At 34.7% G+C, this 72089-nt stretch overlaps 4 protein-coding genes across 7 annotated transcripts; 1 reads left to right on the forward strand and 3 right to left on the reverse strand.

Annotated features, from left to right (window-relative positions):
• Nucleotides 1–2944: 2944 nt before the first annotated feature.
• LOC101221045 (uncharacterized protein At1g51745) lies at nt 2945–12784 on the reverse strand. Of its 2 annotated transcripts, none has more exons than XM_004137222.3 (4): nt 12203–12784; nt 5927–6513; nt 5503–5772; nt 2945–4501 (listed from the first exon to the last, which is right to left on the reverse strand). In XM_004137222.3, the coding sequence occupies exons 1-4, from the start codon at nt 12382–12384 to the stop codon at nt 3333–3335; spliced, it is 2208 nt and encodes a 735-aa protein (XP_004137270.1). In that variant the 5' UTR covers nt 12385–12784; the 3' UTR covers nt 2945–3332. The 2 variants fall into 2 exon arrangements, with proteins under 2 accessions (XP_004137270.1, XP_031740217.1); XM_031884357.1 differs by having other exon boundaries at nt 12199–12331.
• Nucleotides 12785–18930: 6146 nt separating this feature from the next.
• LOC101211813 lies at nt 18931–21623 on the reverse strand. Its single transcript, XM_011655093.2, has 3 exons — nt 21296–21623; nt 19240–20714; nt 18931–19144 (listed from the first exon to the last, which is right to left on the reverse strand). The coding sequence occupies exon 2, from the start codon at nt 20671–20673 to the stop codon at nt 20236–20238; it is 438 nt and encodes a 145-aa protein (XP_011653395.1). The 5' UTR covers nt 20674–20714; nt 21296–21623; the 3' UTR covers nt 18931–19144; nt 19240–20235.
• A 700-nt stretch (nt 21624–22323) lies between these two features.
• On the reverse strand, nt 22324–56560 carry LOC101220812 (endonuclease MutS2). Of its 2 annotated transcripts, none has more exons than XM_011655094.2 (20): nt 56185–56560; nt 53911–54039; nt 51771–51938; nt 51604–51687; nt 51282–51332; nt 50504–50560; nt 50274–50356; nt 45619–45742; nt 45290–45349; nt 40133–40372; nt 39974–40051; nt 39737–39884; nt 39250–39377; nt 30145–30192; nt 29940–30070; nt 28355–28437; nt 24641–24744; nt 24244–24314; nt 22944–23248; nt 22324–22785 (listed from the first exon to the last, which is right to left on the reverse strand). In XM_011655094.2, the coding sequence occupies exons 1-20, from the start codon at nt 56446–56448 to the stop codon at nt 22631–22633; spliced, it is 2511 nt and encodes an 836-aa protein (XP_011653396.1). In that variant the 5' UTR covers nt 56449–56560; the 3' UTR covers nt 22324–22630. The 2 variants fall into 2 exon arrangements, with proteins under 2 accessions (XP_011653396.1, XP_004137269.1); XM_004137221.3 differs by having other exon boundaries at nt 39974–40054; nt 56185–56559.
• Nucleotides 56561–64505: 7945 nt separating this feature from the next.
• LOC101211400 (30S ribosomal protein S17) lies at nt 64506–69141 on the forward strand. Of its 2 annotated transcripts, none has more exons than XM_011655095.2 (4): nt 64506–64695; nt 65327–65535; nt 65875–66025; nt 68813–69141. In XM_011655095.2, exons 2-3 carry the CDS (start codon nt 65374–65376, stop codon nt 66022–66024), a joined length of 312 nt encoding a protein of 103 aa, XP_011653397.1. In that variant the 5' UTR covers nt 64506–64695; nt 65327–65373; the 3' UTR covers nt 66025; nt 68813–69141. The 2 variants fall into 2 exon arrangements, with proteins under 2 accessions (XP_011653397.1, XP_004137152.1); XM_004137104.3 differs by having other exon boundaries at nt 64537–64695; nt 65330–65535.
• The last annotated feature ends 2948 nt before the right edge of the window (nt 69142–72089 follow it).

The raw sequence follows: 72089 nt of genomic DNA on the forward strand, positions 1-72089 counted from the left end.
TTACACTGAAAAAATATCACAAGCCTATAATGAAAGCTACAAAAATGCTATTCTTTTTTTACATGAGCGTTTACCTTTCACGATGGTTTAGATTTGGCAATTGTTTTGGTACACGGTTGTTTATATTCGGTATACAATCGTTTAAATCAAGAGTTTTTCCAGATTCTTTATGTTTGGGAGACGATCTTGAACGACCAATAGTTTGAAAAAAATAAAAATATAGATATAGATATTTTATATTTAGTACACAATCTTAAACCAAATAAAAAATTTTAAAAAAAATAGAAGAAGAATAAAAGAATGATCATGGAAAAGAAAAAAAATCGCAAGAAGAAAGATGATGAAAATGAATGACAAATCTGAAATATTTTTAAAAAATTGTTAGATAGGCTTTTTCATTTTGTTATACGAAACGTAAATATTTTTACTCTTGTTATATTGATAAAAATTAACATTTTGGTAATGTATATATTTATTTTGTTTTGATTTCTAAACTTGAAAAAAATATATATTTTATCCTTCAACTTTAAGACGATCATATTTTTGTTTGTGTTAGAATTTGATAACTTTTAGTCGTAAATGACCAGACGATTCATCGTATTACTTAAATTAATAAATAATCAAGAAATTTTACTTATTGATTTTATAAATCTTTAATGTCATCGCAAAAATATAATCAATACATTTATGTGATAAACTCAAAAACTAAATTTTGTTATTTTTCTTTTCCAAAGCTCAAATCTATCACATCCTCTCTCTTTCCGTCCTTTATATTTTTTTTAAAAAAAATAAAATAAATCGCAAAGCTTATAAGAAGAACATTGAGTAGAATTAAAAAAATAAAATAGAACTAGGTGTTGACATCCCTTGCAACATAAAATAAACTAAAAAACTAAAATAAGTACAATTCACATGTAAAATAAACTTTACAAAACTATGGATAAATATTCCTACGATGAATCACACCCTCCTCAAAAAAGGAAAAATAAAGAATTTGGAGAAAAGAAAAAATAAATATCTCAAACTTAAATACACAAAAAAAAATTGTATGTCGATGAAATTTCTTCTAGCACAAGTACTTTGACAAAGTGAAGTAGAGTACTAAAGCTCCAAAATAGTGCCGATAAAAATATTGAAGGCAAAGTGACTTTTTGAGTTATTAGTTGATAAAACATCAATATAATTAAAAATCAAAACCCTATTATTTGGTCATCTACGTATAAAAGCCACATGTCACACCCTACCTCACACGCATCCACAATCTCGTTATGTGGTACAAGATGTGACTTAAGCAACCCTAGCACCTAAAGTGAAATGTTAGAATGCTCACTCATGTCCTTACCCTTATACTTAAACATTTACCACGCAGCGAAAATTTATTAAACTTTAAATATAGTTGATAAACACAAATCATTCCTTGTTACTTGAACAAAGTGTTCTTCAATGCACTTCCCTTGGTACAAAAGAAAATCTTAAACTTGAACGTCTTGCCTAGCTCTCACAAAATTGAGATGCAGCTCCTAGTGTACAAGACTTTTATAAACAATATAATTTCCTAATTACAAGAAATACAAAGTAAAAGATCTTAGATCCCTTGCTCAGCTTTCACGAGTATCAACTCATCTTATATTTTCTTATTTGGCTTAAACGTCTGATCACTTGAGGAGAGAAAACTTAAAACGTAATAAGAAAACTCTTTCTCCTTCTCAAGCATTCGAGAAATACGTCGGCCACAACCCCCTCATTCGCAATTCTTCTTTCTCTTTTCCTCTCCTCCAGTCGACGCCACCATCTAGCCACCATTTACGTTGTTTGACTCACTGGACGAAGACTAACACGCTAGCTTTTCCATCTCCCTCGCACGTTTGTTATATTTATGAAAGTTAACCTTTAATCTATTGGTTGTAATTAACTTTAGTCTATGACTAGACTAAAATAAATGAGTTATAGAAATTTGAACCTCTTACCCCTAAAGAATAAAATAGTATATGTTAAAGTTACTTATCATGATTCTAAGCTAATTTTGGTGTATAATTTTATAATTTAAATATTATTAACTCTTACGTGTTATTGAACTAAAAAGAAGAAAAAGAAGAAAAATTGTATAAAATAGAACATTTGACAAACTATTTACATTTTATATCATATAAAATGTAACAAATTTTGTATTTTAGTAATTTTGTTATATGAAATGTAAATAGTTTGTCAATTTTTTCTATTTTTGAAAATGCCCAAAAACTTGATATGTTTATTTATATAAGGTTAAAAAATTGTTTGATGTAATTTATTATAATGTAGGATATTTTTTTCATATATTACTACTTTGCTATGTCTAATATTTGATTATGCTTAACAATCAATTATTGGGTCATTTCACTGAACTTCAACCACGTGATGTGAGCTCCAAGACGGGTGGAATCGACTCTTTTGATAACGTTTTCTGTTTTTGTTTATCATCTTTTAAGAAACGAACTTGTTTTATAATTGTTTTTGTTTAACTATTGGAGAAACATTCTTCAAATTAAGCAGCAGCAAAAGTGTTTCTCCTATTCATGTTTTTTTTATTTTTATTCTACTATTTCGGGATCATTAGCTTTTGGTCTATTGGAATCAAGCATCCATGGTAACTGTCTCTCTTTTGATACAAGTCATCTGTTCGAATCCCATTTGAAATTGAATCATATTTTTAATTTAACTTCTTAAATTGCACTAGCAGTTAACCTGGTAGATTTCTTAAAGCACCACATAAACTACAAAAGTCTTGAGTTAAGTGTAAAAGTAATGAATGTTATTTTAAAATATATTTGCAAGAATATGGTGTATGTATCACATTGAGAATTTTAAGTAATAAAAGCCCATTTTCTGATGTGTAGAAACATTCTCAAAAATTGCATAAGGTAAAAAATATCACAGAGAAAAAAAAGTGGCCATAGCACAATCAACATACAAATGGTACAGGGACCAGAGTAATTTACAAATAAATAAATTTCCCCTTGTAACTGAAGACTTTCCACCCTTAAAATAACTATATAAGATTTACATTTATTTAGTATTCAATTTTCAAGTTCTGTAATTCTAACAAAGTAAAAAACAGATAAAAGTAACCATTATCTTGTCTTGAACAAAAATATACATTCTCTATAAATTCACAATTACCTACCTAAAGAATACGATTCTAATTACTTACAACAACTAAAGCATCCTTAGTAACTTGATTTACCAAAAGAATCAGGGCTGGCAAAATAGGTTCATGTGGTCAGGGAATATCGAAATCAATTGGCACCGGTGATATACATTTAGTTTGGGTTGTCAACAGTATACACGTAAACTTGTCAAGGATCTCTATTAGAATTATTATTTAACAAAACCAAATTATTAGTAGCTTTTGAGGGTGGCCTATTGATCTTCTCTAATAATCTACTGAATACTAATTTTACTGGTATGCATGCTACAGTTGGGGGCCCAGAAGATTCTGGTTTGATAGATCCATTAATTTGACAACTTACACTATCATGTATTGGCATGTTACCAAAATTCTGCTCAACATCTATTGAAGATAAAGTTCTAGTCTTCTGGTTAGATGATAAGCTTACTTTCTTAGCCATCTTTTTTGGGAGCCTTCTATCATTTGAAGGTCCTCGGGGAATGTGAGGCTGGCCTGCCTTCGAAAGGTAGACCCCAGTTTTTACTTTTTTCAATCTTGATTTCCTTTCTTGTGAATCATAACCAGCTTCTTCACCAACCGGTACTGTTGGTAAATGAGGGCGAGGGATACGAACATTTGCCGTCCTCCTTGCAGTCCTCCAAGCTGGTTGGAGCGCTGTGCTTCCATCATTTTCACTAGGTGCATTGCCTAGACTATCAGAAAGAATAGTTTCAGAAAAACCATCTTCTAGAGTTTCGATTTGAATAGGATGCCCAATTATAGCTTGCCCATTTAACTTGCTCATAAGTGATACGATAGGAACAGGCTCTTTTTGGTAACTTGCATGGACCTTCAGATCAACATCTATTAATATAGTTCTTGGCCTCTCACCAAAATGATGAGGTATACCATATAAGGGATTTTTTACATCCCAATATCCTTTCAAAGCAGGTTGACCTTCCCAGTCAGGCAAATAATTTCTGACAAAATATTGATCTTTTGATACCATTTTAGACGTCAAGTAATATTCCTCTTCCAATGCATCAACTCCATCCATGCTATCATCAAAGTAATCATTCCTATTATTGAGTCTTGTTCGGGCATGTACCCATAGGTGGCTTGATGGTTCCTCATCTACTCCAACGAGTTTTTTAGAAAAATTACGAACATTTCTTTTTCCCTTCAATTTCCACTTGGACACTGCTTCATTAGTAGATACAGGGTCGTGATGATAAAGGTGAGACATATCACCCGAATGCACAGAATCATCAGGTTCCTCGCTGCTCATATTTCCATGCTCCCGTGTGTCCGTTCTTTCAAATGTACTCAGCTCCTTTTCTGAAGGCAAAGTAGAATCTGAAAAAAAAAAACAAATATATGGAATAAATTAACGAAGCAATGAAACACTAAGCGCAAAAGCCAAGGAATACTAACTGCAGACCAGTTGTACAATTCAGAGATCTAAACATGGAGAACAAGGAAAGTTTTCTTTCTTTTTCCTTTCCTTTTTGTAGTAACAAGGTTGCCATCAAAGGGGAATGAAAAGAAACTCACATTCCAAAACACCAAATTTGTAGTTCACATTTTTTGTTTCCACGATTATCGAGAAAATTCCTCAATCAAGCAAATGCTAGAAGCAACATATATAGCAATTTGGTATATCATATCTCAGTGACAAATTTATCTTTGCATGTAAACAACTACATCTAATATAGAATACCAAAGAGAAGGAACAAAACATCACCAGACCTTTAAAAACAATACGAGCATTGAAAATTCAGCTTCAGAATTGAACTTCTCGTGTCTTAATTTTTTTTAAAAAAGTGAACGTTAAAACTGATGCAATCTGGAAAAAATATTTGAATGCCTGGACTTACTAATTCCAACTCACTAACAACACTACTAGCACAACTAAGGGCATATAGCTAAGAAGGAAAACATCCTAGTGTACACACATGTACAGAGACAGAACAAGTTGGACTAGGATAAGATGAGTAATGAATAATGATCAAAATCACCTAATTACATATTCTACCTTGAACTGTGACTTCAACCACGACTGATCGTCACCCTAAGCATCTGGTGAAAGGATCACAATGTAGCCTAGAAATATACCTAAATAAGCACGTCAAATGTGCTAGAGACTCCAAGACCGTTCACAATTACAATATTGGATGTGTGGAAGCTCAAAACATTCAATAAAAACAACTAAGAAGGCGATCATTTAAGAAAAATGAGACTATTCTATTAATGAGGATAAGCATTCAAGTGTAACACATCACTGAAATCTGTAGCAGAAATTAATAGTGCAATATCCATATGACAAACATCCATCTATATGAGAAATACATAATAACCTGAAAGTGCAGTCATCTCATTATCCATGTCCTGATCTGACCTGGAAGAATCGGAATCAGTCTCTGAGTCAGAAGAATCATTTTCAGATGAACCAGAAGCATTTCCTTCGAGAAGGGAATTAGGCTGGGAAGGCATAACCCCAGTTCCTAAATCAGGTGTTGACATCTCAACTTGACCTAGAGAAGATTCTCTGCATTCCAATGAATCACTAGAATCAGCTGGAAGATACATACACTTGCTCCTCTTCGCCCGATCGATTTGCTGCATCCCTGAAGAATAAAAAAATATGATCAGTCAATCTAGCTACCTGTGGCAGTTTACTTTGGGATTGTTCAGGACTGGCTGATCAAGACGAGCATTTGGACATCCCTTGTCCAGTTCCTCAATGAACAATTCAATATATTAAAACTAAAAAGTCCTTACCATTTGCATCGCTGTCATTTCCAATGTTACAACCACCGGAAGGAGCCAGAGCATTGGTATCAGTTGCAAGCATTTCAAAACCATTCGAGACAACAGAAGAAGATAAAAACTTTCTTTTCGAAGAAGTTATTCTGAGTCCAAAGTCCTGCAAGCCTCTCATTCTCGGTCTTGATTCAGAATGGTCATCCTCACCACTACGCTGTGCTCCTTCATTTGCTTTAAGACATGGTTCCGTGATTTCATTGTCATAGCTTACATGTATTGTCTTAGAAAACTGGTGTGATTCAGAATGTCCATCGTTGTGATCATCAGTTCCTATATGTTCTGAGAAAAGTATTCCCTCCTTTGCAGTGGCACCAGGGGATTCAATAGTCATTTGATCAGAATATAAGTTAAGTTTTCCTTGCTTATTCAGTAGTTCCTTCTCAAGTTCAAGAGCATGAAGAATAGCATCCTCCCTTCGCGCATATTTCTCTCTCTTCTTTATTGGCATGCCTTGCGAGGACTCTGCCCTTTCAATACAATCATCAAACTCACCACATCGAAATGGTTTTACTCGCTTGGACTTCTCTAAATTGTACCAATCCCTGAAAAATAGATGAAGATATCAAATACTATATACTGATGATAATAACAATTTTATAGAATTAAGAACATAACAATAACATTTTTATAAAAAAAAATTAGTACGAAGCATGGATGCAACCTTCTTGCTTATATATGATATTGAAAAAATCAAATGAATTACCAAACTGATGTAGTATATACGTTACTGTTTGTTGAATACTTCATATTCCTTCAATTCACTTCAACACTAGGTGTATCCAAGAAATATCCAAGATCTACCAACAAACTTCCAGGAACAACCAAGATTAGGGATATATCATAGGAGACATCTGCATGTTCTGGATTCATCAACATCAAGTGAGGAAGAAGAAGAGGAATTGAAGGAATATGACGGAGAAATGGCACGTAGGCAACAATTTGAAGCTGGAAGGGTTTTAGACTGTAAAGTCACAAGGTAAAACTAGATCTGCCATTTTTTTATAAGAAATGGGATATTGAAGATTTTTTCGATTGGATAAGGGGTGGAAAGCTTTATCAACTACACGAACACATCAAATAACAAAAAGGTAAGTTTGGTAGCTCTAAAATTGAAAGGAGGTGCTTCTACATGTTGGAAACTAACAGAAGAAAACAGAATGAGGTATGGAAAAGAATTAAAAAGATTGACGAGAATGTTAAAGGACAGATTCCTACCCTTACTGCCACACATTAGAAACAAACCCTGTGTAATCAAATATCAAAATTGCCAACAAGGTTCAAGAAGCATTTCTAACTACACGAAATAATTTCATAGGTTAGGAGCAAGAACAAACTTAGCTGAGAGTGAAAATCATCTTATAGCTTGATTTGTGAGGTTTATAAATGGACATCAATGAAAAGATTAAGGTACGTCCCATTGGTTTACTATCAAATGCAATATCTTTGGCTGAAAGCCTGAAACCATTGAAGAAATGAATGAACTTCAATCAAGAAGGTCTAACAAAAGGACTTCTTGGGAAAACAAAAGTGAAGGTTTCAAGAGGAACAAAGTGACATATAACAGAGCCATTCCCTCATCATCTAATGTTGGAACAAAAGGAAAGAAAATTGAACAACCAACAATTGAAGACAAAGCTACAATGCAATATATTTGGCTGAAGCCATCAAAGAAATGAATGAACTTCAATCAAGGTCTAACTGAAGGACTTCTTTGGAAAACAAGAGTGGAGGGTTCAAGAGGAACAACATGACAAACAAAAAGATTCCCTCGTCATCTAATGTTGGAACAACAGGAAAGAAAATTGAACCACCACCAGCCAAAGACAAAATGCCTAAACCTTCTTAGAGAAAGCACAAAATCCATACAATCATCCAAGTATGGGAAAATGTTTCCGTGGTGTCCAAGTGGGACATCTCTTCAACAATTGTCCTTCAAGAAAGACCATAGCAACGGTGGAAGATTGAGGAGCACACCTCATCCCATTTAAGGTCATCATTCAGCAGTATGAAGATTGAGGAGCAAACTTTTAAGGCGTTGAAAGATAGTTATGCAAAGAAGGTGAAGCCAATGAGTTACGTTCATTTCTCTGCTCTAGCACTTGAAAAACAGAGCATGAACCATTATTGGATTATCAAGAATCCAGAAGTTGGCAAAATTGGTTTCAACAATCTTTAGACTGTTACAAGATTGTTCGAGTTTGATAAATGTAAAATTATTCCTTGATTCTATTGTCATTATCAATCCTCTATCTGCGGGAAGTGCTTTACTTCATTTGGATCAAGGTGAGGTGGAAGACTTTGTTGAAAACCCAGGGAAATGGCAAGTTTGTTGCCACTTTCATTTAAAATTGATAAGGTGGAAGCGGGTACATGGTCATCTGAAAGTAGTGAAGGGCTATGGTGGGTGGGTATCAATTAAAAACTTACCCTTAACTACTAGAGCCAGTAAACCTTTGAAGCTATTGCGTCTTATTTCGGCAGTCTAGTATCTATTGCAAATGAAGCATCGAACTAAAAAATTACCCTTAACTACTGGAGCCAGCAAAAGTTTGAAGCTATTGCATCTTATTTTGGCGGTCTAGTATCTATTGCAAATGAAACATTGAACGTTGTTAATGTTGCTTCAAAAAATTAAGTTCAGAAAAATATATACCCTCTCCCCCCCCCCCCCCCCCCCCCCCAAAAAAAAAGAAAAATCAAAGTTCAAGGTGCTTTATTTATAAAAAGTTTCTCCAGCCCAATCGACTTGGCTCGTCTAAAGCAAGTTTTGGTTGATGAAGAGTAAAATTCTTTTAGAAGAGGCTTGTAAAGCTACCCCTTATAACCCAGAAATTTTTTCAAGAAATCCATTCACATCTTGTTTGTTGATGCTTCAAAAAGAAAACCAGATTCCAAAAATACTCCCGGCCACTTTCTTCCTGCCGACGATGGAAGATCCAAGGAGAATAAATCAAACTCATGCTTGTCAGAAGAGAGGGGGCTAGGACAGCACGTGGAGTTCTTGAAAGTGGTCCAAGGGTTGCAAATCCTCTTGGCATGAAAAGCCTCTCTCAAAATTTGCCAAAAGACAGGCCATTAAAGAGTTGTTTTTTAAAGAGGAGAGAGAAGAAGAAAAAGGTCCCTGAAAGTGAAAGGAAAAAAGCAGGGGAAGTCGAAGAGCAGCCCTTAGAGAGGAAAGAGAATTTTTCGACTAAACATACTTTATTGCCAAATGGAATTCCAAGTATCAGCACAGATGGAAGGCAGGTCTTTGTAAGTCACTTCCCTCATCCTTGTCGAAGTCTTTTGCTTCATCCCCACTGCAGATTCTGTGCCCACTAAATCCCCTCCGTAAAAGCTTCATCTTCCAACTCTTCCTCCGTAGATTTTTCTTCTTCTTCCCTCTCTTCCTCAGCCAAATTTGGGTCAAAGGCTAAGTCTTAGAAACATCCAAAATCAAGGATTCTCCCAAATCTCTTCAAGACTTTCCCAAAGCATTTTGTTAAACGGAAAAGGGTTAAAGAGGCCTTAAAAAAAAGTTTACAAAATAAAAAATGATTTTGGATCAGAACTCTGATTTTAGAGGCAAATCATGCTCTTTTGCAAGCTCCTTTTCAATCAAACAAGTCAATTCCTCAAAGAGTGATTCATCCTCATTTTAAATACATAGTTTTCTTTTTGCCTAATTCAAAAGTTAATTTTTGTAGAGATTCTCCTACCCAAACTCTACTCGCTTCATCAAGAAAGAAGAGTCTCAAATTTCGACTCTCCTTTTAGTGTGAGCAGAGAGGAAACCGAACATATGCCAAAGACAGCAGAGAAGGATGACCAGTCGATTAAGGATCCTTTAGAGTCTGATCTTAATACCTTGTTTCTTTTATTAATACATTTAATAAAGAGGCTCGTATCCGTTTCAAAAAAACAAAAAGAACCCTAAACAACTTAGTTTTGAGAAATTAAAAGAACACTAGTCCAAAGTGGCAAATCTTTGTAAGAAAACAAAGTGGCAAATCCTCTTCATAAAAAAGAAAACATACTTACCAAGAAGTGACGTGACTACTTTTGAACATCTTCCCGACTCATATGCTAATGATCCAGACTTCTAAACCCTTGATTACAATGTCCAAATAACATTGATTCTGCTGAATTGCATATTTAATGGTTATCTTAGATTTATCATGCATTCCTCACACATCTTTGAGAGAGAATCTTACTAAAGAACTCCACTCTAGTGGTCTTTCCAGTCATTTTGGAAGGGACAAAACAATGGATATTGAAACATAATAGGAAATTCATTAAGCAGCATTAAACTTAAGGATAAAGCAATGGGTTTCCTTGAAAACCAGGTTTGGCTACAGTAGTACCAGAAGAATAAGAGAGACTAGCATAGCATTCTCCAAGCTCTTCGTTTTCAAGTGTCCAAATATCTAATTGAATTCCTGCCTCGTCAACTTCTGGCTACAAAAAATTGGTTCCCATAGTAAAATTAGCAGTCCAACCAACAAAAGCTCAAGAAGCATCACCTTAAACTCTTCAAGTAAACAACAATTCCAATTTCCAGCCAAAAAGCCAGCCCATTTTAAAAGAGCAGACGAAAAGGGTAACTAATGAACTCATCCTTTCTCTAGCAGTTGAAGCATGCTTATGGAAGGATGTAGATATGCAGATTCTTCCTTTAGACCTCATGGTTGTGCCTTTAAGATAAGGGACTGCAAAGAACTTTACCTTTTCGTGAATTTTAAATCCACAAGTTTAATCTTAGGTCCGTTTCAAGATTGTCATTATTCTTTAGTAAGAGGGTGGGTAATTTTCCGAGTATTTACCAAAATCTCCCTTCAAAATTAAGCTATCTTGACGGGATTAGAGGCCACATTTTCCAATATTTTTAAAAACCAGCCAGTCTTCAAACTCTGTATCCTGTAGATTCCTTCTTGAATCTAGATTAAATGTAAATCATTAGAATCCCAAAATCCTCTGCCACCAATTTATCTTTCAAGCGATAGCATAAAGGTTTAAACAAATGAAAGAAAGAGAAGAATTTGGCAGCCAATGGTCTTCCCAAATCCCAGAACCAGACTTCGGTTCCTTTCTTCTAAACTAAAGACCAACTAGGTCTTTCCCACGTTTCTGCACTTGGAGCAAACCAAGGAGCTTCGGGAAACTTCTAACATTCCAAATCAACTAGTCCGTCCCACAGATGCTAGCAATGAAAATGACGAAACATATTGTTGTTACTTGATTTTTTGCATCTTTAAAACACTTATCTTCTAGGCACAGTTGTTGATTGGGGTATTTTCACCCAATTGGAGATTTCTTTGTGGTAGCTGTAAAGTCCTTTGCATGAACGTATTTGAAACGAGAAAAGCTAATGGTAGCTATTTGGTGTGTGCACTGATTTATGTCCTGTTTGGTAACCATTTCATTTTTTATTTTTGAAGATTAAGCCTATTTCATCCCCCTTTCTTACAATAATTTGAATCTTTCTTAAGTACTATGGTTGAATTCTTAGTCAAATTCCAAAAACAAAAACAAGTTTTTAAAAATTACTTTTTTATTTAGTTTTCAAAATCTAGCTTAGTTTTCTAAACTATTATAGATAACAAAAGAAGAAATTTGGAGGTGTAAGCAATGTCTACAGACTTAATTTAAAAAAATAAATGGTTACTAAAAGTAGCCTTACCTATTTGGTTGAATTGCACCTACCTTTTGAATTTTGAGTTCAGTGGACACTTTTTCTATGCAAGAAGCTATCGGTGTAATCAAATTATAGTTTCCATATGGAACAACCTCCTAGTGGGAAAACCCCAAGTAGGAACAAAAGTATCATAACAATTTTGACTAATCTTCTTAGTTAATTAATCATCAACTGTAGTTTTGGATACTAATGCATATGTTTATCGACCTGAGTAGAAACAGCCAATAAACCCATCTTATAGCAAATAAACCTCTACCAAATTCTCTGTACTTCGTAATTTCCTAAAGTAAATAGTGAAATAATCTAGTCTGATTTTGGATACTAAGGCATAAGGCATAAGGCATAAGGCAGTATCCCTAAACATGCACTTTCGTCATCTAAAACTCAACGTGTTATTGAAAGCATTGGGTATTTCCCACCTTTCTTCAGTATTCAAGCTTCAAACGAAGAAAGAAATATAAGCCAGTGTAAGTGAAGACATAAACGATGAAACAGAGGAACCTAACTAAACAACAAATGAGGAAAAAAGGTAGAGAATTCAAAGGATCCTAACTTACACACTGGCATCTTCTCTTCCAAGGAGCTTGACCGGAGTTCCAGATCGAGGTGACGTAAGGTGCGAAGATGAAAGGTCATCAGAACCCAAGATTTTACCAGGCCACCATGAACCATTCCTCCTTCGAACCCACACGATCGATCCCACAGCATAATCAACCGCACCAGATCCAGGACTCCCCATTCTCTGTCCAATTTTTTTCTCTCTTAACCTATCTAAGCCTTTTTCTCTCTCTCACCCCCCCACTGCTGGTTCAAGTAAATCAACACGCAAGCAACATCAAGTCAACCTCCGGCGAAGAAGAGTGAGGTTCGGAGAATAATCCGACAGTGCGCAAAGATGCAGGATCCACAAAGATCAATACGGATTGTGATTAGGGTTTCCATTCAAATTTGGGGATTTTTCATTTCTAGGGTTCCTGATTAGAAAAAAAATTGAAAAAACACGCAAACTAGAAGAGAAATTGACATTTTTAGCCCCTTTTTAGTTTTTTTCTTTTCTTTTTAATTCAGTTTTGGATTCTTTTTGAAAAAATCGTTTTGTGAACTTCTACGAAAGGTGAGATAAGCATTTGAAACTTTTACTCTTACCTCCTACGTAATAAGGCGAGAGTATATTAAAAGAGAATGGGTGCAAAAATCATCCACATAACAATGCTGGTGCATAACAACTCACGCTCAATAACCCTCGCTATCCAATCTACATTGTCAACTTGAAGTTGAGAGTTACAAAATTTTGTTTCAATCCAATTCAATCCGAATTAATAATATATATATATATATATATTTATATTTTATTATTTATTTAATAAAAGTATTTTGTTAAAACAAATGTATAGAAATTTAAACGATCGTATGAAAAGTTAGTCTGTGCGAGAAGTAAACAATTGTTTGAAGGTAGAAAGCTAAACGATCACGTAAGAGAGTATACGATCGTTTAGAAAGTTAAATAATCGTGTAGGAGGTTGTAGGGTAAACAATCGTGATAACATTTATTAGGAGATTACGCATAGTCTATAGAGTAAATAGTTTATTTGGATATATTTTATAAATATTTTCAACATTTTCAAATGATACTGAGAATTTAATGAAAATTTTATATTAAAAATGTGAATCAGAGATTAAATTAAAGCAAAATATAAATATAAATTTCGATAATGAGTTTGTAACATTTTGAAATTTATGGACTAATAACTTAATGAATAAATGTATATCATCGATAAAAAAGATACAACATTCCTCTCGAATTAACAGAGCGATCGAGAATTTACAACGTTAACAACGTAGTAATTAAGACAAATGATGGTAAGAAAAATAAGATTATTTAATTAAATAAATTTATGAAATTTGTGTATTGAATCTACATTATATATTTTAGAAGAAAAAATAAATCATAACACCATTATCATAATTCTTCCCCCAAACACATTTCATAACACTACCTACGTAACATTTCTCATAAACAGATCTTATCACAACAGTATCATAACACTAGCTACATAACTTTTTTCCCAAACACATAGTATCATAACATTACCTACCATAATCCTTCTCCCAAACATTGATGAAAATTATATATATATAATTATTATGAAAAAGGAGAAAGTACTTATATCCGAAGAAAATAATTATTAAGGAAAAGTTAACGTTATTTTGGGAAAAGAGAAGAAACTGGGGTGATGTGAGAATTAACGGAAGGAGAAAATAATTTATTATTTTGAAAAGGAAAAGGAAAAAGGAAGATAATGATATTGATAATAATAATATAATATATTATTATTATGTTAATTTCAATGGATGCAGTTGATTGCAAATGAAAATGACAACCTTTATGAAGTGGTCAAAGAAAGTATCCTTGCGTCAAGCTAATGAGATTCATGTTTCACCTATTCCTGCAAAAAGGACCAAAAAAGATCATTTGGACATTGCAATGAGCAATCATGATGCAGAGAGTCATGATGCGAATGATCTATGGAGATTAGGAACGATGCGGTCAGAAAAACTATGTAGAGCATAAGCGATGATACCACAATTCGTCCTCGCCAAAGAACTTGAACGCATGGATAGATTTGTAATATATAATTCTTCCAATTTTCTTTTGTACTAAGATATGCATCCTTATATTGGTGTACATATTTACTTATATCCCTATACCTCTGTAAGTATTCTTATACTTGTACATCAATTTTGTATTCTGTTTTTGTATATCCTTTAATCTTATAATGGGGATCATGTGGTATACCACAAAGTTATAAACCGACAAGGTAAGGTAAAGACAAAGAGACTAACCTATGAGAAGGTGTGAGTCAGACTCATTAGGTATTCTGACCCTCTTGTACGATTTGGCTGGGTTAGGTTTCATTACAAAGAATAGGATTCTTAGGAAGTACTAATCATCCAATCAAGCCTTAAAGTTCTTTAACTTCCAAGAAATAATGAGTACGTCGTACCTCGGGCCACGAGTAGTCTGTCAAGTTTATCAAGTCACATTTAATTTGACAAGACTCTAATAGTGAAATAACCAAACCTTTAACCCTAGTTAAGATTGCCAATTTAAACAGCCCCAAAAACTTCAAATCCTAACCTCAAGATAAGCAAAACTTCGCCCTCAACTTATTCTCTTTCTCCTTTCACAACTCTTTAGGTTGCATTTCTCTTTTTCCCAATACCACTATTTTTCGAGTGTGCTTCTCTGTTTTTTTAGTTCCTCATACCCACCAAGTACAATAATGAAACAAGTCTGACGTGGTGAGTATGTGGGAAGAAGGAAAAAGAAAAATACAACCTAGAATAATTATGACAATTAGAGATAAGGAAGCCCACATCATAGGAACTCAGGTAGCACTACATTATTTACCTTCAAGCTTCTTGTCTCTTCAATCAACATCCTTCTTTAAGTTGTATTTTTCTTCCTCCCTTCTTCCTATTGTCCACTCTGTACAAGAGTGAAACATATTAGTGGAACTACACGGAAGAAGAAGAAAGGAAAATACAACTTAAGAAAGATGATGGTCTATAGCAAGAGAATGTCAATGTCAAGAATATAAAAATGACAGCCGTGAAAAGAGGTCACCCACAAATGATCGCATTGATGAGGTGGCAACAATTGTTAGTATGCACCGCCACCGCAAGCTCAATTGGGACCTCTTTAGAATTTTATGACATTCCTTCATATTTTAATTAAACTTTATGTAATTTTTATTTATGTTTACGTATGTTCATTACAATATATGTCACAACTTATGATATAATTCTTATGCGTTTAATCTTTTTTGTCACAAGTTTGGCTCCCCGCTTTTTAGTATTCTAATTTTTCTTCGCGATTCAATAACACTTCAATAAAATAAATTATGTGACATAAAGTTTCATTTGTTATCTAGGCGTTTAACTTGTTAAGGAACCTTACTTAGAAAATATTTCTCTAGTTTATTAGGCGAGCAAGTTTTACCTCAAACCTCTTTTGTAGATTTTTCTGCGAATAATCTTATCATTCACTTTAGCAATGAGGACATTGCAGCCTCTAAATTTAGGGGTGTGCGAGATCCGCATAAAAACTTTTGAAACCTTTTTAGAAATCCTCTTAAGGCGTTTTAATAAAAGTTAAAACTAAGCCAACAAGTGAAAATTTTAAAATTATGTATTCCTTTATTCAAGTAAAATAGCAACTCCTATGTTGCCTCTCTCGCAAAAATAAGAAGCATACCTTCAAAAGTAAAAATCAGAGAGTTGAGTAATAAGAGGTGATGCAAGTTACACTTGAGGAGAGAAATTGACTCATAGAGTACCTATGGCTTTCCACTGAACGCCAAATCCAATGTAAATGTAATAAAAGCATTCTTGTCCTCTAGTGAGCCTTTCTCATGTGATGATGTGGTTCCTCATCTGGAGATGTTAATCGCCCAATGAGTTCCCATCACGCCTTTGCGCAAGATGTCTCCTGCGATTCACTAGTTTATTTCTTTGTTCATTATCCTGCATTTAGACATGTCAACCGCGTAAAACAGACATGATACTTATGTAAGATGTATTTTTAAATACTTATGTAAGATGTATTTTTAAATACTTATGTATTTACAACATAAGTTACATGTTTTGATCATCTTCTTATGCGTTTGACCTCATTATTCTAATAAAAGAGATTATAATAACTCATATTTATATACACGTTATCAAAGGTTCACTATAAAACAAGAATGGTAGTTGGAGAATGTGATGTGTTGCAGGCCACTTTTTATGTGTCAAAGTGATGTTCTTTCTCTTCTTTTACCTTGGCCTAAACTCTCCTCTCTGTTGGATTTTGTCTGGCTAAAAGAGTTTCATTATCTTCATCCTTTTCATTTTCAACTCCTTCATTCAAGACTTCCCCTTGGTGACGATTCCTTAATGCTACATTCATCCTATCTAATCGATCTGTCAAGTCATTAATTACTTGAGTTAAACGAACAATTGCTCCTCCTTGTGCTTCGATCCTCCTAGCTTCACTAATCTCCCCATCATTTTTTGCTTTTTGATTCATATTGAATAGATTAAAAGGGGCCTCACACACTCAACTCACTAATTGTTTACTCGGAACACTCGTGTTTACACACAAAAGGTAGGCTATTTGGAAAAGTAGCTAAATTTTGATATTGGATAGGCCTTTGCAATCCTTGAAATAGTGAGCTATTCAATATAAGCAAGACAAGATAATTATGAAGTTAACCCCAAAAAGAACATAAAAAATGAAAGGTTCAAACAAATAAGGAAGCTTAAAATTTTCGGATGAAACTAAACACATAAATTGATTTGCAAATAGAAAAATTTTAAGAAATGAATTTGACAAACTATACTTCTTGGAAGTTGAAGATAATAGGTGGATCTAATAGTTTGTTGAAGGGCACAAGGTGAAATTCAATAGTTTACAAGGAGAAAGAAAATGAGAGAAGTTTGAAAGTCACATAGAATGGAAGAAAACATGCAAAAAGTTAATGTAATAACTCAATTGCGTAGAATTTGATTACAAATAAAGATTAATCACAATTTTTTTTTTAATAATTGCAAGAACAAATTTTCTTTTCAATATGTAAGACATAAAAAGATTAAAGTAAGATAAAAATATTAAGAACGATAGATGAATGACAATAATTGATAAGATGAAACTAAAAACAAGAATCAAAAGTTTGTAAGAAAGAAAGATAGAATCAATCTTAGAGTAGGCCACAAAGATGCAACATAGGCTATGATACCAAATGATAAGACAATTCTAATCCTCAATCCAAATATCCAAGTTATTAACGTAGCAAGAACCTTTGAAATAAGAAACTAACACCTTCTTATACTAATTTAGATCAACCAATAAAAAGTTACGATTAGATTACCTCTTAGATCGAAGATCTAGAAGCAGTATTTGAAAATCTTGTTCTAAATTGAGTCATTCCACAATCAAACTTGATCAGTGTTAGATTGAATGGCTCGCATGCATTCTATCACATGAATTACAAATTGAAGGAAAACTCTAAAAAAAACTGAGATTTCAAATTGTATTCATCAAAAGTAGATAAAGACATTATATAGACTTGTAGATGTTCTATCCTAATTAATGAAAATACCAAAAGTCTTTAAAACGTTAATATTAATAGCTTAGTATAGCATAGTAATGGTACTTACCCTAGCTTGTTAAATTAAAACAAGTGAAAATGCAATAAAAATGGTCATAAATTGTTAAATTAAAACAAATGAAAATACAATAAAGATGGTATTCAAATTGTTGGCTTCAAGGAAGCTTCCTGTCTACCCCATAGTCCACTTCAATCGAAAAAACATTGACCTTCAATCGAAAAAACATTGACCTTCAATCGAAAAAACATTTGACCTTCAAATCTTCAAATGGTCCTTCGTCTTTTCTATTAGTATGTAGCACATGAAATTTGAACTGACTCTATCCATACACATGAAGAACGTTAAATATTTGATGCTTTAGATCTTACAATTGGTCCTTCCTAAACTTCTTATACATGAAGAGTGAATGCTTTAGATCTTGTAATTGGTCATTCTTAAACTTTTTATATCTTGTAATTGGTCCTTCTTAAACTTTTTATACATGAAAAATAAATGATGATTTTTGGGTTATTCATCTAATGGACTAGAAAAAATTGTATTCCTCCAACATATTCGTCAAATTTCTGTCCTCATCTGAAAAGCTAATAATTAAGATTTTTCTTTTAAAAAAATCTTATGAAATGATTAAAAAATATATAATCAAAACATGTCATAAAGTTCTTGTCAATCTTCCATTATTTTCACCAAAAAGGTTGGCACACTCTTCTGATGTATGTAATTTAACATTTTCTCCTTCTGTGAGAATCGAAAGTAAAGAAGCAAAAAATGAGCAAACTCCATGGAGAGAATATTGAATTAGTTTGCAAAGGTAGGCTACATCTTATCATATTTAGTCCTAAATCAAAAGGTTCACCAACGATTCTCAAACAAAAGACCCTGCCTGCATAATCCAATATCAACTTTGCCAACGAAGGCTACAAAAGACCCTGCCTGCATAATCCAATATTTAGTCCTAAATCAAAAGGTTCACCAACGATTCTCAAACAAAAGACCCTGCCTGCATAATCCAATATCAACTTTGCCAACGAAGGCTACAAGAAACCACAAAAATTGAGTGACGAGCCATCCCTGCTCCAACCAACCAAGCAGGACAGTATGGAAAGATGAGAATTGAAATAGTTCTGTCACAGAGTTGCTCAAGAACAATTGAACAAACCAAGCATTCAATTCAAATTAGATTAACTATCAACTGTAAACAATCTTTAGTGATAATACAAAAACTTCTCTACGTCATACTTTATGCTGTTCTGAATATTGCACATCTTAACAAACTTAATATACAATTCAATAGGCTGCAGAGAATAACTTTCAAGCCTTGTCCCGGTAAATTAAATGCTTGGGGAAACCTGCAATCCACTCGTTCATTAGCTTTATATCCATATTTGTGTTGGTTTTCTTAAAAACAAAAAATGAAGAAGGCTGGAAAACTCATAAAGACTACCTCAAATATCTTTTTTGCAATTTCAGGATAACATCTTGTGCTGTCAACTGGTTCTCCACATTTACGAAGGGCACCATCACCTCCAAAGAGGTAGGACCATTTTAAAGTTTGAACATTTTATTCAAATTTGTTCTCCACATTGACCAAGAGGCTACGAAACCTGCCAAGAAAGGTGATCAAAGTCAAACATCAGTAATTAGATTTAAACAAATTGCAAAGCAAGAAGCATTAAACGACAAGCATAACTAAAATCACACGATTAGGAAAATGACCAAACCCCTGCTGAATAAGAAAAAAAAGAGCCTCAAGGACATCTTGGTAATAAAATAAGGAAACAACAAATATATTAGATATGAACAATGAAACAAGTCTAGGGCAAACCACATCACTGCTCATAAACCTGAACACAGAGCCAAAAGCACGTCTAGCAAAACAGAACTCAAAACTAAGTGCTTACTCGAAGAATTAGAAAATTAGACTTAGAGAAGTAGGGCGGGTTCTAAGCAGAGGTATCATTTTCAGTAGCCCATTACATGTCAATACATCAGTTGTGAGAGGATTAAGATTATTGCAAGTAATCTCAAAATGCTTTAGCAGTGTAAAAGCATATCAAATAACGTGAAGAAAGTATATCAAGAAAGGATACTAAGGAAGCCTTTAGAGCTACAATAGTAAATGTTGAGATGATACAGGGTACGTAAAGTCTAATTATAAATGTAAAGTTCATGATCATCCTGCTCCATCCCAGCTGTTATAGTCAATCTAGTGTCAGCTACATATTGGCATTAAACAAGATTAGAAATATAAGCGTTCCTACAAACAGGTGGGGCATACAAAGGTCCATCACTTCAAGTACCCGCAGGTCAAGTCCATTATATGATATCAGTCCGTAGGCAAAACAAAAAAGAAAAAAGAAAAAAGAAAAAAAGAGGAAATTATTCAAAAGAACAGCATAGTGATAAGCCCCAGTTTTCCCATCCTTTTTCTTATGTAAATCTAGCTCATATCCATGCCATCTCCAACTTGACTGCAAATTGGGACGGCAGCAGAGAAAGATCTCTCAAAAGGTGAAGGATGAAACTGGGCATCCCGCCTACGCTTAAAAGCAAAGTCATCAACGGAGGAATTGTCAGCATCAAGCTTCCTGCGAATGCCTCTGATTGCATGTTCTTCTGTCAGTGAAAGGGGGAATATTTGCCCACTTGCACGGCAAAGTGAGCTATGGTTATCATACAGAATTCGTTGGTCACAGTTTTTGTCACAAATGTGAGTCATTCCTGTAAATTTGCAGCGGTACATATTACCACACACATGTTCATTCTCACATTTCCAATCACATTTGTGGGCAAGAACTTGCCCATCTCTACCCAGAATAGTTGAAAGATAAATAACATTTGCAGGCTCTGAGACCATGGATTTGCCGTTTAACTCCATTGAAATGATGCTGTCAAAAGGAAAGTCTTGCCTCAAAATTTCTGCAGATCCCAACACAAAATGGAAAACTGTCAAATTTTGGACTATGAGAGAAGGGAACCCCCAGTTTTTTTTTTTTTTTTTTTTTTTTGTCAAACTATAGTCTTCCCCATCACGTCCTTAATCAATTTTCCTGGATTTGGACTCTAAATTTGACTGAAATTAAAAGAGGGGAAAACTGCAGAACATAGGTACATCAACGAATTGGTAATCATTCAAGAAATTAAAAAAAAAAAAGCCTCAACACTATTCAGTTCTCCAGATCTTAAAACAGTAGAATGGTATATCATGAGACACGAAGAGAAATGAGAAGAAGTAAAAGTGCCAGATAGTTATAAAGCGGGCGAGCAAAATAATTAAACATATTGTAAAGACTATGGTGATTTCAGACCAGATCTAAGAAACCCATGTGCGGATTAGGAAAAAAGAACAAATACTTAGTAACGCAAAGACGCTTAAAAGATTTCTTAGAGGAAAAAATAAAATAAAATTGTGAATGTTTAGATAAAGATCTCAAAGGGGAAAAGCATAGGAGGTGCTCGGAAATGATTAAAAAACGAAAAGAGGAAGAGAAGCAACTCACTTGATCTGAGAGGCCACACGGCACCACCCAGAGTATCGGAACAAAAGGAAGAAGAAGAAAACGACAAAACGCGGGGGCGCTGTCTCCCTCTGAATCAACTCCCGCACTCCCTCGTCTCCGTTTCCCTTTGATTTTGGATAATCTAGCAACAACCACGATAAAAACAAAAACAAAAACAAAAATAAAGAGAGAACAGAAAAAGTATTAGAACGAAAGAAACGAGAAATGGGGTAAAGCTTATTTATAGAGAGGAAAGAGGAGACTTTGTAGTCCGTGATGATGGGGTTGACGATGTTAGTCGTTGGAGTAGAGAAGAGACTCACACTTTTTATTTTTTTAAACAATTTGTTTCCCAGATCATCCTTAACATATATTTATAATATTTCAACACTATCCACCAATTCATCTATCTCTTATATTTCTTCATAAAACACTCAAATTCTCAACTCAAATCAAATATACTTATATATTAAATCACAAAACTTCTAAAAAATAATTATAGTTTATATAGTCTAAACTAATCCATCTTTATAAATATTTTAATTCATTTTAATATATTTTAAATGAGTTTTAGATCTTAGTCATTTTTTTTTAATTTAAAACCAACTAGAATCATTATACCTTTTATTTTTACGATTATTAGATGTTATATTAAATGGTTGATTTTAGATGCTATCAAGCCCCTCTATAGTTGTTTTTCCACTCTCATTTTTATTTGTTGAACTTTCCTTCACATTTTCAAGCCGAAAGAAGAGCGTTAGATATTATATTAAATTTATTTTCTTCCCTTAACTTAAAATTTTATGTTGAATGTATTATTTGAGATTGACTTAATCTCATTAATGTTTCAACATGTATATCACCGATGTATCATATTAGAGCTTACAATGGTTCAATCCATCATATTAACAATCATTTTGAGTGAATTGAATGAATTAATCATACATCAATCCTACGTTTGAAATTAAATTTTTCAATGAGTTGTTATAGGAAAAATTACATTAGATAACAGAAAAAATTAAAAGAAAACAGCTCATAACATCTCTTTCTGCATATTGCAAATTTGACAAATGTAACGATAATTAGACGGTAATTTACTTTTAAATTACATGTTTTTGCAATTTTGAAGATACAAGTGACATGAACTCTATTATCATAATTTTTTTTAGCAATGTGTACTTCGAAAAAAAAAAATGTAAATTTAAGAACTATTGCTATACTAGTGATATAAATTATTTTTCAAAATAACGTAGCAACACAACATTGTAATACTAATACACCAACATTATATTTGAAATGATTGGTGTTCGGTATTTGTTAGTGATAGTTTGAGGATTATCTCATTATGTCGGTGAACTTCAGCTTCAACTTTATGCTACCAACTCGAACAATGACTTCGTCTTTTGATGGCTCGACACCTAAAACTGTCGCTTTTTTTCCGAAGGAAGAAACATATACAGTATCGCCAACAGTGGGAAACAAAGGCTCCTCTGTAGTGTACAAAACTCACAAAATTGAGGTAACAAAAATTCTTTTAATCACATAAAAACGGACAACATAATTATAAAAGACGGAGCTTCTATTAAGAAGAAAATTTGCAATTCTTCGAAACACATACAATTAAACAGGAGATTTGTCAATGGCAAACCTGATTGTGGTTGACTGATATCACTGGTTGAAGATATTTGCCTACGCAATGCCATCAAATCCTTTTTGCCTGCTGTAGTTCGGTTATTAGAGTTTATTCCTGCACGTTGCATCCTATCAATGGCAGAGGGCGAGGTGTACTCAATTGTAGATGCACGTAGTTCTCGTCCTTTTTGGTGAAGGTTAGAACGAGCGGTTGTAGCAGCGTTCGCTACCTCTTGCACTTTTCTAAGCCTCTGTCGTCTGCCATGTTCAATAATGTTTCTTCTAGCAAGCAACAATTTTTCATAAAGATTTTTTGACTCCCTGTGGTTACAAGAATATGGATGGTTAAAAATTCACGATTCTACTAGTCAAGAACATTATCTATTGAAAATGACAAAAGAAAAAAAAGGACTAAAGCTAGCATTTTGAGCAAGAACTAGTGTTTTTAAATGCCCAAGGCACAACAAGGCACAATGGCCTTCTAGAGCCTACACGCAAGGCGCACAAAAAGGTGAAAGCTTTTTTCTCTGAGGCGTACTACATATCAAAATATTACGTTAAAAGGAGAAAGCATGGTGAAAGTGGAAATATGAAAAAAAAGACCTCAAACACAAGAAATTTTGCATTTAGGATTCCTTAGTTAATAAAGGAAAACCTTCATTATTACTATTTCTTTAAAAAATGAAAAAGCCGAGCTTTGAGCCTTGGGGCTTCACAAAAGGCAAGCGCCTAATGCACGCCTTATTTTGTGAGCCTGGTCTTTCCAAGGTGAGGCACTAGACCTGTGCCTTGAGCCTAAACGTGCACCTGAGAGGGCTTTTTAAAACACTAGGAAAGACCCCTATTCATTACTTAAAAGTAAAATTGTTATGTATAGGCAAGAAACAAACCTGTAAAATTGTTAGGTATAGGCAATAAACAAACCTGTATCTTGCTAGTTTTTCTAGAGACTGACTATTATTACATATGTACATACGGCATTAAAGAAAACTTTGTTCAACCACCTATCTGGATATGGATATAACATAAAAAAGCACTAACGCCTTGTCCAAAGATCTTCTCCTCCACATTGCCAGGGGTCGGAATTACATTTTTCCTGTTCTTTTAATTTCTTTTTTAAATTGCTTCAAGCTGATAATAATAGCTATGATTTTAAAAAAAATGAGATCCCAGTTTCAGCAACTATACGAATTAACAATGATCAGAACTTGATAAACACAGAAGAATTTGAATCAGACCTATGGCTACGATATTATTAAAGGATTTAGGTTGGGCAGACACTGTATCCATAAAATTAATCTTACTAAGAGACTTACGTCAAGTTATTCTGAGCTTCTTGTAAGAGGTCTCCATATTTTTTCTTTATACATTCCATATCGGTTATGACCTGCATTAAAATGTAACATAAAATTGTAAATAATGTAGTCTAACATATCTTGAGAAGCAATATACTAAGTGCATAAAGAATTAATATTCCATATCTGCTACTGCAACTGCCAACTGGAGACGCGAGGACTACCTTTCAGTTTTTTTAAAAAAATTAAAGAAAGAATACAGACTGAACAAAAATAAGAATATTATTGGATAGTGGTAAACTATAACAAAATAATTGATAATGATAGTATCTCATAAACTTTTCTTTTTATGATGCTTCACAAATAAAAGACATACATAAAAAGTAAAGCACAAATTTGCAATAATTGTGCATTCTACCTCATCAATCTGTGCACTTCCCGCACCATAAAGTTCCCGAGCATCATCTACAACAGAACTAGGCAACCCTAACCTTTCGGCTATATTTATAGCATTTGAACGCCCTACAAACATGACAAAATAAATTTGACCTCACCCAGAGCATGTATTTCACAAAGAGAGAAATGTGTTCTTAAATAGAAGAACAACCCATTACAAAGAAGGAAAAAGTAAATTTGGTAAATATAGTACAACCAATACAATAAAACATAATACAAAAAAGGAAATAATCAACAAAACATAATTTCGCGTCATTTAGGTTTGCTGCGCTAGAAGAGAAAAGAGTGATGACACAGGTGTGAAGAAAGTGATATTTTGATTCAACTAAACGTGCCTTTAACTTACAAAATGTAACAATAGAATTTCGATGGTTAAGAAACCATAACATTATTTAGTTGTCATACCTTCTAAAAACTCCCAAAAAAACTCAATGGACACAATTGGTTATAAAAAAAAATGTTACAAATCAATTTAATTCTAAAACCGTCAAAATCTAATTAATAATATGAAACCTTTCATATTCTCAACATCCCCTCAAACTTAATTTGCTACGCCTAGAAACACACCAGCTTGCAGGCTTTTGTGAAAATGTCCACCGCTTGGTCTCACAACTAGAAATATTTGAGTTCCACTTCTTTCTTTGTAACACAATCCCGAAGGAAATGAAATCAGGTATCAATGTGTTTGTTCCTCCCATGAAATACTAGATTTTTGGCTAATGCAATGGCTGATTTATTGTCAACAAAAATCTTCATTGGATCCTCCATTTGAAACTTCAACTCCTTCGTTAGGTTTTTTAGCCAAATTGCATGGCATATGCATTAAGTTGTCGCAACATACTCCGCCTCACATGTTGATAATGTGACTATCGGTTGTTTTTTTGACATCCACGTGAACACTGTTTCACCAATAAAAAATAAAAACCCCATAGTGTTCTTTCAATCATCCAGGTCACTACTCCTATCACTATCACAGTAACCAACAATATCAAAATTGCTAGAAGAGACATAGGAAAGACCATTCTCTATTGTCCCTTTGATGTAACAAAGTATACTCTTTGCCATTTTGCAATACATTGTTGTCAGCGCCTCCATTAATCGACTAATAATTCCAACTAAATAAAGAAGACTCGTCTTGTGTATATCAAGTATCTCAAACTTCCAATCAAGCTTTTGAAATATGTAGAACCTACCTTCTCTCCTCCAATCTGTTTGGTAATTTTGACTCCACATTCCATTGGTGTTCCAACGGGATTAGCATCATCCATACTAAACCTTTTAAGCATTTCTCTAGCATAGCCCTCTTGAGATATAAAAATCCCATCTTCACTTGTCAAGATAATAACTCATGACACCCAATGTCTGTCATTTCAAACTCCTTCGTCATCTCCTTTTTAAATTCATAAAAAATGCAAGGATCGTCAACACACAAACAAATTATTAGTATGTTTTCAACTTGCATTTTGATACATAGGGCATGCTCATAAGGACACTTCACATACTTCCTCTCCCTAAAATACTTGTCAATCCTTGAATTCCATGATCTCGGTGCTTGCTTCAAACTTTAAAGATCCTTCTTCAATTGAAGCACTTTATCCTCTTCACCCATGGCTTCAAATCCTAATGGTTGTTCCACATAGACCCTCAAGAATTACATTCAAGAATGTCGATTTGACATCCACTTTGATAATTTTATATAATATATTCAATAAACCAAAAGTAATTCAGAGTACATATGACCTTTTACATAAAAAATAAATAGACCTGAAGAAACCACAAAAGGAAAATACAAATATAGAAAATATTAAAAGAAGTAAAAGAACAAGTAAAAGAACCCTAACCCTCTGCCCTTGCCCTTCCTCTCTTTCAAGGAATGTTGCAGCCCTATTTATTCACCAAATTCTTCATGCCCTTCTTCCTTCCCCAACTTCCTATTTATAACCAACTATCTAACAATAAATCTAATTACCTTTATACCCCTACTCTATATTAATCTAGGTATCTAACAGAGTTCTAATTCTAAGCATTGAATATTTGAATTTTTGGCCAACTCTCGTTTATTCTTGGAATTCATTGCAATGTTTCTTCGTATTTCATTATCTCAAGGGCACAAGTTAAATCATGCTTGCTGTGATTTATAGGTTATTTAAAATAGCTCTTTTAAAGCATGATTAACTAATTTCAAGAACCGACTAATTAATAAGTAGGGCTATCTGGTTATTTGATCAACTTAACTAGATACCTTGCTTAATACAGTTGCTTGATTAATATGGACGCTTTCTGTACCTAATTAGTTACGCATCTAGGATGGCTAAGAAATTAACCATAACATTAGGACATGTACCTTGAGACGACTTAGGTTCGTGAGCTGAGAGTTAAAATTGGCAAAAATTGCATATCTTGAGAAGTTTGTAACAACCAAAGGAATGAATGGATTCCGAATCCCTGGTCCAGATCTTTATGGTTTGAATTATCTCATTTGCATTCCCACTTTACATAAAAGCCTTTACATGTAATTGCAAACAAAGCACACAAAGTCTTTACCTTTGTCTTGCTAATCTATCTCTAATTTTGCAAAAGTGCTAAGATGCCAAACTTGTTTTAAATTGGTAAAAATATCACTTCATAATCAAGGAGGGCATTGTGCTAGAGCAGAGTGTTTCTTCATAGGACCTCCTTTCAACAATTCGACATTGACATCCTAAACGTACCAAACGTAATTAACTTAACAAATTAATTACTTTAAATTTTTATAATTTTAAGAATTCATTCGTATTTTAAAATAATTTGTTTAAAATATATTAGGAAGTGGTTTATCAGATCAAACATTATTAATAGATTTAGTTTACCAATATAAAAAGAATTCTAGGAATTCCTGGGGAATCCTTTATTGGAATTTTATAAAATCAGTTCACTTCTATTGAATAAGATTCTCTCGTGGATATTAAGAGGCCTGAAAGATTTATCCTCAATGGAGTTCCTTTTTGTGCTTCAACATTGTTTTGGCTCATCCAGATTATCTCTGGTTGGGGCATCTTCTCCAAGTGTTTCACAGCTACTTTCGTGATCCTAGACTTTTGGAGCACTTTTGTTTTTTCCAGCATATCACTTGTATTGGATTATCTTTGTTTGGAGTTTTTCAGCTTCTCTGGTTTGAATTTTGTTGTGTGTGTAATCTGTTACTCACTTATACAGGTTGTTGGGAGACTTGGTCTTATGTAGGGTATGTTTAATTCTTCAGTTTTAGTAGTTCGGATATAACGTGGGCACTAAAGGGGTGTCAACCTAGTTGAGATGCCCAGGTGCGCCTCCTTTATCCCTTTGTAATTTTAGCTCTTTGTATAATTCTCTTGTATTTTGACCATTAGTCTCATTTCATTTTACTAATGAAGAGGCTTGTTCCATTTCAAAAAAGAAAAAATATTGGATTTTATAAAGAAAATAAATAAAATTTGAGATCAAGTTTCACAGAATTATTTCCATGTCTAAACAGTCATATTTCTAGGCATCACATTCTCATATTTGCATACTAAGTGCCTAATGGTATTACGGAATTAAATGAAAACAATGTTTCTCTTATCCAAAATGGAAGAATATAAGTTTTAAAAAATGAGAGGGGGGGAATGTATAAAATGTGAGAGGATTAAATGGTGAATCATATTTCAATAGTGAGAACCTGGTATTCCCCAGAGAATCTTGTAAGTTGGCTTTAGGTTCACCTCATCAAATTCCATACATGCGTTTTCAAAGACCTCATTGCTGTGGAGAAAAACTTCATAACCATGAATCAAAGATCTTTGAACTAGAAAAAGGAAAAAATTACTAAAAAAGCATGTACATGCAAAAGGTTACTTTGATTTATTAGTTTTATTATTTTTTAGACAAGATTTCTATTAATCAGCTTAACTACTTTGACATATAAGTTTAGTTGTAAAAAGTGTTAGCCGAGGGCTTAAGAAAATTATTATCTCAAAGGCCCTTTATTGGAGGAAGACAAATTAATAGACCCGATTCTTATAGCCAATGAAGTAGTGGAACTGTGGAAGAATATTGCTCTAAGAAAAAGAGGTGGATTCTGAAATTAGACCTCGAGAAGGCCTTTGACCGAGTAGATTGGGCTTTTGCAGGAAAAAAATTCGCCTGAAAAAACTTTGATCGCATATGGTCTTCATGGATAATGGGCTGTGTGTCAAATTCAAAATTCTCAATTTTCATCAATGGTAGACCAAGGGGAAGGATAAAAGCTACAAGAGATATTAGACAAGGTGATTCTCTCTCACCTTTCCTTTTCCTTCTAGTCAGGGAAGTTTTGAATACACTTCTGGCTAAAATACATGAAAAATGGAAATTCAAAGGGTTTATTGCGGGAGAAGACAAAGTTCATGTTTCCTCCAATATGCTGATGACACTTTGAATTTTTGCAAATACAATGATGAGATGTTAGATAATTTGAAGAAAATTATTGAACTGTTTGAATGGCGCTTGGGGCAAAGACTAAATTGGGAGAAATCAGCAATCTTTGGTCTTAATATTGATGACAGCAATTATCGAGCTGAATTGTAAAGCTATTCATCCCCCACTTATCTTGGCCTACCCACTACAAGGATACCCCAAAGAGTGACATTTTAAGAGAAACCAGTGCCCAGCTTAAAAGAAAAAACCAAGATTGATTTGGCATATTGCAATCAAAGCAACGTTAGCTGAATTGTGGTTTGAGAGAAACCAATGACTCTTTCATGACAAAGCCTCCCCTTGGATGATTCGCTCGGATATAGCTTGGCTAAATGCTTCTTCATGGTGTGCTCTCTACAAAGAGCTTGAAGCTTTCTCCATCCAAGAAATTAATCTTAACTTGAAGGCCTTTATTTTTCCTCCCTCTTAGCATTCGTTCAAAGGTCTTGTTTTCTCTTGTATTACAAATTGTAATATTTTTAGCTCTTGTATTGTTTCTGTATGAATGTTCTACTTGAACTTTGTAACACTTGATTTCATCGATTTTTGTATTGAAAATGATGAGTGCTAAGGGGGTGTCAACCTAGTTGAGATGTCTCATGTCCAGGTGCACTCACTAATCATTAGGATTAGTTGTTGTCTTTCCATTGTACTATTGTCTCATTTCATTATCTTAATGAGAGGGCTTGTTTCCTTTTTAAAAAAATGATAATAATAATAAACAAGGTTTCTATTATAAAGTTAAAAAGTCAAGCAACCAAAACCTGTAAATTTTGCTTTCAATCCTATCTATAAGTTGCATATTGTACCTATATTTTAGGGTTTTAAGCTCTCCATGATGTGTTGTTGCAATTGTCAATGCAGCGCCAGATTTAGCAAAAGATTCCAGCAGTGACATCCCAAGTGCGGCTCCCTCCAGAGGATTGGTCCCTGCACCAACCTACCAAGCAGAAAAAACTAGACTAAAATTGACGATGGTTTTTCAACGGTTTCCATACTGACTTTCATACTTACTTCATCCAATAGTACCAACGATTGACTAGTTGAAACTGACTGTATGTCCTGCCATATGTAAGAAAGTAATCAAATGAAGAAAATATATCAGATAATTCGAATAAGTGAGTGAAACAATTTGCATTATAGACAATAGCCTTGCTGGAAATGGGAGGGAAAACTCTCACGTAGACCATAAAGTAGCCCTGACATAAGTTCATTAAAAGAAACTATTCAGCCCCTCTCCTCCCAAGAACTCTGTTATGTTTTCTCTTCCACGTATTTATTTTTTTAAAGGAAACCAGCCTCTTTATAATAATATTTTTTTAACAAGAAATAAGCCTCTTCATTAAGATAATGATATGAGGCTAATGCTCAAAATACAATGAAAACAACAAGCATAAAGCATCGGATCTGGAGATGAATCCAGGCATCTCAACTAGATTGACACCTCCTTAGCACCATCATCACTTCCAAAACAGAACTTATAAATAACTTAAAAAGACTTAAAAACATTGCTTGTGGCTCTTTTTCCAAAAACCCAGCTGATGTCAAAAAACGTAAATAATGCAAACCAACAATTTTGAGCACAGCTGCACTCAAAAGAGGATGTGCAGAATGTCTTCCTCTTCTCCTTTGCACAGTGCACAAATACTTGGAGACAAACAATGGGAAGGACACTTTCTTCGTAAGACCGAGGAGCAATTTAAGTGACCAAAAATTATAATCCATAACAGAATATTAACTCGTCTAGGACTTCTCGTCTTCCATAAAACCTTCTTTATTGTCGTGTCAAGTGGAGAACCCAAAGAGAGATGATTTACCAATGATTTGACTGTGAAGGATCCATTTGCTTCAAGGGACCAAAAGTGTCTGTCACTAGAACCTGTCACCTTTTCCTTGACTATGATACTAAACAAAATTTGGAAATCAAGTATCTCATCATCCTTTAAAAATCTTCTAAAAGAAATGGACCGTGAAGAAGTACCTTGATCCCAATGATCCACAACCGAGCCATTGCGGCATTGTGGAATTTGAAGTAGTTTTGGAAATCTGGTTTTTAGAGGGATTTTATCGACCCAGAATCTAGCCAAAACCCATTTCCACGTTTAAACACCACTAAGGCCTCCACTCTTTGCCACGACCTTGAAATATTTATCCATGGGCTTCAAAGGATGCAACTAATCTTACCCGAGGCGTGCCAACAAAATTTGTATCTACAATGAATGCTTGCAACCATTTTACTCCAAAGTGATGAATCATCATTCAAGAACCGCCTACCCCATTTGGCTAAAAGAGCCAAGTTTCTGATAGACCCTCAATTATACACCAGTACAGTAGAAGGAAGAAGAAGCAAGGTTAACCGCACGTGCTAGGGAGAATAGCCTTAATAGTTTTAATATTGTTAGTAGATGCTTCCATAATAAAATAATAGAGCATAAGTAGGAGTTTGTTAGGGAGAGAGAAAGTTAGTTAGAGTATAAATAGGAGTTGGTTATGGAGTATAAATAGGAGTCTGTTGGGAGGGAGAAGGGTGTGAAAAATTAAGGCTGCAATATTCCTTGAAAGAGAGGAAGGGCAGGGGGTTAGGGTTCTTTAATTTTTCTTTTACTGCTTTTATATTGTAATTCTGTTGCAGATATCAATAAATAGAAACACTATATCAGTGTTCTATCAGTTTCTTGCTCTTAGATCTTTTAAACTGAGCCCTCCATCTTCTTGTGTTTTGGAGACCAAGTCTCATTTAACTAAATGATTAATTTTTCCACTGTTGTTTCCTTCCCCAAAGAAATTGCTCAGAACTTGTTCTATCTTTGATAAGACCTTACCTGGCAACAAAATGGAAGACATGTGATAAATTCAAAGGTTAGAGAATTGGTTTGCAAAGAGTAGCTCTTCCTCCCCGAGAAAGATTATATCTTCTCCACTTGTCCAGCTTGCCTTGTAACTTATCAATAACCGGTTGCCAAAATTCCACCTTCTTCGGATAGCCACCCAAGGGTAGGCCTACATATATAAGTGGAAGGTGGTCCACCTTACAATTTAGCCTTGTTGCCACCAAGAGAAGTTTGCCATCATCACCATTAATGCCACATAGAGCAGATTTTCCCAATTTATTTTTTGGCCTGAGCACCATTCAAACAGTTCAAGAGTATCATATCATGGAGATTATCAAGCATTTCATGATCAAACTTGCAGAAAATTAGGGTATCATCTGCGAATTGGAGGATAGAGACATGCACTTTTTCTTTTCCAACCCAAAATCCTTCGTACCTTCCTTTTTCATGTAATCTTGCAATCAAAGAACTCAAAAACTTCACTTACTAGAAGAAATAAGAAAGGGGAGAGTGGGTCCCCTTGTCTATTTCCTCTAGTGGCCAGAATTCTCCCCTTGGTCTTCCGGTGATAAAAATGGAAAACTTCGTGTTTGAAAAGCATCCCATAATCCATGAAATCCATTTTGGATCAAACAAATTTCCATGAAGCACATTTTCTAGAAACTCCCAATCAACTCTATCAAAGGCTTTTTCTAAGTCAAGTTTAAGAATCCACCCTTTTTTTCTTGGATCTGTACTCCTCTACAACTTCATTAGCAATTAAAACTGGGTCAAGTATTTGCCTTCCTTTGATAAAAGCACTTGGTGTTGGAGCAAGAATGGTTGGCATCACTCTTTTCCGTCTTTCTACGGTGTTTTAGCTAATTATCTAATAGACAACCGTCGTTAGACTTAGGGGCCTAAAGTCTTTTATCAAGGCCACCATTATCCATCAATATTGCAGGAGGGGCAAGAATGAAATTAAGGGGGGAAGTTAGTTATCCATGAGAATGAGGAACGTAAAGTTATGTAATGGGTTTGAGGGGACCACGAGAGGGAGAAAAGGGTATTTTGAGAAAGGAAAGGGTAGTATAAGTAGCTTGGGTTGTTCTTCCATTTTCTTTAGCTTGGAATTGGCTTGAGACTCTTACAGTGAGAGATGGTTGGAATTTACATTGTAAGGGAAACCTTACAAATTGGTATTCGAGCCTTCATCCTTGGGGTGATTGGACCAATACAATGGCAAAGAAGTTTGAGGGGCGGATTGACGCCATATATAGGGAGATCGAGACTACCAAAGGAGTCATTCGAAGATTACCTGAGTTGGAAGAATCATTGAAAGGGTTGGCTGAACAACGACGGAAGCAATTCAAAGAAACTCAGAAGATGTTTGCAAGGTTGTCTGTCGAATTGATGTTGGGGCGAGGAGGTTCACTGGCAGCAGGGGAATCTTTGTCACAGCCAAAAACAAGGGAAATAGAAAAGTTAAGAATGCATTCTTGAATGGAGATTTAGAAGAAGAAGTGTATATGAGTCCTCCACCGGGATTCGAAGCCCAGTTTGACCATCAGGTTTGCAGACTTCGAAAGTCCTTGTATGGGTTGAAACAGTCACCAAGAGCTTGGTTTGACAGATTTACCACCTTTGTCAAGTCTCAAGGGTACACTCAAGGGCATTCTAATCATACTTTATTCACAAAAATCTCCAAGTTTGGAAAAAGTACAGTTTTGATAGTTTATGTTGTTGACATTGTTCTATCTGGCGATGATGCCAATGGAATCCTCCGATTAAAAAGGAAGATGGGGGATGAGTTTGAAATTAAAGACTTGAGGAATCTGAAAAACTTCCTTGGGATGGAAATTGCCAGATCTAGAGAAGGCATCTCTGTATCCTAGAGGAAATACACCCTTGATTTGTTAACTGAGACAGGTATGTTAGGATGTCTCGTTGATACATGTATTGAGCCCAATGCCAAACTCATAGATACAAGTGATAATTGACAAAGAAAAGTATCAACGCCTAGTGGGCAAACTGATTTATTTATCTCACACTAGGCCTGACATCTCATATGTTGTGAGTACTGTTAGTCAGTTCATGCAAACTCCTTACGAAGAACACATGAAGGCAGTAAACAGAATCCTAAGATATTTAAAAATAATTCCTGACAAAAAGTGTATTGAGGCATATACAGATTCTGACTGGGCAAGGTCTATTGTTGATTAAAAAAATCTACTTCCGAGTACCGTACCTATGTATGGGGCAATCTCGTTACTTGGAGAAGCAACAAGCAAGGGGTTGTTGCCAGGAGTAGTATTGAAGCTGAATACAAGGCCATGAGTTTGGGAATCTGTGAGAAAGTTTGGCTTCAAAAGGTGTTATTCGACCTTCACTAGGACTATGAGGTGCCTATGAAATTTTTTTGTGATAATAAAGCGGCTATCAGGATTGCTAATAACCCGGTCCAACATGACAGAACTAAACATGTAGAGATTGACAGACACTTTATCAAAGAGAAATTGGACAGTGGTAGCATCTACATTCCTTACATACCTTTAAGTCAACAAATTGTTGATATTCTCACAAAAGAGCTACTCAGACAAAGCTTCAAGTCTTGTGTTATCAAGTTCGGTCTTGTTGTATGTTGAAAGCCCAAGAGTTTGTTAAGATCTTATAGTGTCCTAATTATCTTTTATTATTTTTGGGGGGCAAGAAACCTTTGTAGCTATGTTAAACCAAGCTGACAAGGGAGGAGAAGAACTTACTTCTTTGTCGACTGACTTGCTGGAGTTGCTGTTATCAATAGGAAAAATACAGCTGCTTTTTTTTTAATTTTACTTTTAGAGATAGGTGACCTTTGCTCTCCATTTTTTGACTTCTCACATGCCTTATTTTCAAAATTAGCAGACGTTGGAAGGAGCCTGGGACCCACTAAATTGATAACACAGCTGTCTTCCGCACCCTTCTCTTTCTTCTTTAATAACAACTTTTCATTTTCTGGCAGAGTAAATGTAGCTCCCATCTGAACTTTATTACTTTTATCATTGGCCTTCGTGGAGATTAAATTCTTGCTGGCACTCTTAATCATAGAAACATTACTATTATCTTTATTACTACATGTAAGTGACTGCTGGTCTCCTACAAGTGATTTTTTAAATGGAATAAAATTAAAAGAAGTTTCCTTTGGCGGGAAGGCCGAGTTTCTCCTGATTGGTGGTTCTGATTTTGAACGGCTCTTGGAATTCTCAGACTTTCGATTGTCTTCTGCCCACTGTTTACTAACGGAACTAACATTAGCCGGATGTTGAAGGGAAGAATTCCCAGAATCCGACGATGCATTGCAGTTCCGGAGAGATGGTATTGGTTTCTGTTGAAGAAGTTTGAACAGCCTTTCAGACGACTCATAAGGGTTCCTTTGCGTGCTTGGGATGGAGTTCGAAGGAAGGAGATAGTCAAACTTGGAGCTAAATGAATCTTCCTCGAAGCCTTCGTCCTTCATAACTTGGCTTAATCTGACAATATCTAAAGGATTAGAAAAATCGAGAGTAAATAAATCACCTTGAAATTTGCTGGGTGGATTGGATACAGAGATATCCCCAAAATTCAAAAAAATGTTTCCTCTTCTTTCATCAAAAATCTCAATGGTTGTCGGAATGAAACCACACAGATTTTCCTTCACTTGAATCTTGGTTTCTGAGACATCAATGAAGTTGATAGTTTCAGCTGCAATATTTTCTAGACCTCCAAAATGAGCTCCAATCACTTCAAAAGTTTTATTACACCAATAATCAAGGGGTAGATTTTTTATTGAGATCCACCCTCCAAAGCCTTTCGAATATAACGGTCTTCCATGGATTAGATTGTTCCACTTTTCAAACTTTAAATGAAAGAACCAAAAGATTGTCATTTGCCTGGATTTTCAATGAACTCCTTCAAAGGACCACGATCCAATTCAATCAAAGCATTGTCTGCAAATAATGGATTGATGATAACTTTTGAGTCGAAAAAGAGTTCTGATGCCATATTAATTTTTACCCAACTATCAAATTCAAAAAGTTTTGAAACAACCTAAAGATTATCAAAATCGACTTTGAAGACTACCGGATTTTTAATCACCCAATATTTGCTTGTACTTTGTTTTGTGGTATCGGAAAGAGGTCTTGGGTGACTCTTTTGATTTTGCTATCTCCACATAGCTTCCTTTCGTATTTCTGTTCGGGTGCTTCATAAAGGAGTTGAACATGGATTGGGTGGAGAACCAGAAATTGTAGTCATGGATGTCCTTGAAGTCTCCCAACGTTTTTCTGAAACTTTTCCACCCTTGTTTATCTTCACCAATGGGGATATGAATAAATGATCTCCCTCCAGAACGAGGCCATGCAATGCATCTCAGAACCCACCCACTTTTGGATCTGAATTTAGAAGCTTCAACCCTTCCACACTCAACTTTTTCTTTCTTATAGAAATAATCTTCTTTAGATTTCTTGTTCAAATCTTTCACCGTTTCAATGAACCAACTAAGTTGAAGGATTGATAAAGACATAGAAATATTAGCTTCAACATCTTCAATGTGAAAAGCTTTATCTTCATGCCAGATACAGAAAATTAGGTTTTCGATTTTGCAGCTTTTTACTTCCATCTTTGAGAAAGTAAGAATGGTAGCTAGGGTAATGTCCAAGAACAAGGCAACGACTAGCAGTGTCTACCGGATAAGGTAATCAACCGGCAAAAAATTTAAGGGAAGGAGGAGGAGAAAGAAAGTAGGAGAGAGGGAAGAGAGAAGGGGAGAGAGAATTTACCGTTTTGTGATCAACTTTATTATTTTTATTTTGGATTCTACAACCTATACAACCTATTAATAAACGTTCCATGTATCATTATGAGATACAGAAAAATAATAAAAAAATAGCATCATGGATTTTTTCCCTATTCTAGGGTTTCCACGTAAAATAGTTTATTTCTTCTCTTTTCTTCTTTCAATAAATACAAGTTGATGCACATTGCTCGGAAAATCTCTATCAAACACCCTTTTCAAACCACAAAAGTCAAACAACTTCACCCAATATCTATGCACAAAGGGACAAGTAAAGGATAGATGCTGTGAATGCTCGCTGGCCACCTGACACGAGGGGCAGATGGAAGGAGATGAACTGTGAGAAGGCACTTTTTGTTTGAATTATTTTTTGCCTTTAAGCATTATTCACACCAGAATGTTTACTCTACTTCGGCTCATGGATTTCCACGAAGCTTTTTCCAAATCTTTCTCAATGGGAGATGACACGGGGAGATGGTTAACAAGTGAGACCTTTTTTTTTGAAAAGAAGACAAGCTTCTTTATTATTAATAAACTCAATGTACAAGAGATCTATACAATGAGAACAATAGGGAAGCCAAGAAAAGCGGGAGAGAAAGGATCAGTAGGTGCACCCGAACATCTCAACTAGGTTGACACCCCCATAGCACCCTCATCATATCTAAAATACAAAGAAAAGACCAAAATACAAGAAAAATACTAAGGTCATGAAAATACCAAAGTAACCACCAAAATAACTACGAAAGCTACCTATGGTAGACTAAAACAAGGCTGAAAGGAAAAACAAAACGGCAGAAATACATATAAAACCCGTCCAAACTACAAAAGCACTATTTCTGAACTGGCAATCGAGGGAAACTACTTTGTAACTCATCCGATGAAGGCGGTCCAATTGAGGCAGATGTCTTGAATGGAGTAATCTTTGAATTTTGCATTTGAAGAACACCAAGTTGCTGCATTTCTTTTAGGGTTAACAAGTGAGACTGAAAACATCTTGCTGGAATCAACAGACCAAAACCACTTATCAGGGCTGTCTTTCACCTGAAATCTTGAAATCAAGCCATGTAAGGATTGTAGATCCGAAATTTCACCATCCTTAAGAAACCTTCCAAACATTGGAGACCATGAGGAACAATTATGGTCCTAATGGTAGCATCTGAACCATTTGGGAGCTGGGCAATTCTATAGAGATTTGGTAACCTTACACACAAAGGGAGATTATCAATCCAATAGTCAACCCAAAAGCCAACCCTTCTGCCATTGCCGACTTTACAGGAAGCTAAAACGTCAACTTTCAGCCAAGTTCTTGAAATGTTGACCCACTGGCTTCGAAGACAAAAACAAGATTTTCCAGTCGTGTGGCCATTTGAATAAATCCGTAGTGTGGATGCTTTTCATTACTTGGCAACATGTATAGGGAATTTTTCTCATGGAAGAACCGCAAAGCCCAATTAAGCTAAAAGGGCCAGATTTTTATTCTTTAAACCACCCAGCCTAGGCTGCCATTATTTAAAGACCTTGAGACAACTTCCCATTTCATCAAATGATTCAATTTTCCACCGTTATGTCCTTCCCAAAAGAATTTGCTAAAAGTGCACTCCACTTTGTTGGTAACTTTCTCCCGCATTAAGAATTTTATGCTTTTTTAGTGGAGTATACTTAGTATTTTATGTTAAATGTATAATTAAAAAAAAAAAAAAATAGTGTATCCTCAATGTGTCCTCATCCTAATATTTTAGAAATTGGCATATCGCCATGTCCTGCGTATCCGTATCCGGGTCCTTGTCCTATGTCCGAGTCCGTGTCTTATTTATTCCTACTTATTTAGGAGATGATGATAGTGCTAAGGGGTGTCAACCTAGTTGAGATGTTCAGGTGCACTCGATGATCCTCACATTTGTCTCTTCATTGTAATACTTCTCAATTCTCACTATGTATTGTCTCATTCCATTATCTTAATGAAGATGCTTGTTTCCTTTTAAAAAAAATAAAAAATTGGTCTTTGGTTTCACCCATCGACATCCCCTGTTTTTTTATCTTCCATTCTTGAGAATCATACATTCAAAAGAAGGAAGAGTCTTTTAGGGATGCATCTCATCAGGGTATTTGTTTGGTCGGTTTAGTCTGATCATAACAGACACATTTTCAACAACAAAGAGCAGTCATTTGATCTTTTCTAATTTTCTTGGAACATGTTATTTTCTCAGATATATCTTGTGTAACTTGTTTAGGCTTTTCTCCAGATATATTCCACATATAGCTTCGCCACTTGTTTGTCCAATCGGAGACATCTTTCATAACTCCTTTGGATTGGGATCCTTTCCCCTTTTTCGTAATTTCATACATCGATGAAATTGTTTCTTTAGTTAAAAAATACAGCTCGTGAGAATATATAGAAAAGGATACTATCTAAACCAAAAAAAGATAAAAGATAAAGATAAAATAATTCGAACAATGAATGAAGGGGACAAAAATAGGATTGGATCCAAATTTACTTACACTTATTTTTCTCAAATGGCCAGAAAAGGTGGACAGAGATTGGGTAAGGGACTGTTCATCACCGATATCAGCAAAAATAGAATCAAACCAAGGGATTTGTACGGACTCTGAAGCTAAAACGTGAAGCCCTACAATGTGAACGAAAGGAAAGAAAGGTCATTTAAATATTCAATTTTATAAAGCCAATATCACAAGCGAAAAAGTTGAAGCATAGTAATAATGAAGAAGGTCTTTCAATATCAAATTTTTTCTAGTCATCATATATGTAATATTCGTCTGCATCTCATTCCACCACATTTTGAATTGTTACGTAAATTAGACCCCATTCCACCCCATTACCAGCCCCACTTGGGCCAAACAAGATTGAGCAACCAAGCTCAGCTTGAATTCATTACAGAAATAAATCATTTACTAAACCAGAAAAGAAAAATTAATTTAAGATAAATAAATAATAATAATAAAAGAAGCCGACCATTCTTAAAAATACCTGATTTTGCCATCATAGCTGCCAATCCAATGGTCTTCAAACAAACAGTCTTACCCCCAGTATTAGGACCCGTTATAACTAAAACTTTTATTCTGCGAGATATTGAAAAATCAACCGAAACAGGACGAGCTTGCTCCAATTGATCAACCTAATAAGAAGCACTTTTGTATTTGAATGTATTAAAGAATAATACAAGAAGATCTCATCAACGGACACTAAATCACATTAACAAATTACCTTCATTTTAAATAATGAAATATCTATAACTTCTTTTTCTTTCCATGACATATTCCCTCCAGGAGGTTTTCTCCCCATCTCCTAGGAGAAAAATGATGGATCAGAACAGCTCAATTTAATAAATAATTGCTCTACAGTATCAGACTCAGGATAGCTTACATTAAAAGCATTTTTAACATCCCTCTTAGCATTTTTCAAATTTTCTCTATATTGCTGAAGTAGTAAAGGGTGATGGGTATTTTGTAAATAGAGGACCCATTCATTCTTCTTCAAGTGTGATGCCTCAGATTGGTCCCCTGATAAACAGACATTAGCAATAGAAGAGTTGCAGCCTTCTAGTAGGACTAAATTGGGGCACGTCCCCCCAAATGAAAGACCATAAGATGCTCGAGCATTGACCTATCCATTAAGGAAAAACATAAATTTTCCAACTAAGGAATAACATTGGAGAACAGGGATATTGTGATGATTTCAGAGAAATTCATAAATAAATATGTCGATGCCAATTGTCAAGATTAGTGTTGAGATAAATTTAAAAAGAAAAAAAAGGGTGGTTATATAGATAATATTGTTTTTGAGATAGACACTTGATGATATTACAAGTCAAGTAACTCAAATTATTTCCTTGTATAGTAATGATTTTTCTTTCCATATAAGTTTAGATTGATAGCTTAATTTCAGCACATTGGTTGATAATCTTCTCGTACATATTGGGTCTTTTTCAATCACTAGATAATAAGAGAGAATACTTTTACTCAGCTTTAGAGATCAATGGCACCTCCGTTCGTAAGCTTCCACACGGGATTCTATCACTTCACCATCCTCTCACGAGCAAACTGATATTCATTTTAATTTGTATACAACTCATTTTCTCTCAAGACCTTGAGTACAACTGAGGTCTTAAAGAAAAGAACCTGGCACATTTGCCAAAATGGGGTTGCCGGTATCTTTTTTTTGAAACGGAGACAAAAACTTCTTTATTAATATGAACTCAAGGTACAAGATTCTATCACTTCACCATCCTCTCACGAGCAAACTGATATTCATTTTAATTTGTATACAACTCATTTTCTCTCAAGACCTCGAGTACAACTGAGGTCTTAAAGAAAAGAACCTGGCACATTTGCCAAAATGGGGTTGCCGGTATCTTTTTTTTGAAACGGAGACAAAAACTTCTTTATTAATATGAACTCAAGGTACAAGAGATTTATACAAAGAGAACAATAAAGAAGTAGTAATCAAGGGTGTCCTAGAGGGATCAAAAGGCGCACCCAGGCATCTCAACTAGGTTGACACCCCTATAGCGCCAAACATCATATCCCGAGTACAACCAATCAAAACAATAAAGAAAACATAATAAAAGCAGCCAGCTTAGTGCAAAGGTCCAGAAAAACAATATGGGACCGGAAGAAACAACAACAATAAACTAAATGGGGAGGGGGGGCAAAAACAATCTGAAACTGGGGCAATCCTTCAAGGCTTCAAAAAGCATTAGAGGGCTACAGACTGAATTACCTGCAGACATTTAAACTGAGGCAGCAAAAGATTAGGCAGGTTGAAAGAGCAAGGCAGCCTAATGAAGGAAAATGTCTTGGATGGAATAATTAGCAAACTCCTTTTTAAGGGAACACCAAGCTGCTGCGTTAAGGTCTGCTACATGCATAATTTCTGCCCTTGCCCTTACTTTATCAAGGAAGATATGTTGATTTCGTTCGAACCATAATTTTGAAAGTAAAGCTTTGGACAAGTTTTCCCATATGATATTTGATTTTTTGGGCAAAATTGGACCCTACAGAAGTTGAGTCAAACTAGCACTTAGTGAAATGTCAAAATCCCAAGCTAAGTTAAACAAGGAGAAAATCCTTGCCCAGTAGAACGAAGAGACAGGAAAGTTCAGGAAAATATTAGAAAGACTCTCACTAGCCTTCAAACAAAGAGGACAGATCGAGGGGGAGAGGCTTTTATTGGGGGCTTTCTTTTGCAAGATTTCTGAACTATTGAGGGATCCGAAGACCATAATCCAAATCAAAATATTAATTCTCCGTGGGCTGCCTGTTTCCCAAATTGCTGAAAACAGACGTTTATCCATTGGAGAGGCAGACTTTAAGTGAGCCGAAAGAGACTTAACTGAAAACCAGCCTTGAGGATCAGTGGACCATGTTCTATACTCGTCAGAGTTAAACACTTTTTCAGAAGAGAGGGGGGAAAGCAGTGATTAAAAATCTACAATTTCATCATCCTTTAGACTTCTTCTAAAAGCCAATGACCAAGAAGAAATATCACGGTCCCAATGTGCAGCAACTGAACCGGTGGGCAACAGAGCAATTCTAAAAAGCCTAGAATATTGCTCTTTGAAGGGGGCGTTACAAACCCAAAGATCTGTCCAAAAGCCAATTCTATGGCTGTTTCCAAGATTAAAAGAGGCTAATGAGTCAACCGACCTCCAACTCTAGCAATGCTAACCCAAGAACTCCTTAGGCTATTACCGGACTGCCCTTTAGTGAACCAATCAAATGGCTCCTTTCTGTGAATGCTTCTAATCATTTGCCTCCAAAGAGCTGACTCTTCTTTTGAGAATCTCCAACCGCATTTAGCGAGCAAAGTGGTGTTATGATTTTTAATTCCTCCTAGGCCGAAGCCCCCATCTTTTAGAGGAGCTGAAGCCTTGTTCCATTTAACAAGGTGGTTGATTTTGCTACCGGCATGGCTTTCCCAAAAGAAATTTTGTATGATCCTCTCTATAGATGCAGCCACATTTTTTGGTATTGAAAATAAAGATAGGTAATATGTAGGAAGGCTAACCAGAACTGATTTGCATAATGGATGTCTTCCGCCTCTAGAGATGTTATATATTTTCCACCTATCTAGTTTCTTATGAATTTGATCGATGACTGGTTGCCAGAACATCTTTTCCCGAGGGTAGCCTTCAAAAGGGAAACCTAAATAAATAATCAGAAGCTTTTCTGCCTTGCACCCTAGCAGATTTGTTGTTTGAATCAAATCATCCTCTCCCACATTAACACTCCCAGTTTACTTTCTGCCCCGAATACCATTCAAATAATCTAATGGCGTCTTTAAGCTTAAGAAGCATCATCACGTCGTACTTACAAAAGAGAAAGTGTCATCAGCAAATTGAAGCAATGGGAGGTGGATTAAGTCTTTGCCAACAAGGAAACCTTCAAACTGGCTGTTACTATGAAGCTAGTTTATGATTTCTCCTGGAACCTCACTTACTAGGAAAAATAAAAAGGGGGAGAGGGGGTCCCCTTGGCGGATACCTCTAGATGCTGTTATTCGACCTCTTGGCTTACCATTAATGAAGACTGAAAATTTTGGATTTTTTAGGCAGCCCATTATCCATGAGATCTACATGGAACTAAACTTTTTTAGAGATAAAATATTTTCTAAAAAGTTCCAATCGGTTATCAAAGGCTTTTTCCAAATCAAGTTTTAAAATCCAACTTTTTTTCCGTTTTCCCTATAATCTTCCACTACTGCCTCGTAAGCAATTAAAATTGGGTCAAGAATTTGCCTACCTTTAATAAAGGCACTTTGAGTAGGACTTATAATTGCATCCATAACATGTTTTAGACATTCAGATAGAACTTTTGCAACTACCTTGTATGCTAACGTAGTAAGACTGATTGGGCGGAAATCCTTGACTAGAGTCGCGTTCTCTTTTTTATGCACTAAACAAATGAAGTTTTCTTGAATGCAAACATTTAATCTTCCATTTTTGTGGAAAGATTTGAAGATATCCTTGAAAATAGACCAGTGATTGATTAGGAACTCCGCTGTGAATCCATCTGGGCTCGGAGCTTTATTTCTGCCAAGTGCCTTTAAGGTTTTAAAGATTTCCTCCACTGAAAACTGGGTAACAAGAGCCTCATTTGAATTGCGGAAACACCAGACCAATCACTATTAATAGGGATGAATCTGTCCCCCGGAATTCTTGTGTAAAGTGTCTCAAAAAATTCTAGCACAATCCTTTCAATGTCGCGGAAAGAAGTCAAAACGACCCCATTATCGTCTTTTAATTCGGTTATGAGGTTCCTTCTTTTCTTTGCATTTAGAAAGCGGTGGAAGAAACCTGTATTCTCATCACCCAAAGACAGCCAAATGAGTTTACTTTTCTGAATATAATTCCGCTCTTCATTTTGGAAAATGCTAATTAATTCCGCTTGCATAGCTGTTCTAGAGCCCAGCTCTTCTTCATTTAACCCGATCAACTCAGCCACGGAATCATATTTTTCTAATTCTGACAGAAAGATTTTCTCTCTTTCTTTGACCTTGGCTTGCACCGCAATATTCCAAGCTTTTACTGCCAATTTAACTTATCCAACCACTCATGGAGAATGAAACCAGCCCAACCATGGAAGTTTGAACTGCTCACAGTTTCAACAATAATCTGATTACATTCACTGGACAGGACAAAACCAAAAAGGAGAGGGACCCCAAAGAAAAGCATCAGCTTCCAAGATTAAAGGAAAGTGATCGAGAAGATACGTGCTTTTTGTGAAACCCGATGGGGTTGCAGGTATCTTGATGAAGAAAACTCGTTTTGGTACCAGGATGTTTGAAGCACACATGCCAAAGATTAGCACAACGCTGGGAATAATGGTAATAGTTTTGGGAACCCCTGGATTACCATATCTAGAACCTGGTTAAAGGTGGATGCTTTGGCATCTTTAAACTTGGTTTAGGTACCACAATTGTTTTTTGGCTAGACCATTGGGATGGATTGGCTCCCTTTGTGCACTTGTCATCCAAGGTTGTATAGGGTTGCATTACTTCCAAAGGGATCGGTGGCAGAACATTGGGATGAAAATTCTTCATCTTGGTCTACAAAGAAGTTTTGAATACACTGTAAATATATATATAACAGTACTTACATAGACCATTCCTCCAACACTAGAGAGAAACCCAATATAAAGACTAAAACCTTCCTACCCACTTTCAGATACCACCTCCAATTTAGACAGACCTTCATAACTGTCTAGTAACCACCCCCCATAACTACTCATAACCATCATCCGTACCATGGGGAAGCAGTGCCCCTATCAACTCAACTGGCATCAATAAAATTCCACCTTGACATATTGGTTTCATTCTTCAAGTTGGGGTGAGTTAGCCATACTTTTGTGTGCACATCATTCAAACTAATATATACATTTCAATCATTCATTTAGATACTTCAAGAATCTTCAACTAGATATAGTTAGTGTTAGTGTTGCATTTTGAACAAGAACATCTAGAATTGGCCAAAGAAAGGAATGAGAAGGCAAAGGAGTTGAGGGTGTTGTGAAAAATACTCACCACATCTAATTCAATTATACAGCCAATGAGTTTGCTAATATCTTCAAAATCCATTTTCACCTGTCGCGGAACATAAATAAGATTTAAAATATAATTAATTGATATTAAGACTATATTAATTCTAACCTAAAAGCTTAAAATTTTAGGATTAACTATTATTTAACATCATATTCATACCATAAACTAATATACTCTAAATATATGTAAACTTCAAAATCACCAAAAGGATGGTGGTTGCATAATAAACAACGTAGTTTCCAAAATTAACGTTGGTGTTCTACTTTTGACGTTTATGATCACCTATTATTTTTTAACCATCTCACACATACCTTTTCAGTTAGCACAAAGAGAACATCTTCCTCAGCTTTTGCCACTGAAGCCCTTGCTTGTTGCAACTCATCATTTAAAGGAACGGCAGAGATTGGCTCTATGAATGAACCAATCCCCGCATCACTGCAACAATACATTCTTTTCAGATAAGGAAAATTTAGGAGCTGATCTCCTTTCATAAGAAAAAAGTTGGGGAAATGCAAACAAATTCTTCAAATTCACCTACTTTCCAGTTTTTCACTAGTACAATGTACAAATTCCCGAAAGGTATTATAATTTTTTTAGTTGCATTATTAGAAACAAAACCCTATCCATTTTATTTTTAATTAGTAATTTATTTTCATCATTTGTTGCCCATATGTACAGCATAACAGAGTATATAATTACTCACACCACTATTACAAGCTAGCATTAACAATGTAAAAGCGACTACATTCAAGTAATGTGTATCTTAATGTGAGCAATCACAGAATCTTAATAAAAAATGTTTCCAGACTAGAATGCAGTATCTTCTAATAAGTGCCTTGTAAATCTAACAGCTCCAAGGTATTTAGATGATTTTCTTAAAATCCCTTACAATTTTCGCCTAGAGCCACAAGAACCTCTTTCTTCCGAAGCAATAAAGGTAAATTTGTTTCATTTATTTATCCTCTATAACTAGCCACCTTCTTCATTTTTTCCATTTTCTTTCACATTTCACATATCAAACTTGAGATAAAACCCAAATGGCTCCATCTTTAATCATTGCATAAACTGCATCTCAGTGGGTTTTGTGTATATGAAAGAGATGCACGCTCAATGGATTCTGTATATATGAGAGAGATGTACACATAACTATGTGTATAAAAGAGATGCACATCCCAAGTTATTAAAGAGGAGTGAGCACCGGGAGGAGGCAAGTTTGGGTTCCACCATACTTATACCTGCATAGTCATGGTGGTTGTATGTACATGTCCTGATCCCAACAGTCAGGTCTCTTACTAAGCATGCCAATACTTTTCCTTTTCTAGATGTTCATTTAAGGTAAAAACAGAACTTAGGCAAACGACAGAATTTGTTTGAAGGGCCGTGGAAAATAGCTTGGTTCTTAAATTCTGCTTTGAACTGCTTCACATTTAATTTTATGTTTTCTTCTTCCGAAGATATACAGTTTGTTAAAGTTTTATAATTTCTACTTTTATAACTATGGGATCCCAAACTGAAGCATTGATTAGATTATTTTTTAATTTAATTTTCCGTTCAAGTTGATTTTGAATTCAAATAAATGTCAAGCAATCATTGTCTTTAGAAGCCAAAATTCTAATAGAGCCTTATTCACTTGCAATGGTTTGATGACTAGACACACAATATATCTTATTTAGCTTTTGAAAAGGAAACAAATCTCTTCATTGAAATAATGAAAAGAGACTAATGCTCAAAGTACAAGAAACATAAGTAAGAAAACCTAATACATAAAGCCAAAGATAACTAACATATATGAAAATATGACAGAGAGACAATAAATGCAATCCAATTCAGCAAATATTTTGAATTGAATAATCTACAAAGAGCTTAGAAAGTGTGCACCAGGGTGACGCTATAAGGTGAGCAGAATTCAATCTAATCCATGGAAGTTAATAATTTTTTAATACAAATGAATGAAAGAAACTAATTCTGAATCACTATAACCCTCAAATTAGCTCAATTTCAACCCTAAGGATTGGGTTAGACACGGATTGCTTTAAGATCAAATATCTTGAGACAAAGAACAAGTTCCCTTGCCCAAGATTTGAACACTCCACACAATAGGATGATCGATCTTGAATGTTGTGGCATACATGAATTGCAAAATTCAAGAAGCTCTCCAAGCTAACCTTGAAAGAAAAGCTCAAAGGCTAAATTCAATTCACCATAAAACTTAACTTTTGAAAAATCTAAAGACAAAAATTTAAATAGTTTTCCAATAAAACTCTAATGCAAACATAGTAAAATGACAAAATTAACCTTACTTGTCATAAAAAGGATAAATTTGGAAAATATTAAAACTAATCAAAATTATTAAAAAAATTAATTAGTAATTTGACGCCCATATGGTTTATATCATCCTTTCCTTCTTTTAAAGGATTCATCCTCGAATCCAAATCAAAACCTTGTAAAGTAGCTTGTTCCATTTTGTTGGAAATGATGAGAGTGCTAAGGGGTTGTGAGCCTAGTTCAGATGTCTTTAGAACTCAAAGACAAAGATGTACAACCTGTAGAACAGATCCAGTTCAAGTAAGGTCGTAGCCTAGTTCAAATGTCTAGGTGCACTCTTTGATCCTTTTGAATTATTGTTATTTGACCATTAAGATATATTTTGAGCTTTCTCTTGTGCGGGTTTCACTTGTAGCTCTTTCTTTCATACTTGCTAGACCCTACCCTCTCTAGAAATTTTCTTTTTCCTGCACTATGGAAGGTGAAATCCCAAATGAGGTTAAGTTCTTCTACTAAGTTATTCGCGAAAGATTTATTACTCTAGATCAACTTTTTAGATTTATTACTCTAGATCAACTTTTGAAAAAGTTTTCTTCTTTGGTAGGCTCTTTGTTAACTTCTTTATCAAAGGATAAAAAAAGAATTGTATCGAATTTTTTAGAGTCGGGGCTTCGCACAGTCTATAGGGAAGTTTCTTATTCTTTTTCTTTTTCCTTCCTTTTTTTCAAGGTGCTTGACTTTCAGTAATCTTGTATCTTGACACGAAGCTACTCTGAGATGATTGAGTTCATTTTCCATTTACTGTTTCGGGAGAAGGAAAGGTTCTTAGTGTCAAGTCGGAATATGTGCCTTGTTGTCGTGGGATCTTATAGGGAGAGAAGAAAAATAGAATTTTTAGAGAAGTGGAAAGGGTTCCCAGTGTTGTTTGGACATTACTGACAATTGTTTTTTGTAACTACTCATTAAGTTTTTTTTTTTTTTTTATGAAAACAACTTTCATTGAGAAAAAACGAAAGAATACGAGGGCATAAAAAAACAATCCTCCCAAAACACCCCAACTAAACGAAGAGGTTCCAAGTAAGTAAAATGTTACGAGTGAATAGTTATAAAAAAGTTTCAAAACCGAAGCCCAAAAGGGCACATGAAATCTAACTAAGGACCAAACATACAAGGGTCCCTATCCCTCGCTCTAAAATCTCTATTATTCATCTCCCCCCAAATATCCCGTAACACATCACACACCCTCACAAACCACAGAAACTGACATTTGTCTCCGAAAGGTGGATGGAGGAGGAATTCCACAATCACAACACGAACGTCACAATGGTCGGCTAGCCAAACCTTGAACTCCTGCAAAGTAAAACTCCACACCACTTGAGCAATACTGACAACCCCATGGAAGACAATCAAAGGCCTCCTCCGCTTTCTGTCAAAGGCCCTGCACGCAAGGTCCTTCTCCTAACGAGCCTTTCTAAGGTGTTCAGCTGACCCAGCAAGACTTGCCACGTAAAGTCTAACTTTCTTAGGAATCTTAATCCTCCAAACCACATAAAAAATAGACTCCTTAAATGGGGTGGGATTCGACAACAATCTGAAATAGGCTTTACAAGAAACGCTATCACGAAGGTTTGAACTCCAAATACGAACATCCCTCCTCCCCAACCTATACGTGGACTCCTTCAAAAGAGAAAGGAGGGTAGCAACCTTCATTGTCTCCCTATGGATTAAATGACGACGAAACTCGAAAGAAAAAGACACAACTCTTAAACCAACTCAAAAATTCGAGATCAGACAGTTCTTTAAGGAAGACAAATGATAATGATGCGGTAATGTAGAAGAAAGGGAATTGTCTCACACCCAAAAATAAGTGTCCCTACCATCCTCCACAATACACAACAAAAGGAGAAAAAGAGGGCAGCTCAAGAGAAATGTCTCTCCACAGAATCCAGTGTGTGCCTTTAACCCCTTTCTCCACCAAATCAAAAGGATGGTTACCATGTTTATGCGCAATAATCCGATGCAACAAAGATTCGGGCTCGAGGGCAAAACGCCAAAACCGCTCAGCCAACAAGGCTCTATTTCTAATCCTTAGGTTGCCAATTTTCAACCCTACTTAGTTAATAGAGCGTCCCAACGCCTCCTAACTGAACAAGTGAGAATCCTTCCCTTCCTCCCCTCCTTCCCAAAGAAAGTCTCTCAAACACTTTTCCAAGCACTTGAAACCGAGCTAAGCACCTTAAAGAGGGACAAAAATACACGGCAATACCACTAAGCACCAATCTTATCAAAGTAAGCCTTCCTACTTTGGAGAAAAAACATTTCTTCCATAAGTCTTCTTTTGTTTGCTTAAAGCCCCTTTCTTTAGGGATGCTTTTATGGGCTGGTTTTTCTTTTAGTTTTTTCAATAAAAAGCTAGAATACTATCAAGAAGAAGACTTCTCACTTGCATTTTATAACTGCCAATTGAACCACTTTTTTTGTATGCTTTATTGCAGCTCGGAAGAACTCATATATTGTCCTATTTTTTGTAGTAGAGCTTCGTTAATATGATTGCAGCCTTACAGGTTTCTTATTTCTTTCAATAAAGATATACTGCATTTGATAAACAATATTTCATTACCAGCGTTACTTAGCATGATAAAGAGGGCCAAAAAGCATAATTCATAAGCTGATGCAACGGAACATGAATGAATGGATGAACCTGGACAACAGGAGACCCTTAACATCCATTAATTGATCACCCTCTGATTTTATACACCACCTTCCATCAACAATTTCCACTTCCTAAGCCAAAATTGTAGCAGTGTCATTAGTAAGATAAATAATCAGTCCACTAACTTCCATATGTTTTTTATCATTATAAATTAACATTCATTTGAAAACAAACAAATGAGTCAATACTTAATACAAGTCCAATCAGATGCTTCTTACCAAAAAGGAAGTTCCACTCTTTGCACTCCTAACTAGGCTGTCCATTAACTGAGATAACTGTACATAAAGAAATGATGTTGAATTTAGTAATAGGAAGTGCACATATAGCATCCAGCTCATAGAAAATTTTATTATTGAATCAAAAGCAGCAGCATGATATTATGAATCTTAGTAGCAGGCAACTTTCAATATGAAAACAAGGGATGTAGGGCATCTGTTCTTGAGATTCTTTTCTGATTCTTGTTAGTTGTTGGAAACTTTCTTGAGTTCTATAAAAGATGTTCTATTTAGTTTTTTCTTGCTGGCCTTTTCCTTTATGTTTTTAGTATTAAGACGGGCACTTATAGCATCCAGCTCATAGAAAATTTTATTATTTGAATCAAAGGCAGCAGCATGATATTACGAATCTCATTAGCAGGCAACTTACAATATGAAAAACAAGGCTAGCTCGGGCCATCTCTTATTGAAATTCTTTTCTGACACTTGTTAGTTATTGGAAACTTTCTTGAGTTCTATAAAAGATGTTGAAGGAGAAGGAAACCCCCGGAATGTAAGCATTTCAATTCTTAAGGCAAATAAAAACTAAAGATTACTCCCAAAGTTTTTTAAAGCTCAAAACCACAAAAGCAAACAATATAAACATATACCAATGTTGTAGCCCAACACTTACACTCATTGTCATTCATCAAATATAACTAAACCTTATGCCAAAATAATTAACAAATCCCTGTACAACAAAGCTTACTCAAAACTTCAATAAAAGCAAAATAAACATCACCTTTTTTTCAAGCTTGCGAACTTGATCTCGAGATTCTCTTAAGGCATAGCTCTAGTTAAGAGAGAGGGAGAGAGAGAGAGAGAGATCATGGATCATGATAAATTAAGAAAAATAAAATAAATAAATAACAGATGCTCTCAAATTTACATACTTAAATGTTAATATATTTTCTCCATAAACGAAATATGAAGGAAATAGTATGAATAACCAAATGAAATTAAAACATGAAGATGAGTGTTTAAGACAAAATTATTAGGATTCTAAATGCAAAAAGCATATGTAAGTAACAAAATCAAAACCAGCAAGTTTATAAGGAGCAAACCGCAGAATCTTTGACCGAGCCATCTTCATCTACAGCATTCAGTATCAGTTTAATCAATGATTGATTTACAACCATTCCCATTATCTACAATCAAGGTTTAAATAAGATGTCACATTATATAACAGACTAGAGCAGTGGTTTAAGGTCATACCCAGATACTTATTTACCACGTTTGTTAGAGGCATAAAACGTGTAGACCAATCAACATCTTCTTTGATTGCTGTTTTCAAATTAAATTGCAACATATCAGCAAACTGTAGAAGAGCTGCAATAGCTATTGCTTCATTTCCATCCATTGCTAGACTCCTTTGAGCATGTTCTATTGCCGATTTCACCTTTAACAAACAAGACAAAGCACTTTGAAGAAGAAAGGAGTAATTACAGAATTGCAAGGTAGCGGATTCTTCTCCTATGTCAATAGATCTGTACAAAACTTTGTGGAGATATAAATGCCAAAATAAAATCAGTATCTGTTCTTGGATTTGCTCGATTGTTATCTGAATACAGCTGATGTGCTTCAGAGGAAGCTTCCTACTTCATGTCTTTTGCCTCCTATTTGCTGTTTTTGCCATGCGGAAGGGGAATCTCAATCATATATTTTGTGAAAGTTCTTTCTCAACAGCTTGTTAGTTTGACCGTCATTTATTCCTAGTCTTGTTAGAGTTTGTTTCTATGTTTCTTATTGAGTTGTAATGGCTGTGCTTAGCCCCCAATTGGACTTTATTTGTTGTTTGATCATTTATTTTGTTGGATATGATGAGGGTGCTAAGGGGTACAACCTAGTTGAGATGCTCAGGTATTGTTTGGTTTGTCTTGTTTGCTCATTGTCTAATCCTCTTGTACTAGCTTTTGTCTCATTGTTTATCAATAAACGAGGTTGTTTCCTTTTCAAAAATAAAAAACAGCTTGTTGGTACAAACTACTCAGTATCTTCAATTTGCAGTGGATGTTTTATCCGACAGCCAAGAGTATTGGTTTCCAGTTTTATTGGGCTTGTCTTTACCTTCAAGGCCTCATTTATGGATCAGTGCAGTCAAATGTTGTTCTTTAATAGATCGATTTGGTTCTTCTCATCTTAAAAGCTTCATCATGGTGATGTTTTCTTCCCAAAACCTCCAATGCTTTCTTTTTGCACTATATTTGTTTTATTTTTCTTCTTCTTTGTGTTTTTCTGCACTATGTTTGTTTGAATTAAAATGCCTTCACACGCCTTTAGTACTTTTCCTTTTACTATAAGAGTTTGCATCTTTTTAGTATCATTTTTTGTTTAAGAGAATGAAAATACAATAACAACAACAACAAGAGAGTGACATGAGTAACAACTTTTAGTTTTTGTTTTTTCCGGAAACAATGTGAAAAAACACTATGATTTTGAAAAGAAATAAAATATTATATTTCTCTTATAGTTTATGAATCAAACACAAGATCTTCTTAGACAAGGTGAAAATCATCCACCAATAAAGTAAAAAGGAACATATAAATTTAAAAAATATAGACAATGCAAACAATGCAAAAAAGAAATAATATACAACTCATGCTTACAATATAAAATGAAAATCCAACACTGCCCATGTTGGAGCCTTTTGGGTAGTTAACGGATTGTATAGGCTGCTGGTATTCATTATCTTTTGTGTTGATATTTTCTTTTTATAGTTCGCTACCTTCAGTTACGATTAGTTGTAGTATAGGTGTGATCAAGCCCTTCCTCTTTAGGTACATTTAAAGGGTTAATTTTCATATAACGGATATAACAAAATTGCTAAGTTTTCTAAAGTTGGTTTTCAAGATGGCTTTAATATTCAGCTCAAATGATGAAACAAATTATGGTTAGACCTTTTCAGGAAGAAGATATGCTTTCACCGAATAACCAACTTTTGCAGTCGGCTTGTAGACCAGTTTGTCAAATTGTCATTTTTAAAGACTTAGTCTATATATAGAAAAACCCAAAAGGGCAGGTTAGGAGATTGAAGGTAATTCGGTTGCCTTGCCTCTTGAGCACTGCATTACTGAGGTAGGTGAGCAAAATTAATTAAATTCTTTGGATGAATATTCAGTAATGGTGTCTTTGTCCTCTTCACTTCCCTTAGTTAAAAAAGACAAAGAGGCACCTACAAGTCAGTACAGCGTTTGACTGTTGATATCTCCAGATTGAACTCTTTATTGGCCATCAAAGAAGTTAAAGACAAAATACTGATTCATTGAAACTTCAACATTTTGTACAAGGAAAAAACGTTCTTACCTTCCCATCTTCTCAAATTTCAGATGATTTCACAGTGGTAAAAAGGGAAAATAAGTGAATGCACTAACCAGATGAAGGTTGACGCCACTTAAATCTAAGCTGCAGCCACCATGCTTGTGCATTTCTACTGCCGCATTAGTCTCATCCAAAAGTCTAAGGCTTTCTTCATATGTCCAGTTCGAAGACCAAAGTTGGGCCTGTTCATTTAACAATAAAGTGAATCAAAACTGCTTTAAATGGAGCATAAAGAAATTTACTATTGTAATTATAGAAAATCAAGCTAAAATTATGCAGCTGTAAATTAGATAATTAATTTAGACTATTTCTTTGTATCATGTAATTTTTTCGCATTCCTTATTAAATTTAAGTCTTCAACTGCCTCATTTGTGTTCACACGTGCTTGGTTTGACTCCATTTCTTCTTCTTCAGGTCGTCGAGACTAGCCATTAAGATACGTGCTTTCAAAAAATCTAGGACATAATGTATTTTTGGTCTTTGAGGTTTGAAGCTGATGTCTATTTGGTCTCTGAAGTTTCAAAATGAACACTTTAGTCCTTGAGGTTTGAGAAATAATTCTAAATGGTCTCTGAAGTCACATTGATCGTTAGTTGACTAACGGAAAAATGATATGGGGTTAAATATAATTAATCAGCAAACTCATTTGGCAAAAATGATTATAATATTGAACTTTTTTTTTATGATGTGGCATCCAACCTCACTCTCTTCTTCCACCTCCCATCACTGTGTTAAAAAAAAAATTGTTGTCCCTGTTGTTAATGAAGAACAAAGATGAATTTAACCATCGTCTTTCTCCAAATCCCATCACTATGTTGCAAAAAAAAATTCTTGTCCCTGTTGTTGCACCAATTGTGGTTAGCTCTATAAATATATTGAAGAAAAAGAAGAAATTATGCAGATATACAGGGAAATAACATATTCTAGTTTTCTAAATCAGAAATAAACTCCTGCAATTCTAATTAAGACGATCGGCAAATTGCTTGAGAAGCGAGTCCATGACGAACTTGTAAGCTGCTTCAGTGGGATGGATGCTATCCCAAAACATGAGTTTTGATGGGTTTTCACATATTGTACTTGTTTCAATGTTACATAGAGGTCCTGCTTCTGCCATCCCAGTACCACAGGGCACAGCAGCCTGCGTTAACGTGTGCAAAACCTGTTCGACAAAATGCCCCAATGATAAAATTCAGGTAAAGATGTGATTTGATACTTGGTTGTCCTTAAATGATTTATTGGCTTGCTGTAATTGTGAGGATCACTGACCATGTCCATGAGGGGAGTGTAAATGTCACCATATAGAATTGTGCTTCCAGGAAGTTGTGGCTTTTCTTCATTAGTCCTCAAGGTTAAATTCATCTTTGTTCTTCATTAGCAACAACAGGGACAACAACAAAAATTTGCAGCATAGTGATGGGAGGTTGAAGAAAGGGTGAGGAGAGGGATGCCACATAATAAAAAAAGTTCAATATTATAATCATTTTTGCCAAATCAGTTTGGTGATTAATTATATTTGACTGCCACTTCATGGTTTCATTAGTTGTGACTTCAAGAACCATTTAGAAGTACAACTTCGTGAACTAAATTGTTCATTTTAAAACTCGAGACAAGTAGACATCAACTTAAAACCTTAAGACCAAAAGTTCATTTTCGCTAAAAATGAAGTCTAGTTAAGGAAAATTCCCCATAGGATTCCTGAGAAACGGACTCAAGCAGACTAGCCCATTGAGAAGCATGCTCTCAAAAACTCTGCGAAGCCTAATCAAACAGAACTACGCAAAAACTGAACCAGTGCAGGAGTGAGAAAAAATCACGCACCACCAAGCTTTAGGGATCGGAACCAAAAATAAGCTTCAAATTTACCTCCTCTTCTTACACCCAACACAGAGAAACCACGGCCAGAAAAGGTTCAAGATCTCCAATCTACTCTTTCTAAGTTGTTTTATCATTTTCTCTCGTATCTTTTCTTCGTCAATGAAAATAATTTATTTCCTTTTCCAACAACATCAAAGAAACAAACAAGCTTATACCTTGCTCCTATACTTCTTCCCACAACAAAATTAAACTCACCACTCAACCTCCAGTTTGAGGGGTTATAACAGAGCAATTGCTTGAATGAAATTTTGTAGCAGTTGATATTTTTAGATTCGGATTTTTTTTTTTCAATCGGTTAGTTATGATGGTATCCAACTTTCAGGAATTAGTTTGGCCTTGCTAGGTAGTAGGTAACATGCATTCAATCCTATAAATCAAAAGGTGAAGCAGTGTTCTTCATAGGAGAAGTAGAAGCATGGCCAAGAAAATGAGAACTTAGCTGCGATACAGACCTTGATAGCTTGACGCCCCAGAGAAGTGCGGGCGAAGGAAGCAACTGAATCGCAAAGTTTATCCCATTCTAGCGCTCTGAGACTGTCCAGGCGGATTGAATGTTGGGTTGTGTTATCTCTAATGTCATTGCTGACGGAAATGTTTGCAGAGAGGGAGAAATGTAGGGACGCAGTTCGATTCCGGAATATAACCGGCACCTGCAGTGGCAGTGTAGAATAACTGATCCAGGTCCAGGTGAGGGGATGCCGGAGAAAACAGAGCATCGTTTTACCCTTCCTTTCCTTGCACCTACGAGGACGAGAGTGCTATGTCCTGACAAACTCACCACTCCCGCTAATACCTACCTATCTCTACGTTCCAACGCTGATACCACATCTACTTTGCATTCTACTATTGATTTTCTACTCCCAAAAAATATATTCTGATAAATTGTACCCATAATTCAAAATTTAAAAAAAAAACCAATCGAAAATTGATTTTTCACCTGCTTTCTAAAGTTTAGTTTTTTTTATTCTACTATATTAGGATGATGGTACCTTTTTCCCTTCTAAGAAATCTACGGTATATGTATTAGGGGTGTTCGCAATTCGATTTGATTTGAAGCTAAAATCGCACCGAATAGCTTATTTGTGTCAAATCAAATGGAAATCGAACCGAAGCAAAACCACTTATGCATAAATAAAATCGAAGCAAAACCAAATCGTTTATGCATAAATATTATAATTAAAATCCTTTATGAACATTGTACATAAATAAAAGTTTTACAAAGTTTCAAACATGGATTAAATTAATTCCTATAATGTTACAAGCATATAAGTTTCAAATATTGAAGTTTGAAAGTCCATCAAAACATTGAAATTTCAAAGTCCACCTAACATAATATAATAGTTCTACGGTTATACAAACTTTCTTTACGTTCTTATTCTTCTCATTCCTCTCCTTGATTTTTTTCTCTATACCCGCTTGGAAGTCTTAAAAAAGTTTTATTATTAACATAGTAATGGCATAATCAATATATTTGAATTATGAATTATACAAATTAATTAGAAAGAATGTTCTATAGATACGAACCTTTTTCAACTATTGCAATCCCCTCCAAGTTTTTTTTTTTAAGATCAATAGATTCAATATTAATTGTTTTTGAACGTAGCCAATTTTGTCCACATACAAGTGCCTCAACTGTGGTTGGAGCTAACGTGGAACGAAATGAATCAATCACTCGTACAAACTTCATCAAGACAACTTCTTTACATTCTTGTTCTTCTCCTTCTTCTCCTTCTCGTTCATCTCCTTGACTTTTGCCCCTATACCCGCTTTGAAGTCTAAAAAAATCTTATTATTAACATAGTAATGACATAATCAATATATTTAAATTTTGAAGTATACAAATTAATTAGAAATAAAGTTCTATAGATACGGACCTTCTTCAACCGTTGCAATGTCCTCAAAGTATTTTTTTTTTTAAGATGAATAGATTCAATATTAATTGCTTTTAAACGTAGCCAATTTTGCGCGCATATGAGCGCCTCAACTGTGGTTGGAGCTAACATGGAACGAAAGAAATCAATCACTATGCCACTAGTACTAAATGAAGACTTAGAAGCAACTATGGATATCAGAATTGCTAAAATATCTCTTGCAATTCGACTAAAAACCTTATATCTTGAAGAATTTCCTTTCCACCACTCTAAGATATCAAAGTTCTCCTCATGTGCAATACGATAGTCCAATAAGTAAATATCAACTTATGTATCCACACTTAGGACATCCTCTTCATCCATATTTTCAAAATGGATACGAAAAACGTCTGAAGCATAAGAAGAAGTTCTAGATGTAGCGGAAGTAGTTATAGATGTACTGAAAGAGTTGCTACTACTAGTAGTAGCACTATAAACTGAAGGTTGACTCATATATGTACAATCCTTAAACACTTGAAATTGAGATGATGCAATCGGGCTTGAAGATGATTCATGGCTATGATAGTTTAAAGAATATTCACTAAAAAATCTTCTCAAAACAGATTTCACCTTATTCCCCACTTCTTTTGTTGTACCCATGTCAAATAATTGAGTCAAAGAATACATAAGAGATTTTATCTTGTAACGTGGATCCAAAACAAAAGCAGTATAAAAAAAGAAATTTGTTTTTGCGATCTTCCCCTAATACTTATCGTACTTCTCTTGCATTTTCAAAGTCATGTCATGCAATAACTTATTATCAGGACCACCTACACTTGCATGTTCTTTTATGCAATTCTGGACAATACTAATCTCATGGAAGATAGTGTTGGAAGTAACATAAATAGACCTTGAAAGCCTAATAGTTACTTCATAGAAAACAGACAAAAATTTGATAAATATTCTTGCAATTTTCCAATCTCTAGAATTTGATAAATATTCTTACAATTAAATTCAATATATATATGCAACAACACCTAACATGCATGAAATCCTCATCTAACACAAATGCATGTTTGAAACATTTCTTTAGATAAGCAATAGTTGTATCATTTGATGAATCATTATCAATGGTTAAGGTCAATACCTTATCAATACCCCAATGTTTCAAACATTTTTCCACCTCTCTTCCTATTGTTTCCCCTTTATGATTTTCAATATAAGAGATATTAATTATTCTCTTATGAAGTTTCCAACTTCTATCAACAAAGTGTGAAGTCAAAACCATATAATTAACATTTTGAATTTACGTCCAAGTATCAAACATAAATGGAACTCTATATTCTTCATTCACAAAAACATCTTTCAGCAGTTCTCCCAAGTTAACATATCTTTTCCAAAATATCTATAGCAATTGTAGTTCGAGAATGAATAATAAAACTTGGTTCTACTAACATCAAAGTTCCTTCAATAAACTTTCTAAATATCTCATTCTCCATAAATCTAAAGGACAACTCGTCGACTATGATCATCAGAGCAATTTGTCTTCAAGCATTCTCAATGGTAAATATCTTATAATTATTTTTTTTACTGTCCCCATCATTGTCTTTATTTAGAAATACTAACTTTGTTTGAGTTATATCTACTTTATTGTCTTTCAATTGATAAGGATTTTTTTATAGTAATGGTCAAGATGTGTCCTCATAGTTGAATTTCTATTCCTTCTTAGATGGCATGCATACACCACATTACAATAATTGAAATTATCATGTGAATCATCATCACTATATTCAGAACATTTAGTAAAATTATATCATACCATAGAAGTATTTTTCCTCTTCTTTCGAGATGGTTGGAGTTCTGGTGGTGGCACGATAACCTCAATAACGACATCATTTTCATTCACACTAGAACAATTATTGCTATTGCTTATGGTGTTCGATTTAGTGTCTGTGTTTTCATTGTTATTGTCATCGATCAAACTTGTTGACATTCTGCCTACGCCTACAATAGGGATAAAAAGGTCTTTAATTAGTATGGAAAAAAATGTCTTTTATTAGCATGAAAAATATAAACATCTTACACTTGAGTTATCTGCACCAATGAAACAGTCTCCATTGAATAGTATCCACGATTTGCACCAATGAAACATTGATTAATGATAATGAGTAAACAATAACTTATTCCAAACAAATAGAAAGTCCTTATAGTCAGAAGTCCCCATAAATAGAGGGGTCGAGAAAAAGATTAAGCAGGCAGCAGAATGGGGTGAAGCAGATAATGTTTCTTCGAAGTGAAGAAGTGTCAAGCTAGAATAGGCGTAGGCTTTTGAGTATGAGATTGAAGGGATAAAAGCCCTAGGCAGCATAATGCTTTACATAACCATTTCTCAATTTAATTTGGGAATCTCAAAGTACCAATACATGGCAAAATAATATACAAACTAATTTTTTTTACTATAACTTAAAGGCTAAGCATTCTTTCTAACTATAGATTAGAGAGATAACATACTTAAAACATAACTATACTTAACTTCTCAGAACTCTTTTTTGTTTTATTTTACTAGGTCATTCTCCACCCAGAGTTATTTTTGGTTCATTCACTTAATAATATATAGTACCTTGATCTCTTGGTTGACTTGAACTCACCAAAGGACGATTTTTTGCAAAATGTCCTGATTTCTTACATCAAAAGCAAATGTCTCCTCCTTTGAGACATTGTCCAAGATGATCTTTGTTGCATTCTCTACAAAGAGGTTTACTGTTGCTGCTTGCAACCATCTTCTGGTAACCTCTTCTTGAGTTTTGAGATCAAAACGAGCTTCCTTTTCTAAGTCCACTCTTAAAATTATTTTCTTTCAATACTCCTAGGCCGAAGCTCTTTTTGTTTTCTTGTTTCACTCCATCATAACTCATTTTTAATCAAAATGAGAATCCATAACATCAAACTTCCTTGATGATAAACTTTGTTTCACTTGTAATGCAATTTCAATCAAATGTGAGAAATCCTCCCACTTTGATGTTGATGTTACTGAAGTCTGAATTTTCTGTCTAAGCCCATTCTCGAATTGTCGGCATCTATCACTTTCAGATGCCACAATTGGTCCAATTTAACGATAGAGTTTCATAAATTTCCTATTGTACTCAACTATTGTTAATAAATTTTGCTTTAATTTTAGAAATTCATTCCTTTTTGTTTCACAATAGATCTTTGTATAATATTTATCTTCAAATATTCCTCAAAATACTATCCAACTCATAGTATGTGTATCTCTTCTTCTAGCTTTAATTGAATCCCACCATCCTTCTGCTTCCTTTTACAGTAGGAAGGTTGCTAACTTAAATTTCTTCTCTTCGGGGCAATCCATCACCTTAAAACACTTTTCTAATAGATTCAATCACACTTCTACGTCAGCCAAATTTGTGCCTCCTTAAAAAATCGTTGCACCTAAAGATTTCAATCTTTCGATGTTATGTTTCTTATCAGACCTAATTTGCATTGTTCCCATTGACTCCATAACTTCTTGGAACGTCTGCTGGTAGCTTTAATCATCCATTCCATCTTGTCTCGTACTTCATTCATCTTTAATCATCCATTTATAGCTTATGCATAACACACACACACATATATGTTTATAGCTTATGCATAACACACACACACATATGTTTATAGCTTATGCATAACACTTTAAACTTTCAATCTTAGTTCAGCTATCATATTTTAATAAACAACAAGTAAGTAACAAACATACTTTTTATTTATTAATTTCATAAGCTTTCCTTACATACATAAGCACAGATAATATACAATTGATTTACATAAGCGCACAAGAAACATACACTTTTTACATCTTTTTACATTTATTTCATTCTCTTTTTCTTTCAGATAACCTAATGAAGTTTATCTTTTCCCTTAATTGATGTCGCTACTTGCGTCTAATAGATGGAGCTACAGATATTACTCTCATCTCTACTTGTCTATCCAAACTAAATGCTAAAGAGTTGTTCTTATGTTGTTCTATTTGATGGTAGTAATAACATGAAACTTTATCGATATTACACTTATCCCTATGAAACCACTTACACTTATAACACTGCTTCTTTCTCTTTAATTATGAAATAACTTCTCCTTCTTCAAAACAAGATCCTACTGACTCTTGTTTGCTTTCTTCCTCCATCTCTCTCAATCTCACCTTTCTATAGTGTTTGAAAAAGTATTGTCTTCCAAACATACTTTGGAATACATCCCAATCCTGTTTGGCTTTTTCAGTCAAATCTTCCTTTAATGAGAACCACTATTATTTTGCATTGTCAATAAGCATAGATTCTACTAATGTTACCTTTATATCATCCTCACAACTAATTATTTCAAGGCACTCTCTCACCCTATGCATCCATTCCTCAACTTTCGTAGGGTAGATTGAACAACCCTACTTTTCTACTCCATAAAGTTCTAGTCATCCTCTTACATTATTGTTTTCCATGGATTTGTGAGTAACAAATATTTTCTTGTTTTAATGCTTGAAATAATAATAGAGAATACTTACATGGATTTTTGAAGAGATTGTGTCTCGATTGCTGCTTACATATGTTGCTTGCAAGACAAGTTTTATTGAAAATTCATTTTATAAATTATTTGTTTTCTATTTTATAGGAAATAACTTTTTAAAACAAATTTTGACTTTTAGCGCTTTGCTTCCTAGGAACTTTATTGCTTTGATACCAAGTTGTCACATCATACCACGTCTTGGCCCAAAATGCAGGTGCCTGGGGTGAGGTGTGACAATAGGTCAAGAAGGGAACTTGTTAAGGGAGTACTAAAGTGCGGACTTTAACGATCGAAAGGTGCTCAATGCTTCTGAAGAGTGGCGAACGTTTGGTCGTTGTTAGAAACCACAAAAATGCATTCTCCGCATAGAAAATGCGACGAGTTTAAGAACTTTTGGTGCTGGTCCCATAAAGAGGTCAATGTCTATGCCCTAGACTCAGTTTTTATCTTGGGGTCAGAAGTGGTCATTACCAATTTCATTAACTTGTCTTGGTCTAAAGCCTTTACAACTTCGAGATTCTTTGAACAAGGACTTCCTTTTACATTCCTAGCATGGTTGATTCCACATTTACCCAAAGTATAGGTTGAGAAGCGAGCTCGTTGGGGGAGAACTAAGGTATAGACCAAAAGGATCGAAAAGGTGGCCAATGCTTCCTAAGAGTGGCAAACATTTGGCTTGTGTCAAAAACTACCGAAAATGCATTACCCACAAAGAAATTGGGATGAGTTTAAGAACTTCAGTTTCGATCCTAACAAAAAGATCAACGACTATGACCCAGACTCGATTTTTATTTTGGGGTCAGTAGAGGTCCTTTAACTATTTCTTTGTTTTTTCTTGGTCTAAAGCCTTTCCAGCTATGAGATTCTATGACCAAGGACTTCTATCTACATTCCTTGCATGCTCCTTCCACATTTACCCAAAGTAGAAGTCAGGAAGCAAGCTCGTTGGGGGAGTACTTAATACGAATCAAGCAACCAAAATTTAATCAAATGAAAAAGTTGAAGAGATGCAATGGTTGGAAGTTGAAGAGTTATTTTGGCAACCCAAAATCATAATATTAAATGTTCAAGGAATTATGTATTTATGTGTTTTCAATTATAATGGCAGTTGAAAGGACATGAAATTAAATGTCGTTACCTTTCATTTCATATTTTAATTAGTATAAATAGGGTTGTAATTTCCACATTTTAAAAAAGAAGAATTTGGGATGAATGGAATATGAAAATTCTAGTATGTTAAATTTTATTCTTGTGTGTTCTTGTGATAGAATGCACAAATATTTGGAGCATTCAAGTGAGATTTGATCTACCTTACCTGTGGAGTGTTTTGAAGATCGAGGGTTGATGGAAGTTTCTAACTTTATTCGATCATTGGTTTCTTAGATCATCTAAGCAATATGTTTCTAGGCTATCTTAGGGGTTGAAATCAAATTGATTTTGGAGCTGTTGGGGTTGTATTCTTTGAGTCTTCTTGTTTAACATGGTTCTTAGAACCCATGCTCAGGGGTTTCATATCAGTACTAAGGTGCAAACCAAAACAATCGAAAAGGTGGCAATGCAAGAAAGTGGCAAACAGTTGACCAATGTCAGAAACTACTAAAAATTCATTTTCCACAAAGAAAATGAGATGAGTTTAAGAACTTGTGGTGTTGGCCCCAAAAAATGCGAACGCCTATGCCCCATATAGTTTTTATCTTGAGCTCAGAAGTTGTTCTCTAACAGTTTCTTTGTCTAAAGCCTTTCCAGCTACAAAATTCTATGAACAAGGACTTTTGTCACCATTTCTAGCATGGTCCTTTCCACATTTACCCAAAGTTATGTCAGGAAGCAAGCTTGTTAGGGGTGTACTAAGGTGCGGACCAAAAAGATGGAAAAGGTAGTCAATGCTTCCAAATAGTGGCGAAGGTTTCGTCAGTGTCAGAAACAATCGTAAATGCATTCCTCTCACAGAAAATGGGACGAGTTTAAGAACTTTTGGTTTCGATCCCAAGAAAAGGTCAACGACTATGTCTCAGACTCAGTTTTTATTGTTGGGTCAATAGTGGTCCTTTAAGTATTTCTTTGTTTTGTCTTGGTCTAAAGCGTTTTCAGCTATGAGAAGCAAATACTTTTTTAAAGTCAAGAAAGACTTGATTTTCAATACTTTTTTTTATCTTGAATCACTTCCAATAAAGTTATTTAAGTTTTTCAAACCTAAATTTTATTACTCAATCATACATAGATACTTTATCCACAATTCATGAAATGACGAAAAGATTTGTGATGAAGATCAATTTGAAGAGAGAACGTCTAATTCACTTAAATACGAAATAATAATTCTAAAAATAAATTTCTTTTAAGAACTCACGAATGTTTTGCGAGAGCTCAATATTTTACTGCTCACGTAAAAGTAATACGAGTTTTACAATTTTAGCTATTTAGGTATTTTTTTTCTTTACCTCATTCTCTCCCGCGCGCAAGACCCTCCCCTCCGCCGTTTTTCCTCACACTCACAGATCCCGCTCGGTGACCCTTCGCCCGTCCGCAGCTCTTCTCTTCGTTCACTCTCCCGTCGTTCGCACTTCGGTAAGTTCTTTTCTCTTTTCTTTCCTTTTTTTACTCTCCAATTGTAAGATAATTGTTTTGATGGGTTGTTGCTTAACTGCATCATTCAAATTTGCTTTTGATCTAAATTTCTTTGCCATGGTCGGAAGCTTTGATCGGCTGGAACAGGGTAGTTTTGTTTAGATGAGTATCATCCTTACTGGTTCTTTCAAGCTATGGCCAACCTGGTGACCTTTTTGGTTCTTACTTTTGCATACTAAGCTTTTCTTTTCATCAAATGTTTTTTCTAAACTTTAACTGGCGATGGAAGATTATCAGGACTTTGTTTTTGGTTGGCCATTTGACCATTGGTGTGTGGCAGGCAAGAAAAACTGGTTGGCTGAGCAACAATGCTTACACATATTTTTAGAGCATTTTTTTTACATTTAGTATGCTTATGTACCTATAGTATAGGGATATATATATGAGAATTTGAGCAAAGTTGTTTTAAATAATAAATTTTGAACAATTTTTTTTCTTTAATTTTTCCGAAAGTTCCTCTCTTTGTGCTTAAACCTATTTCACGTTAAACCCCCGCCCTCCCATTACATGCTACTCCCCCCTGCCGCACGAATTTCCTATCCAGATAGTTTCTGAATGTTTGAATTTATAGCAGCTTCAAGTTTAGAAGGGTTTAGGGTTTTCAATCGCTGGACCAAGATGAAGCAAGTAGTGGGGATGGTGGTCTCAAACAAAATGCAGAAATCAGTTGTCGTTGCAGTGGACAGATTGTTTTATCACAAGCTCTATAATCGCTACGTTAAACGCACTTCCAAGTTCATGGCTCATGATGAGAACAATCAATGCAATATTGGTGATAGGGTGAGAATTTAATTCCATCTTTACTTCCCCAATTAATTTGTTTTTCTTTATTTCAATTCACTTGATCAAGTTGTGGACTCGATGTATAGTTTCAGTTAAAACATCGTGCAAATTTGTTCGACATCACGGTAGTACTGGATGAAATGGATAGCATATAGCATGTTGTGGTGGTCGTTCTTTATGTTTGAAGAGTTTATTTGTTAAATTACATATGCATTATGTTAATTTATATAATTCTTGTTTCATTTTCATTTCTCTTGAACATGTGCTTGGGGTTTGTTAGTATTTAACGTTTCTTGTTAATTCACTGTTGAAACAAATTGAATTTTATAACCTCAGGTTAAATTAGATCCTTCGAGGCCATTGAGCAAGCATAAACATTGGGTGGTTGCTGAAATTTTGAGGAAAGCAAGAATTTACGAGCCACCATCACAAGATAAACAGTCTGTTTCAGACAAAAGCAATGTTTCAGCTCCTTCAACCACTTAAGGTTTGATTGATACACTTGTTATTTTCTTTTTAGAAAGCCAAACTTGTATCTTATTGAGTTCTGGATCGTCCTGGGCGATCATAATCACTTGAATCTCTGATGACTATTTGCGGCAATTCTTTGTTTCCATTTAGAGTATATTGCAGTTGCACGTGATTGTTATTTATTAGAAACTTTACTAGAATACATCTTTTTATTGTTATGTGAACAATATGTATTACCATCTTTCTTGATGGCATTGTAGGTTCATGAGCAGTTCTTTTTTTTTTTTCTCGATATAATCAAACAGCTTTCACTGAGATAAAAATGAAAGAATACAAGGACATACAAAAAAACCAGCCCACCAAGCCACCTAAGTAAAATACTGTCTATGGAGTAGTTACAAAAGTTCTTCGAAATCGTAACCAAAAAAGACATGAAATCTAATAAAGGACCAAATTTCACTAAGATCCCCCTCTCTCTCTTGGAACACCCCATCATTCCTCTTGCCCCAAATGTCCCAAATAACCGCGTACACGCTGACAAGTCATAAAAAACCCCCTTTATCTCTGAAAGGCGGATGGAGGAGGAACTCCTCGATCGTCGCTTTGATGGTACGTAAACCAGCAAAGCTAACGCTGAACTCCAGAAGGAAGGAGCTCCACACGGCCCTCGCAAACTGGCAATCCCAAGAAAGATGATCAAGATCTTTCTCCGCCTTTTGACACAACATGCAGCAAAAAGGTGCGACAAGGGAAGATCTTCTCCTAACAAGCCTATCAACAGTATTAACCAATAGACACATATAATGTCTTTGTGGGCAACTAAGATGCCCTTCCCATTTGAATCTCTTTGTTTGAAATTTGATGATAACGTTGTCTTATTTTTGCTGTATGTTAATGACTTGGTGCTTGTAGTGAACCATGAAACACATCTTGCCTTTTGAAAATGCAGTTCAGAAAGTTTTGCTAGCTTAGAGCCTAGTATTTTCTTTGCTTTATTTTTCCTATTAGGAGTTTATTTCATTTTCCTTTAAATGTTTCTTCTATCTTTTTGTTATGAGGAGTTTGCATCTTACCCAAAAAAGGGACATAACGATAGTAGTTCATGGGGGTTCTTTCATAATGATTGATTTTATGTTCATTCTGCCCTCCAATTGTTTGCAAACGCATTGCATTCATTCACCCCCTTTTATCTATATAATTCAGTGTTTTGATGAGCTAGTTGGCTGTCTTTAAATACTCATGGGTGATTGTTCAAGATTTTTATTTGAAGTTTGATTAATAGGATACTTGGTCTCCAGAAAGTCCTATCTTGTTCCTAGCGATTGTGGTTGGATTGAGATTAAAAACATGTTTTCACGTATCATTTTAGAATTACTAACCTTAAAAACCAGCATGGATTGGCTAATGGCCAACAAGGGTGAAAGTATATACCTAAGATTCGAAATCATACAAGTGTTTGCTCGGCAACCGAATGCAGTATGGTCAAATGGTTCTAAGAGGAAACCTTCAACATCACCGAGGATTCTTTGGAGGTTTTAAGGGTGTGATCGTATCAGTGCTGGGTCTTGTGAAAAAAATCAAAGTTAAAAAAGAAAATATAGTGGTTCTCTTACAGTGAAAATAGGGTTTTCAAGGGTGCTGGTCCAATAACAATGTCCTTGGTTCCTAAGAGAGCTACATGGTTATTATGGAGCCATTTCAGTGGATTTTTGTTGACAGAAGCTCCATATTGTTCATTGAGTTCAATACGCTATGGGAACCTTTCATTTTCATTTACAATGCAGAGAAGAAAGTTTCTCTGTTGTCCAAAGTTCCCTGAAAAAATAAGAAATGGAAAATGGTTGATTCATGAAGTCAAATCAATAGACTTCTCAACTTTTGACCGTGTTTCTTTGAGGGGAAGATGCAAGCATCTGTAGCACCTTGATTTCTTGGAAGTTGGAGGGTGCAAAGCAAACATTTTCTCAAAGGAGGCTTTTAAGGTACTGTTGAAGATTTTTTCAAATCATGGGACATCTACTCAACATATAAATAGTGACCAATTTTGCCTCTAATTAGTCTCCCTTTTGTACATAGTGGTGTGATTAAATGGGAAAAAAGGGCCTTTAATAAGACGGTATTGCCCATCAACTACCTCCAGGTAAAAGGTTCAATTAGCTCCATCTTTCAAGCCCATTTGGTCTCTATCTGGACTGGAGAAGGTTTTGTACCCTTTCAACTGCAAGATCATGTGGATGATTCCTAATGCCTGTCTGTGTAGAAATAGCCATCAATTAGTTGAGGCATTATAATCTTAACCAACGGGTGTAGCCTGATAAGTTCGAATTCCACCTATATATTATTGAATATTTTCTTTTTTCTTTGTTTTAGTACGAAAGGGGTGGAGGTACGTGGGTTGGAACTTACCTTGAGAGGAGTGCATATTTAATTATGTGGTTTGCTTTAGTGATTTTCATGCTAGCTACCCTTTTGGGAGTTTGGTGGGAGAATCTTCAAAGATGAGTGATCGGGATTTAGGTGAAATGAATAAGGAAGAAAATCTTTAAAGATGAGTGATTGATGGATGGTTTTATATTTCATTATTGTTTGTCTCTTCTTGTGCCTCGCCAGTTTTTTCAGTAACTGTTTTTTTTATGGTTCAACCTAATGGGTCATGCATGTATATAATTTTTGTCAACTCAGATAAGTTGACGCCCTCTCCCTTCTATTAATTTCTTTCATCAATGTAAAAAACTGCAAATCTGTCTCGCATTTATGTAAAAACATTTTCAATAATATATCTGTTTGCCTAACCATTTAACAGAAAACTACTGCAAACCACTACAAGACCAAATTGGATCTCTCATTGCATTGGCAAACTGAAGAACGAAAACTCTGGAGAATGAACTACTTTCTGTAAGCGGTATGTTTCTCATATCAAAGATTTGTAGTTACATTACCATTTCGTTTTGGACTGTTGTGTGAACCTTCTTTTTCATATGAGGCATTTCATCTCCACAAGTTGTGATGTTAAAAGTGCATAATAAACTTATTAAAAAAGGTTCTATCCATCAGTTCATATGTCTGGGATGAACTCAGAAGTCAGAAGAGATCCAACTTTATTCTATATTCAATCTTCTTACTATTCTTTTATTGATTCTGTTTTTCATGTTTTAATGATACTTGAGTAGTTTTTATCATAAAAATGATATCATTATTGAATTTTTAAGGTTCATCTTATGTCTAATTAGGTTTAGTTTGGAGAAACTGAATTAGGAGTTATTGAAGATTTTGATTAGGTTTGCAATGGTAGGTTAGTTTGTAGTCAAGGTTGATTTCACTAATGTAAAGCAAAATTTATTGAAATTATTAAGCATGAAATTACTTTTGGAAAGGGAAACAAATGAGTGAAATTAAATTCACAGCTAAACTAATTCAAATACCACAGATTCTGCATCTAATATTTTAAAGTTCATATATATTTTTTAACTGACATTACTATAAGTTTTAGGGTATTTATTAATAAATCTCTTTAAAATCTTAGGACATTTTGACTGACTTTTTCTGTCAATAATACTAATAATTAGGTTTTTTGAAGAATTATTATGGATTGCAAAGAACTTGAGAAAAAAAAAACTCAAAAGGACTATGTGAGATGAATGAATTATGCTATATTTTGTAAATAGTGTCTATATTTTTCTATTTTTATAATGTTTCTAAAGGATTAAGGCTAAAGAAACTTTTGGAATTCAAAATATATTTGGGATAGTTGCAATTCACCAATTAGATTCCAAATAATGAAATATATTTTAATATTTTAAAAAATTTATAAATATAGTAAAATTTATCAAATTCTATCAACGAAGTGTACACCAACTTAAGCAAAGTGTACACCAAATTAAGCAGTGTGATTTCTGTTTTATAATTAATTAAGCAGTCTTGTACTGTTTTATAAAATTAAGCAGTCTTGTACTGTTTTATAAAATTAAGCAGTCTTGTAGGTAATTTTCAAACTACGTGGTTTTATTTAAGTTTAGAAACTAAACTCCAGCTTTAAACAGCTTTCTTTAAACTATTGGTCCTAATTTTGTGGTTTAATCTAATTTTAAATTAAAATTATTACAAATATATATTTGGTGAAAGTACATGCAAAAATATAACCAATTTTAAAATCTATCATTACAAAGAGAAGTCTATGATATCTATATAAAATTTAAAATTGGCTATATTTTGGTTCAATTTGTTGACAATGTCTTGATTTTTAATTGTAATTTATATTTATAAATAAATTAATAATAGTTTATTTTTTACTAAATCTTAGTAAATAAGTAAGACTAGTTTTAGGGTGTGTTTGGTTGAGATTCTAAAGTGTTTAATTTTGTAAAAAAAAAATTATTTTTTAGAAAACGGTAGTGTTTGACAAATTAAAATAATGTATTTTTAAAAAATTCATTTATAAAATAATCTATTTTGGAGAAATCTTTAAAAATTAAATTCATATCTAAACCTTTATAAAAAAGTCTAACCAAACATTACGTGTTTCTAAACTCATTTCCAAAAAAGTGTTTCGGAAGAAAATGTATTATTGAAAAACATTTTTTTTAATTACCATTTTTTTACTTGATATATCAAATTAAACCCAATCATTCTTCTTTTTATTTGTTCTAAATGTTTTCCCAAAAAAAAAAATCTAAACAGAAACAAAAACTAAACTAAATATTATATACCAAAATATTTTAGAAATACTTCCAACTTTCATTCACTTTAACACGGTAGAAATAAGAAAGTATGTTTGGATTATACACTAACATAGAAAATAAATCAAGGTAGATCTATCATTTTTTCATATAAAAACATGTAATAAAATAAAATAAATAGATCTAAGTTAAACTTAGTTAATTAGGACGAAAAGGAAAATGAGAAAAATCAAGGGACGATCATCCACAGTGTCTTGAAAAAAATTGGGGGTGGCAGAGGTGGGGTGGAGGGCGACAACCATCCACACTTTGTCAAGAAAAATGAGGGGCATCGACTGTTCGTTTGCGAGCAAGAAAAAGTTAGGGTTGAATAGTTCGCGTGGGGAAGTGAGGAAAATGGTGACGGGGAATGGAAGAGGTGGGCGACTGTGTGGGAGTGAGAAGGATGAAGAACATGGTGAGGTGGAAGGGAAGGGGTGGGCAACTGTGTGGGAGGAAGAAAAGAGAGCAATAAAACATGAAGAAGGGGGAGGGAAAGGGCAGCAACGTGGAGAAAGAAGAAGAAGAAGATTTGGGGAAACATCGTGAACTAGGGCATTTTTTGTTTTAAACGAACTGCCAATGGTTATTTTAAATCCATCGGCATTTATTCACTTAAGCCGACGGTAATAATGCACTGTCGGCATATGTCTACATATGCGACATAACAAAAATATGTCGTCGGCAAAACCTATCTATGTCAACGCTATAAATTGGATTGTCGGTGATTCAACTTATTGCCGACGATAAAATAATCTGTTGGCGTATACCACTTCTACCAATGAAATTTAGGGGCGTTGGCATGCGTTTCGTCGGCAAAGGCAAAATTTCTTGTAGTGTAGCTCAAGTTCACATTAATTTGCAATGACTTAAAATCAACTATATGTGTTGCATCTGTTACATACTTTCTCAGCATAAAGACATGGAATACATCATGAGTAGTAGAAAATGACAGAGAAAATGTCAAAGGGTAAACTACTGGACCAATCTGCTCAAGAATCTCAAATGGCCCTATAAAACATGAACTTACCTTTTCCTTCTTCTCAAATCTCACAACACCTTTCGTAAGTGCTACTTTCAGAAAAACCATGTCTCCTATATCAAACTCGAGATCCCAAATAGTAATGCAATCCTCAATTGGGTATCTAGTAGAAAAATCCTTACTTTAGGTTATGCTAAGTTTCTTGCTACAAATGAAACCACAATATCACCTATTTTTGTAAAAAGAAATCTCATGGATCATGGTGAGAGTGGCCAAAGCTGAGAGGTGAGAGCTCTCAAAATTGATCATGAACTCAGTTTCTTTTACCTTAAAAGACTCTAAAATGAAAATAAATTATATGTAAGCCTCGTCCAACATATTAT

The sequence above is a fragment of the Cucumis sativus genome, chromosome 4 (genome assembly GCF_000004075.3).
Source record: "Cucumis sativus cultivar 9930 chromosome 4, Cucumber_9930_V3, whole genome shotgun sequence".
NCBI lineage: Eukaryota > Viridiplantae > Streptophyta > Magnoliopsida > Cucurbitales > Cucurbitaceae > Cucumis > Cucumis sativus.

What these genes read in the sequence shown, in the direction of transcription:
- LOC101220812 (XM_004137221.3), bottom strand. Translation starts at nt 56,448, where the DNA reads ATGCTCTGTTTTCTCCGGCATCCCCTCACCTGGACCTGGATCAGTTAT. An exon ending in GTATAATTGAATTAGATGTG is followed by an intron (nt 40,373 to 45,289) that starts GTGAGTATTTTT and finishes CTTAATGGATAG; the next exon opens with GTCAATGCTCGAGCATCTTA. An exon ending in GCCATTTGAGAAAAATAAGT is followed by an intron (nt 30,193 to 39,249) that starts GTAAGTAAATTT and finishes TACATATGGCAG; the next exon opens with GACATACAGTCAGTTTCAAC.
- LOC101211400 (XM_011655095.2), top strand. Translation starts at nt 65,374, where the DNA reads ATGAAGCAAGTAGTGGGGATGGTGGTCTCAAACAAAATGCAGAAATCA. An exon ending in AATGCAATATTGGTGATAGG is followed by an intron (nt 65,536 to 65,874) that starts GTGAGAATTTAA and finishes TTATAACCTCAG; the next exon opens with GTTAAATTAGATCCTTCGAG.
- LOC101221045 (XM_004137222.3), bottom strand. Translation starts at nt 12,384, where the DNA reads ATGGGGAGTCCTGGATCTGGTGCGGTTGATTATGCTGTGGGATCGATC. An exon ending in GGAAGAGAAGATGCCAGTGT is followed by an intron (nt 6,514 to 12,202) that starts GTAAGTTAGGAT and finishes TCTATTTTTCAG; the next exon opens with GGATTGGTACAATTTAGAGA. An exon ending in TGAGATGACTGCACTTTCAG is followed by an intron (nt 4,502 to 5,502) that starts GTTATTATGTAT and finishes TTTTTTTTTCAG; the next exon opens with ATTCTACTTTGCCTTCAGAA.
- LOC101211813 (XM_011655093.2), bottom strand. Translation starts at nt 20,673, where the DNA reads ATGGAGTTAAACGGCAAATCCATGGTCTCAGAGCCTGCAAATGTTATT.